The sequence below is a fragment of the Vitis vinifera genome, chromosome 18 (genome assembly GCF_030704535.1).
Source record: "Vitis vinifera cultivar Pinot Noir 40024 chromosome 18, ASM3070453v1".
Taxonomy (NCBI): domain Eukaryota; kingdom Viridiplantae; phylum Streptophyta; class Magnoliopsida; order Vitales; family Vitaceae; genus Vitis; species Vitis vinifera.
Genome location: NC_081822.1, coordinates 26,713,443 through 26,774,390, shown reverse-complemented (window position 1 = coordinate 26,774,390; position 60,948 = coordinate 26,713,443). Strand labels below are relative to the sequence as shown.

General features: G+C 33.8%; 2 protein-coding genes and 1 pseudogene across 2 annotated transcripts; 2 read left to right on the top strand and 1 right to left on the bottom strand.

Annotated features, from left to right (window-relative positions):
* Positions 1 to 263: 263 nt before the first annotated feature.
* Positions 264 to 1,165, top strand: LOC100250854 (disease resistance protein RPV1-like). Its single transcript, XM_019216270.2, has 2 exons — positions 264 to 377; positions 522 to 1,165. The coding sequence occupies exons 1-2, from the start codon at positions 375 to 377 to the stop codon at positions 972 to 974; spliced, it is 456 nt and encodes a 151-aa protein (XP_019071815.1). The 5' UTR covers positions 264 to 374; the 3' UTR covers positions 975 to 1,165.
* Positions 1,166 to 13,178: 12,013 nt separating this feature from the next.
* On the bottom strand, positions 13,179 to 14,310 carry LOC100261081 (regulator of nonsense transcripts UPF3-like; annotated as a pseudogene).
* A 5,594-nt stretch (positions 14,311 to 19,904) lies between these two features.
* On the top strand, positions 19,905 to 22,815 carry LOC100266290 (laccase-14). The gene is made up of 6 exons (XM_010666913.3): positions 19,905 to 20,056; positions 20,322 to 20,473; positions 20,693 to 20,937; positions 21,030 to 21,158; positions 21,460 to 22,410; positions 22,545 to 22,815. Exons 1-6 carry the CDS (start codon positions 19,955 to 19,957, stop codon positions 22,673 to 22,675), a joined length of 1,710 nt encoding a protein of 569 aa, XP_010665215.1. The 5' UTR covers positions 19,905 to 19,954; the 3' UTR covers positions 22,676 to 22,815.
* Positions 22,816 to 60,948: the final 38,133 nt, after the last annotated feature.

The window sequence follows — 60,948 nt, the reverse complement described above, 5'->3', positions numbered from 1 at the left end:
AATTTAAAATACTAATATATATCTATATATATATATATAATGAAGAAATGAATGTTATTAATATTAAAACCTGTTTTGAAAACATTGTATTAAAGTTCGAGTTTGATTAAGGTATCAAGGTCAAATTTTCGGAAAACTTCCCTCCAATGTCCAAGCGACAGGTCGGAAAAATTTGAAAAAGAAGGTAAAACTACATAAAAAGTTGGATGTGAAGAACTTTCCCAACGATAAAGCTAAGTGGCCCAAACAAACTTGTTTTGTAAATTATAAAAAGCTGGCCTTTTGATTCCAAAGTAGTCTGACCACTTTACTGAAAGAGTAGATCGAAACTTCAATGGCAGCTCACAAGAAAATCACAAGAAACTTCTGGGCACATGGTGATTTGCTATTTGCATGTCAAGCCATATATAATTTTCTTTATCTTCAGTTCAGTTTCGTCTTTATTCATTCTGACTCATTTATAATTCTGTCCCACAATTAAGCTATGAATTTTCCAATTTAATGGCTTCTTTATCTTCTAGAAGTACGACGTGTTCCTGAGTTTCAGAGGGGAAGACACCGGCAAAAGCTTCACTGACCATCTTCATAGAGCTCTGTGTCAAAGAGGAGTCAAGACTTTCATGGATGACAAGCTCAGTAGAGGGCAAGAGATCTCTCCAGCACTTGTAAAAGCAATCGAAGAGTCCAGATTCTCCGTCATCGTTTTCTCTGAAAATTATGCTTCTTCAACATGGTGTCTGGAGGAACTTGTCAAGATTATTGACTGCACCAAAGCGATGGGACATGCAGCTTTACCAGTTTTCTACAATGTGGAACCCTCTCATGTGAGGAAACAGACAGGGAGTTTTGCACAAGCATTTGCTAAGCATGAAGAGGTTTATAAGGAGCAGATGGAGAAAGTGATCAAGTGGAGAGTGGCTTTGACTGAAGCTGCCAATATTTCTGGATGGGATTCTCTAGATGGGTATTTTTAACTGCAATTTTTTTTTCCTTTGCCTTTTAGGTGCATGATGTAATGATGCTGAAACTTTAAAGCTTGCATAGCCATATAAAATTGGAAATCATAGGATGATCAATAGAGAGATTGATCCAAGATGATTGACTTAAACCCATGTATGGATTAAGTTGTATTTTGCTGCCTGTGACTGAATGATGTTTAGATGAACATGATCTCACATATGCAAGGAAATCTCTCCATGGCTGTGATCAAAATTATGAAGATGGAATAACTTGGATCCAATGCACCAACACATCGAACTTTTCTCGACCCTCATCAAATTGTGATTTCAACCCACTTGACCATAATATCAATGACTCTTTCCCTCCTTTCTGCAGAAGGTGTTCGAAGCTACACATCGGTCGGTCCTTATCACATTGAGCAAGAATGTTATGACTACACTGTAAAACCTTTTACCTTATCTTGAGCATATTTTCCCTTAGTGTGCTTTATTCCATTGGTAAGTTGACCTTGAATTAGTGCTTTTTCATCCTTTCCAATGACCCCTTGGCATGCTCTCTTTCATGCCTAAGTAGTGTGCCCCAACCCCATTGGATAGTCATGCTTCTAAAACCTTTTGGATGGTAATCCCTAATTTTTTCAACCATTTGGAAGAGAATTTTTGCCTGCCAATATGCTTAACTTGGAAATTGTAATCCTACTGTCAATCAATGCTATTGCAGTCTTAAACATGCATCCACTGGCTTTTCTAGTATTTCCATCCTGACCACTTCTGAGAAGTTCCTCATGCAGACTACTAGGAAGTGCGGCTGATGCTTGCTATTATAATCTAGTTTGATTGTCTGTCTGTCTAGATAGCAATACAGTTCTCTCTCTCTCTCTCTCTCTCTCTCTCACACACACACACACACACACACACACTTACACACACACACACTTACACTAGAAAAAATCTGAGATATAAGCTTGCCATATGACTTTTAAGTTGCCAAAAACAAGACTAAATCACTGATGATTTATCTAATTTTTCTTTTGTTTTTTTAATGGATCCTTGAATTCATTAAATGATTGTTTTTTTTTCCCTCAAAATTTGCAAGCATGAATCTATACTTATTGAGGAACTTGTCATAGATATATCTAATAAATTGATTGGTACATCCTTGAGCTATGCTGAAGGGCTGGTTGGAATGGATTCCCACATAAAGGCAATGGATTCACCGTTGTGTATTGGGTTGGATAATGTTCGAAGTGTAGGAATTTGGGGCATGGGTGGCATAGGTAAGATAACTATTGCTAGAGCTATTTATAGAAAATTTACACTCAATTTGAAGGTTGTTGTTTTCTTACAAATGTTAGAGAAGGATCACAAAAACGTGGTCTGGATAATTTACAAGTGAAACTTCTCTCAAATACACTGAAAGATGGAAATCTAAATGTAGGAATTTCCAATACAAGAATCAATTTTGTAAAGGATAGACCCCACTCTAAGAAGGTTCTTATTGTTCTTGATGATGTGGATAACTTGGAATAGTTAGAATATTTAGCAGGAAACCATGATTGGTTTGGTTCAGGAAGTAGAATTATTATAACTAGCAGGGAAAGAATTAGCTTGTTACCCATGGAGTCAGCACAATTTATAAAGTTAGGGGATTAGAGGATAGTGAAGCTTTTCAACTCTTTCGTTAGTATGCCTTTAAACATAACCACCTTGGAGAAGATTATATGCAGCTATGTTATGATGTAATACATTATAGTAAGGGTCTTCCCTTAGCTCTTAAAGTCTTGGGTGCTTTTTTGTATAGCAAGAGCATACTTGAATGGAAAAGTGAATTGGACAAACTAAAAAGAATTCCCAACATGGAAATTTAGAATGTGCTTAAAATGGGTTTTGATGGATTAGATGACAAAGAGAGAGATATATATTTCTCGATATTACATGCTTTTGTAAATTGAAGGACAAAGATTTTATCACAGAAATACTAGAGAGTTGTGGTTTCTTTCCGGATATTGGAATAAGGGTTCTCGTTGATAAGTCACTCATAATTGTTTCAGATAATAAGTTGTGCATGTTATCATCACCCATGTCGTCTCCACGTTCACCACCATGAAGGGGTGAGTCTGAAGTAGTCACACCCACGTCCTCCACCATAATTGCATTTTTTCCGCTGCGTTAAAGGAGGGTGTGGCAAATCTGCAGAGACGTGGTATGATGGGAAGCCACGCATATATATTTTACATATGGTCCCGAACTCGTGATCTACCGTTTTTCTTTCTTTAGTACCATCCATAGGAGATCATCAGGGTTTGGAAACCGATTACAGCAACTTGAATCAATGGCTGTAGACTATGCCTAGTCTTTTACAGATTCAGTTCATCTTGCAAGTGTTAATTTTGAATTGAATGTATCATATGAATTTCTAACATTTGGTATCAGAGCTTGAAAATCTTGCCTCTGCCTTGGTATCTATTTTGCTAGAGAATTGTTTTTTTTTTAATGGTTTCTCTTCTCTGTAAGATACTATCTATAAGTTGATCATGCTTTTAAAAGGGCAAATAGCTTCAGCCTTGCCACCACATATCACAAGCCTTCATGGCGCTGATCATTGCCGCCATTTTAAGGCGTTTTGAAAGCGTATTTTCGGTGCTGTTTTGGGCTGTATTTTCAACCACTGCGTAGGCGCCATTAAAGCACTGCTGCTGGTGCTAGTTTCAAGGGTTGCAGGCGCCCATTCAGGTGCTATTTTTAGCCCATTTCAAGCGCCATTCAGGTGCTATTTAAACGCCGCTGCTGGTGCTAGTTTCAAGGGTTGCAGGCGCCCATTCAGGTGCTATTTTCAGCCCATTTCAAGCGCCATTCAGGTGCTATTTAAATGCCGCTGCTGGTGCTAGTTTCAACAGCTGAAGGTGCCATATTCAGGCGTTGTTCACAGTGGCTGCTAGTGCTGGTTTCAAGCGCTTAAGGCGCCCATTCTGAGCACCATTCAACAAAATTCAGAGCACCATTCAGCCCCCATTCCAAGCCTGTGAATGAGGGAATCGGGCTACACTCCGATGGATGCAGCCCATCCCGTTGGCCATGGCATGCATGGCACTGTTGGGGATGAAGGAGTCCACGGGTGGCTGAAAATTAGGAAGATGGGTTTTGTGTGGAGAACCTAGAGAGAGATTGGATTTCCAATGAAGCCCACTAACGAAATTGGGCTCATTAGTTAAATGAATGGGCAGTGGCCCATTTTTACAAAATCAAGGGCTTTGTGTATTGGGCCATGAATTAAATAAGAATTTTATTGAACTAATGGCCCGGTCATGAATTACTTTTTATTGGTTTTGAATTGATTAAGTTTTATATGGATTTAGGCACCCTTTCATAATCTGAAATCCTTTAATATTAATTCTGAGGTTCCCGAACTTAGGGGAGATAACTTTAAGATATGGAAGGAGAGAATTCTTCTTCAATTAGGGTGCATGGACATAGATTATGCTATAAGGAAAGATGAACCACATAAGATCATTGATACCAGCACACCTGAACAAATTTTATTATACGAACGCTGGGAGAAATCTAATCACCTTAGCGTGATGTACATTAAGACAAAAATTAGTGCTGGTATACGTGGTTCAATCGAGCAACATGAGAATGTCCGTGAATTGCTAGAGGCTATTGACAAGCAATTCATCACTTCAGATAAAGCCTTGGCAAGCACCCTAATTATGAAGTTCACATCCCTGAAGCTCACCGGTATAAGAGGTGTGCGTGAACATATCATGGAGATGAGGGATATTGTGGCTCAATTGAAGAAACTCGAGGTAGAAATGTCTTAATATTTCTTGGTGCACTTTATCCTTAACACTCTTCCACCTCAGTATGGACCTTTCAAAATCTCTTACAACACACATAAGGATAAGTGGTCAATCAATGAATTGATGACCATGCGTGTTCAAGAGGAAGGAAGGTTAATGTTGGAACAAGGAGAAAGTGCCATGCTGGTGACGCAAAGGAAAGGAAAGAAAGGAAAATCTCAAGCCAGTCAGAAAGGGAAGCAACAAATTTCTCCTAAATCTGACATTAAGAAAGACGAAAAGTGTTTTTTCTGTAAAAAGAAAGGACACATGAAGAAGAAATGTCTGAAATTTCAAAATTGGCTTGAGAAGAAAGGTAACCCTACCTCATTTGTTTGCTATGAATCTAATATGGTTAATGTAAACACCAACACATGGTGGATTGATTCTGGATCTACAATCCACATTTCAAATTCCTTGCAGGGTATGCAAAACCTAAGAAAGCTAGTGAAAAATGAGCAATTCATCTTATCCAGAAACAAGATGGGCTCGCATGTGGAAGCAATAGGGACATGTTATTTAACTTTATATGGTGGTTTTATTTTGGAATTGCAAAGGACCTTTTATGTACCAAGTTTCTCACGAAACTTGATTTCAGTTTCTAGACTTGTACCGTTTGGATATTCCTTTCATTTTTCATAAACATCTTTCAATTTGATTTATAAATCTGATTGTGTTGGGAATGGTATCTTGTTTGATGGTCTTTATTGTATATTATTACAAAATGATACCGCTCATAATTCATTACATGTCCAAATTGGCATTAAGAAATGTGTTGTAAAAGAGGATTCCTCTACATTGTGGCACCGGAGATTAGGTCATATCTTCATAGATAGAATCAAAAAATTGGTGAATGATGGGGTACTTAGTACTCTAGATTTTACTGACTTTGAGACTTGTGTGGACTGCATTAAGGGTAAGCAGACCAATAAGTCAAAGAGAGGTGCTACTAGGAGTTCCACCATACTAGAGATCATACATACTGATATATGTAGTCTTGACATGGACTCTCATGGTTAGAAATACTTCATCTCTTTCATAGATGATTTCTCACGATACATGTATCTCTACATACTTCATAATAAACATGAAGCTTTAGATGCCTTTAAAGTCTTCAAGGCAGAAGTAGAGAAACAATATGGTAAACAAATTAAGATTGTGAGATCAGATAGAGGTGGAGAATATTATGGTAGATACTTGGAAGATGGACAATCACCCGGGCCATTTGCGAAGTTTCTTCAAGAGCATGGGATTGTTGCCCAATACACCATGCCTGGTTCTCGAGACCAAAATGGTGTAGCAAAAAGAAGAAACCAAACTTTATTGGACATGGTGAGGAGTATGCTTAGTAGCTCAAAACTTCCTAAATTCTTGTGGATTGAAGCACTTAAGACAGCTGTGTATATATTAAACCGAGTTCCAACCAAGGTTGTCCCAAAAATGCCATTTGAGTTATTGAAAGGTTGGAAACCGAGTTTGCGACATATGCGCGTTTGGGGATGCTCGTCTGAAGTGAGAATTTATAATCCACAAGAGAAGAAACTAGACCCAAGGACTATTAGTGGGTATGTCATTGGATATGCTGAAAAGTCCAAGGGGTACAGATTTAATTGTCCATCTCATAACACTAGGATTGTGGAATCAAGAAATGCTAAATTTCTTGAATATGACTTGGTCGGTGGGAGCGATCAATTTAGAAACATAGTTTCTGATATTGATCATATAGAGTCTCAACCTTCCACTTCAAGCGATAGATTGTTTATTTTTCATAACACCCCTCAAGTACAAACGGGTGTTGAACGAACAATTGATGAAGTTCAACCAGTCATTGAAGTTCCACAAGTTGTTGACAACATTCCAATAGACCAAGTTGATCAGGAGTTGCCTAACACTTCTGAACAACAAGTTGAACCTCATACTTCCTCGAAAGATATTGGTGCAACCTTAAGAAGGTCTGCTCGAACTAAGAGGTCAGAAATTCCTAATGATTATGTAGTGTATCTACAGGAATGTGACTACAATATAGGAGCTGAAAATGATCTAGAATCACTTTCACAAGCCATGAGTTGTAAAGAATCAGAATTGTGGTACAATGCCATGAAGGATGAGATGAGTTCCATGAAGTGCAACGATGTTTGGGACCTTGTTGAGTTGCCTAATGGTGCAAAAACCATTGGTTGTAAATGGGTTTTTAAGACAAAGAAAGACTCATTAGGCAACATTGAGAGATACAAGGCCAGACTTGTTGCAAAGGGGTTCACTCAAAAAGAAGGAATCGATTACACGGAAACCTTTTCTCCTGTATCTAAAAAGGATTCCTTGCGCATTATATTGGCATTAGTAGCCCACTTTGATTTATAATTGCAACAAATGGATGTGAAAACAACATTTCTTAATGGAGAGCTAGAGGAGGAGGTTTACATGAAACAACCTGAAGGATTCCCCTCTAGTGATGGTGAGCAATTGGTTTGTAAGCTTAAGAAATCCATATACGGTTTGAAACAAGCATCCCGCCAATGGTATTTAAAATTCCATAACATAATTTCTTCATTTGGTTTTGTTGAAAATGTTATGGATCAATGCATATACCTTAAGGTTAGTGGGAGTAAAGTTTGTTTTCTTGTTTTATACGTGGATGACATCTTACTTGCAACCAATGATAAGGGTTTACTTCATGAGGTGAAACAATTCCTCTTTAAAAATTTTGACATGAAGGATATGGGTGAGGCATCTTATGTCCTTGGCATTAAGATCCATAGAGACAGATTTAAAGGTATCTTAGGTTTGTCTCAAGAAACCTATATCAATAAAGTTTTAGAGAGATTTCAGATGAAGAATTGTTCACCTAGTGTTTCTCCTATAGTGAAGGGTGATAGGTTTAATCTGAACCAATGCCCGAAAAATGATATTGAGAGGAAACAGATGAAGAACATTCCATATGCTTATGCAATCGGAAGTTTGATGTATGCTCAGGTATGCACAAGGCCTGACATTGCATTTGTTGTTGGAATGTTAGGACGATATCAGAGTAACTCAGGTATAGACCACTGGAAAGCTGCAAAGAAAGTGATGAGACATCTTCAAGGAACCAAAGATTACAAGCTTATGTACAGACGAACAAGCAATTTAAAGGTAGTTGGCTACTCAGATTCAGACTTTGCTGGCTGTGTTGATTCATGTAAATCAACATCTGGATACATTTTTATATTGGCTGGTGGAGCTATATCGTGGAGGAGCATTAAGCAGGCCATGACTGCTACTTCTACTATGGAAGCTGAGTTCATATCTTGTTTTGAGGCTACTTCACATGGTGTATGGCTTAAGAGTTTTATTTCTAGACTTAGAGTTATGGATTCAATATCTAGGCCATTGAGTATATATTGCGACAATTTAGCTGCAGTCTTTATGGCGAAGAACAATAAAAGTGGAAGTCGAAGCAAACACATCAACATTAAGTATCTAGCTATAAGAGAACGTGTTAAAGAAAATAAAGTGGTCATTGAGCACATTAGCACCGAATTGATGATTGTTGATCCTTTGACTAAGGGCATGCCACCGTTGAAATTCAAGGATCATGTAATGAACATGAGACTTAGTTCCCTTATGTAGTTTTTATTGTACAAACTCTTATTATGATGTTTTCTCATATTGATGTGCACCTTTTAATTTTGAGAAAATTCAACTTCATTGGACCAAGAATGAACATAGGGTTTATTCATTAAGTAATATTAATATTGTCACATAAAGTAAAATGTTAAGAAATGAATGCACTGTAATACATGGAAGATAACACTCGTTATATAGAGGACTTATCACCATGATTCATGTATTTGTTACTTAATATGGATAATTGATGGATTAAGATAGGACATTAAGTTAAAGGTGTGGACCAAGTGGGAGAATGTTATCATCACCCATGTCATCTCCACGTTCACCACCATGAAGGGGTGATTCTGAAGTGGTCATACCCACGTCCTCCACCATAATCGCATTTTTTCCGCTGCGTTAAAGGAGGGTGTGGCAAATCTGCAGAGACGTGGTATGATGGGAAGCCACGCATATATATTTTACATATGGTCCCAAACTTGTGATCTACCATTTTTCTTTCTTCAGTAATACACCATCCATAGGAGATCATCAGGGTTTGGAAACCGATTACAGCAACTTGAATCAATGGTTGGAGGTAAGTAGACTATGCCTAGTCTTTTACAGATTCAGTTCATCTTGCAAGTGTTAATTTTGAATTGAATGTATCATATGAATTTCTAACAGTGCATGCATGATTTGTTACAAGAAATGGGTTGGAAAATTGTTTGGCAAGAATCTTTTAAATATCCCAGAAAACATAGCAGACTGTGGATTCATGAAGATATCAGTGATGCATTAACTAGAAACACGGTAAGACCTAAATACATGAACTTTGTGTGAGTGTGTGTGTTCCCTTTTTGTATATATAAGCTCTAGGTGAAGATGAAGTTTGTATAATTTCAACTCATTTGAGAAACTCACATATATGTACAATTTTAATAAGGTATTGCATATTTATGTAAAGGCAGATATAAAGTTGGGGGAATTATTTGATTTGAATCCTTTGCTAACTTTTCCCTGAGTTTCTGTCTTAGTAGATGCATTTTCTTTTATCTTCATACTTACTTCCTTGAACACTGCCTAAAAAAAAAAAAAAAACAAGTCATTAGTTTGATGTTTTCTGTGCTTTTTCTTTTAGAATTTTGTGATTTTAATTTCCAATTCATACTCTGTTCCTAGTTAATTGCAGGGGACTGAAGTAGTTGAAGGCATAGTCCTTGACTTGTCAGCATCAAAGGAACTACACGTCAGTTTTGATGCCTTCATGAAGATGAACAAATTAAGATTACTCAGTCTGTAACGTGCGACTATGTGGAAGCTTTGAATATTTTTCTTGGAAAGAGTTATGTGTTGATTCTAGTGCTTGCACGAGGATGAATAAACTCAATCAATTCAAAGACTATAAATTGCTTCTTTCTAGAGACTTCAAATTTCTATCGAACAACTTAAGATGTCTATATTGGCATGGATAGCCTCTGAAATCCCTCCCATTAAATTTTCATCCTGAGCAGCTTATCGAGCTAAATATGAGTTACAGTCGAGTTGAACAACTTTGGAAATGATTCAAGGTATATGATTATAATCTTTGCAAGTTTCGTCTTAATTTAGAAGGCTGCAAGAATCTTAAGAGTTTTCTAAGAAGCATTTGTATGGAATCTCTTGAAATTATTATACTCTCCGGGCGCTCGAAACTCAAGAAGTTTCCAGAGGTCCAAGGTGCATGAAACATTTATCAGAGCTTTCCTTGGAGGGCACTGCAATAAAATGATTTCCCTTGTCGATTGAATATCTGACTGGACTTGTTCTATTAAATATGAGGAACTGTTAAAACCTTGAGTCATTACCAAGTTGTATTTATAAGTTGAGATCCCTTGAAATTCTTATTCTCTCAGATTGCTTAAAACTTAAAGGGCTTCCAGAAGTCTTGGAAAATAGGGGGAGTTTGTTTGAACTTTTCTTAGATGGAACTGCTATAAAAGAGCTACCTTCATCAATCCAACATCTAAGTGGACTTGTTCTGTTGAATCTAAGAGAATGCAAAAGCCTTGCAATTCTTCCACATAGCATTTGTAAGTTGAAATCTCTTCAAACTCTTATTCTATTTGGTTGCTCAAAACTAGACAATTTGCCAGAGGGTTTGGGGAGCATACAAGGTTTAGGGAAGCTTGAAGTAGTAAGAACTACTATAAAAGAGCTACCACCCTCTATTTCTCTTTTGGAAAACCTTGAAGTATTATCATTTAAGGGATGTAAAGGACTAGAATCCAAGCTAAGGAATTCACTCATCTCTTTCTAATTGTTGCCCGCAGAAATTCCTTGCTTTGGGGGTTTGCAACTGTGTGGACCCATATTTTTCACGTGTGTCCTCACTCAATCGGTGAGACTCATTTTTATTGATGAAAAATTAGTTTTGGAAAAGTTGGAGTCGCCACTTATTTTATTTGATTTTAAAAGGAAAAATAAAATAAGAAAGAAAACCCTAAAAAAGTGACTCCATAGTTTTGGAAAAACAAGTCTTGAAAAACCCGAGTCTTGGTTTGGGGATCAGGTTACCTATTGGAAAGGTACCTCTAAGAGGTAGCACCCCTCTAAGCCCTAAAGAGGTCTCTATTGACTAAGTTGAGGGAAAAGTGGAAATTAATCAATTGATTGAAGGTACCTAGGTAGGCTAAGGTGATTTTAGAACTAGCATGCCAAAAAGAAATCAAATCACAATCGCAAAGGAAGGTTAGGATGTATACCTGGACTGCTTCTCAAGCGCTATCATAAGACATTAAAGTTAGGACAAAAATATAGCATACGACATGTATTTAATCAGAGCAAATTAAACAGACATCTAGGCAACCAAGGATGGAATCAAACATAAATAAAGCTCACAACAACATGCATGTTCATAAAATTCCAAAAAGTAAATGATAGAGAGCGTACCTGGACAATATACATAATTCATAAGATTCCTTCAAAAATGTTAGAGTGGTTAGGACAAGTATAAATTATATAACATATTCATTATGTCTAATATACAGTACCAAAGCTAAAATTGAGCCAAGATAAGTCAAATAACCCCAAAAATAAATAACAAATTTAGACAAAGTACAAGATCATCAGCATGCAATTAGTAAAGGGATCATCACAAAACAATTTCTAAAAAATGTCTTGAAGTGGAATTTAATCACAAAAAATTTCAGGAAACAACACCTACACATCTAGAACAACATACCAAAAACCGAACACACATTCAAATGACAGGTTGCAGCAAGGACACCCCAAAAGTTCTACAAAGTCCAGATTAGCTAAAAAAAAAGAAAAAGAAAGTGGAACTAATAAGATAAACTCATACAAAAAATCACACACATCGTTCAAAGTATCTATATCACAGGAAACATAAATCCAAGGTTAGATAATACTCAAAAATATTTTTAAAACACTCCAACTAATCAAATGTCCAAATTCCATCTATGAATTGAAAAATCATATCTCCCTCTAAAATGATTATTTTTTAATATTTTATATGTTTAAGATCAATTTCAAGAAGTCTAAAATTAAGAAAAAATATTGAATTAAATTTAAAAATTCATCTGTTATTTTATTTTTACAAAAATATTTCTAGTGTCCAGAACTAGGTGAAAATAGAACCCCCTTAAAGACTCATTTGTATCTTCTATTCTAGAATTACTTTCTAACTCAAACGAAATTTTAAATTCAAGTTCAAGAAGTGAGGAAAATCATACAAGTTTCAGAATTTTTTTAAAAAATATTATGAAGTTGTTAAAATGAATTTTAAAGCTAAAGGGTTAGTGGTTGAGTGAAAATGAGCAGCAAGGAAGAGTTTTGAAAGATTTTCTTATGTAGGGGTTCCATCAAGTCCCCATTCAATTTTCATAAGTTTTACCTGTATATCCCCATTAGTTTGGGAGCACAACTCCAAAACTATGTGAATAAAAATCATTTCTTTTTAAATAAAAAAAAACCAACAAAGGAGAAATGCAACTTAAATGAAATGAGTTGCATAATTTTAATAGAAGCTATGTTCTTTGTCTAAAGCTAGAATGAATGTTTTCTAAAACCTTTTATTGGTGATTTAAATGCTTTTGGCAATGACTTTAAGGGAAGTAAAAAAAAAAAAAGGACCCAATGATTTGTTAAATCCTAATCAATAGATACAAACTAGAGATTTGATTTCTAACTTAAGAGGATTTTGAAAATAAGAGAAAAGCTAAATTGGATCCCCTTTTTGGCTACCTTTCATTTGGGATCAAGGAGCCAAACTTATGATGGAAAAATTCACTTTTGAAAAAAGAAAATTTGACTCAACTCAAAATGTCAATTTAATAAAAAAACATTTTTTAAAAGAAAGTTCAAACTCAAGAATTCCCTAAGGTGCCTACAAAATAAGTATCAAAGATAAAGAGAACTAACAATTCAATCAAATATAACAACCCATATAACACTCAAATATAAGATAATTCTAACTTGTTGAAAATAAAATAAAGAATCCAAACAAAAATTAAACAAATATCAAGCTTTATAAAACTATCATGATGAACCAAAACCAAAACAAAAACAAAGTTTCAAGCTTCTCAAATCTAAATCAAAGAATCAAACTAAAACAAAAACAATAAAAGAAAATAAAATGAACATTTTCGAACTAATATGAGAATCAAAACTAAATTGAAACAAAGATCATAACTTTTTTGTCTAAAACGATGAATCAAAGCTTAATTAAAAAAATTCCAATTTTTCAATTTTTAAAACCAAAACTCAAAACCTTTACTTACCTCCTCTCCTTGAATCAAACAGCCGCGGCGTCCCTTACCTTCCTTTGCATTTCAGGCTGTGTGTACAGCTGTGGAGGGCGAGGAGGTCGTTTCTCCTTCTCTAAGTTAGAGGCTTGGGACTGTTGCTCCGACTGGAACATAGAAGATTGACTTTGACGTGCATCCTTGTTTAAAAGTATGCTTCTGATTATCCTTCCACTACCTTCACGTCTCTGATTCTGCTTGGGAGCATTTGCACCAAGTATATTCTTTACTGGAGATGTTACATTCTGCTGCTGTAAATGATGAGAAATTTCTCTCTCTTTTCCTTTCAGGAGGAGGACTTTCTTCTTCCCAGCATCAACAGCTCCAGAAACTCCACTTTCCTCTTTCAATGCTTCAGCTCCACCTCCAGCAGCTAGATTAACAGACTTATCAGACAGCAGCTGGTCAGCTCGCTTTGGAACCAGAATGAACGTTGACTTGTCTTTTGCACTTGTGTTCTTTGCAGCATCCCGTAAAACATACATTGTGGTGGAGAGTCTTCTCTTTTCAGAACCCCATTTTGATGAGCCCAGACTTGGATTTCCCGATGATGACCCACTGGCTCTTCTGCTTAGTTTTCCATTAGATAACGATGGGATACACCCTTGGCAGCTCTTTTCTGACGGACAAAATCCATTAGAGGCATAACTATAGGAGTGTCCTTCACAGCACCAGCTCGTTCTGCTTCTCTTCTCTCCAATTGTATTTCTGCACTGGGAAGATTCTCAAAAGGCTTCGCAAGAAGTTCAAGGGACTCCAGGTACTCAGGATCTTTAAATATTGTCCCTTCACGGCCATCCTTTTTAGGCCAATGTTTTGGAATGCGTTGTGAAGGAGCATACTCAACAATAGTTTTAAACTGAGTACCTTTCTCATTAACAAAAACATGCCCATCAAAGAACTCAGCAAACTCAATAACGTCCTCCGGCCTCTTGAAGTCAAGGTAGGCTCTAGAATAGGACTGTCGCTGCTGGCTGTTTTTCCCGGGACAAAACTTGACCAAGGTGTAGCGCTCCTTGAAGACGGTATCGATTTGTTCCAAAAATGCGGCCTCCGAAATCATCGGCGGCAAGTGCCGGACCATGACCTTGGTTCGATCCAACGGACCCTTCATGTGCGAAATTCCCAACCTAAAGAACCAAGCAATCAAGAAATCAAACCTAAAGAACCAAGCAATCAAGAAATCAAACCTAAACAAGTGTCCAAGTGACCTATTATGAAAAAAGTGTCCAAGTGACCTAGGGTGAATGTGTGCAAGTTGGAAGGTGTTTATGATGTTTAGGACAGTGTCTAAATGACCTAAAGTGATCAGGATATTGTCTAAGTGACCTAAACATGCTTAAATGTGTTATCCTAAAAGTACACCTAAAAGCTATTCTAAAAAGGAAGGAAAAACCTAAATCTAAATTAGGGCTGCTAAGAGTCACAATGAGGTTAGATAAATCCCTCAACTAAAGTCTCAAAGGTGACTTAGAAAAGATAAGCTACATGAGTAGTAATGGGCCACCAGAGAATTGTTGTAAAGTACTGAACAAACACCTAATAATACATGTGCTAGGAGGACAAAATAGAGGGTCTGCAAACTGCATTCTTTCTTTGGTTGAAGACCCCTAAGAAAGTTAAATCTAAGTGATTGCAACATATTAGAAGGAGCAATTCCCAATTACTTTAGTTCTTTGTGCTCATTGGAATATTTAGATCTGAGCAGAAACAATTTTGTTACTCTACCTGCAAGCCTCAATCAACTTTCAGAGCTCAAAGGCTTTAGGTTGGGTTATTACAAGAGGCTTCAATTATTACCAGAGCTTCCATCAAGTATAGAAGAAATAGATGCCCATGATTGCACAGTTATGGAAAACAGTTTGTGTCCATCAAGTGTCTACAGATCCAAGGGATGTGGGGGCCTCCGATTCACATTTTCTAATTGCTTCGGACTGTCTGAGAATGAAAGCAGCAACTTTGTGGCAGCTACATTAAAGGAAATGCAAAGTCTGGCAAATAAATTACCAAGATTTCAATTCCCAATCCAGGTTTCTCTCCTCTCTCTCTTGATCATATTGTAAAAGTAAATCAATTAAATCCTATGGAATAATTCTTATACTCCTTTGAGCACTACTCCTACATTATTTCCATATAACTTGACATTGATTTTCATGACCCAGATGGTGCCATATACTCCACATATTGAATCCAGTACTTTTGTTCCTGGAAGTTGAATTCCTGAGTGGTTCAGCCAACAGAGTATAGGCTCCACAGTAATGGTACATCTGCCTCCAAATTGGTGTAATACTAGGTTGATGGGATTGGCTGTGTGCGCTATTTTTGTAGTTAAGGGTGCTGTCCATGATTGCCCTGGTAATATATTTTGTCATTTGAATTTGACTCCAAGGTAAAACTGGTCACCTTTTTGCTCCCATCAATCCAGAACACCAGAATTCTTCGGATGAAGGGCACAGATTCATTAAATCAGATCACATGTGGCTTGGGTATCAACCAATTTCTCGAATTGGGATTGGCCACGTCAATTGGCTAAATAAACCGAGTCAAATTCAGGCTTCATTCCAAGTCTATGGCCCATCTTATGGGGTGAAGAAGTGTGGGGTTCATCTACTATATCAACAAGATGAGAAAGAAGACAATCAACCATAATTTTAGTGCAGCACTACCGATGAGAATTCAAGTTTCTTCACTATTAAAGATTACGGTGAGCTTACACCTCTTCTTTTTACAATACTGATGTCATGAAGCAAGCCACTTCTACATTGAGAGGATGCATCAGCACAAGATGCTCAAACTTGAAAGGTAGAGATGAAAACTATCATATTGTTATTGTCTTACTGGTTTCTCTTTTGCAGGGTTTTCTTCTGCATTTGATGCTTTTGGGGGTTAGAACTCGTAAGAATCTAGCTGAGAATTTAGTCACATATTGCGTAGCAGTTGATTCCCAAATTGAACCATTTTATTTTAGCCTCTATTTTCTTTTTATGCCTTTTGTTCTTCATATGTTTTATAGATTTTTCCTTTTAATAGTAGTCATGACTGCTCGAGCAATATTCTGTTCAAGGTTGTTAGCTAGCTTGGTAGAGCTAAGGAGAGCGTCCTGAAGGTTCTCTTCTATCTGTGCTTAGCCTTCACTTAATTTTGTCCATGGATGTGACTAATGTTTTAAGATTTGATTAACTAAAAATGATCTGCAGGTTGGCAATTCTGTGAAAATGTCTTTTGAGTAGTTATAATATTTTTCATTTTTAGTTCATATAAGTGCTCCATTCAATCCAATCCCAGTTGTTAAAGACCCTTTCAACAACTCATGGAGAAGATTAAGATCAAAGCCTCTCCAAGGAACCCTTAGGGTGAGCCAATGCTCTTATTTTTCTTAAGAAATGCTTTGAGAGGTTTTCATGATCTTTAAATTGGAGGTCTCTGTGGATGAAAGGCTAGTTGGTTGATTTGAAAGGATATTTACTCTTCAATTTGTCTAAGGTGGTGTTTGTTTTTTTACTTAATTCTAAATAGAACCTTAATGCTTAATAGTGTTAAATATTAGGTTGTTTGTTTTTATAGTATTTTATTTCTATTAAGTATTAAAAAGTAAAGAAAAACCAATATGTTATTTTTTTCTATTTAGAAAAAGCTATATATTTTGGCTTTTTCTATTTAGTAAAAAGTTTATAATAAGTCATGAAAAAATAGAAAAACAAACAACCTAAATTCTGAAAATAAATTGTTTTTAGTAAAAAACCAAGAAAATAAACACCACCTAAACCTAGCTGCGTTGGCTGAAAGTGCAAATTTTGTAATTTGAGTTTTCCTCATTAAAAGTTAGTTGATCTAGTCTAGGTAACATCTAGAGAGGGTGAATAGGTGTTTGAACCTCTTAGGCTCAAAAAATAATTATTTTTGAAGCCAGAGTAGAAAAAAAAAAGAAAAACAAAAAGCACCAAAATCTTATTATTTTTTAATACGAAATACAACAGGATTTATAGGTTGACTCCAAGATTAAAAAAATCCTTAAAACTGAGGAAACTAGAATCCTTATTCCAACAACTTGGTGGATATTCAATCCTTATTTGAATAAATAACTCCTAACCTGATAAGATTTTAAAACAAATAAATTAACTTCTAATCTTTGACTTATTCAAATCAACAAATATTTGAATAATTCAAATTTCAAACTTCAAACTTTCCAACAATTTTAAATTAATCCGTTTGACTTAGGAAAGCTTCAAAATATTCAATACAAGAACACAAGATTTTTTACATGGAAAACCATCCACACAACATGCGAATGTAAAATCCATGGGGTTAGAGACATCCAATTATAGATATCCAACTACAAATCCATTGTTTGAAAGTATAGTACACAGTTTTATCTAGTGGAAACTATCCCTAAGTCTTACTCCCTATCACCTTTACTATACTTCACATTTGTAGTACAACACCACTTGTGCTTCTCGTGAATCTTACTTTAGTGTTTGTGGAGATGCAAATCTCTTTCTTAACCTAGTAAAAGCGAAGGCAATCATCTTTCAATGTTTTGGGAACAAGATGGCAAATTACGTTTTTTGAAACATCAACATCAAAAAGAGAAAATCCTCTTTAGGCAAGGTATTTATTAGGCCAAGATCCTGGTGGATCAGATTTAGAATTTTCCCAAAATAAAGCTTTTAAAATTTGGAAAATCAAAGCTTTGAAATTCTAGAGAATTCTATCACACTTGAGTGCTCTAAGGAGTGCTTAAGCGCTCTCTGCAGCATTAGAGCACTCAAGGAGTTCTTTAAAACTATTTTAAAAAACATTTAACTTAGTTTAAGAACTTGATGTTTGTGCCAACCTTAACTAACTCTAATTTGTCTTTCCAGACCTTTCGATACTTACCTTTGCTATTCTAGTTGATCACACGACAACTTCGAGCTTTCAAAAGAGAGCGAGACATAATCTAAAAAAGCCCTAAGTCAAAATGAATGAAACAAAATTATCAATCTTAAACTATATAACTTAATGTACCAACACTCACAAATAAGAAACCTTGGGGTTCATTTAGGAAGAGGATTTCTATCAAGCATGTTGGGTTTGCTTCAAAAATGACTCATTATGAGATAAGAACCATACCAAAATGCTTCAAAGTATAACAAACACTATGGTGCCAATCACAATATGATGGAATAAGAAAATATATGACTAGTGAAGTGATTATTTATTTAAGAAAATTTTAAGGTTAGGTTGTTAGGATATCCTAACATTATAAATTAACTATGCCCACCTTGTTATAGTTGAAATATTAAAAAGTGTCCTTTTTAAAATTTTTTGATTTATTATATAAAATATGAAAGAAAAATATAATTAAAATTAGTTAAAAAGTTATATTATATATATATTGAATTTTTATATAGAATAGAAAAAAAAAATGAATGAAATGAATTAAAAAAAACATGTAAAATTTTTTCATTTTTTTCTTGACCTCATATTCTTTTGCCATTCTTAAACATACATGCATCTTTGATGATGGAAGTACAAAAACAATTTATTTCATGCATGAACCATAATGTAGAGGTAACTTCCCCAACTTTTTAGGTGAGATTATAACTATAGAGGTCCTTATTCATTTTACAACACATAATTAAATCCATTGGATAAAGAAGAATAACATAAATAAAATGAAGATAGTGAAATTAATGATCATCTTATATAATATTTGTTGAGATGTTTATTTGAAATACTCATAAAAAACGTATGTTTAAAGGCATTATTATACAAATATTATTTGATCTAGTTAAAATTTATTCATCATTTTTTCTGTTTATAAATAATTTAAAAATATATAAATCTTTCCATAATTTATTTATTTAATCAAGATATGCATATCATTCGAACAAATAAATTATAGATTGCATTTGTTTTGAAAAATAAGCTTTTTTAAAATAAAAAAATCTATAATTATTTATTATTATTACTATTAAATTGATTTTTGTTGAGAAAAAAAAAATACTACAAGGGGTTGTTAGTATCCTATTTTCAACTTTTTCCAAAATATAGTTTTGTGTTTTTTATGGAAAATTCTGAAATGCCAGATTAGTTTATCATCTTGTCTTTTATAATCTCAATTCTCAAGTTTTAAAAAAAATGGAAACAACTTTGTCCCATTAAGATGAAAACAATGATAATGACTAATTGTATCAAGTAACAATACAAAAACAACTTTGCCACCAACCACCAAAGTCATCAGTTTTAAAATAATTCTTAAAAGCATTTGTCAATGAAAAACAGCTTTCATGACTAATCTTGATAAGGGTACTCATACGGGAGGTCAAAGTTTTAAAAGTATTCTACATATATTTAATTAATTAACATTTGTTGAAATAATCAATAAAAGACTTGTGAAAGAATATTTTAAATTTATTCTGAAATAACGTTTAGGTAACGTGTAAGAAATATCATAATTAATTATTTTGAAGTGGTCCTGCTCATGTAAGAAATATCATAATTAATTATTTTGAAGTGGTCCTGCTCATGTAAGAAATATCATAATTAATTATTTTGAAGTGGTCCTGCTCATTGAAGTCGTCCTGAAAGAACATTGAAAACCAATACACATTCAAATTACTTCCTCTTGTATTGACACGTGGAGAGGAAGTATTGTATCCCGAGAGAATTACCATGCCTATATAATGAATCACATGTGAAAGAAATACATCAAAAGTAGTAAGAGAATTGAAGGAGTTGTGTTTAGGACAAGAGAAGAGAAGAGGTTTTTATTCCAAGGAAAATGTGGCTGATCATGAAGGTTTTCCTCCTGCAAATTTTAGCGTTTCTAGTTTTTGGTGGTGGCATCCATTGCCAAGCTTCAACCCGTCGGCTTACTTTTGTGGTAAATACTATATGTGATTCTGGCCTTAACGCCACCTTCTAATCATGATATTTAAGGAGTAGTATGGCTCTCATTTTTACCGTATGACCTCTTACCCTAGAATTGTTGAGTTGTTCATGTATGCTATGGGTGTCGTTGAGTCGTTCATGCATGCCATCGATTTCTAATTGGTTATACACTTACATGAATGGATCAATGGAACTATTCATGCATGTAATATTTCTTTTGGGATGAATTTGCATGGTTAACTTTTAATTGGTTGTAGGTGAGGGAAGCTTCATATACAAGGCTTTGTAGCGCCAAGAACATCTTAACAGTAAATGGACAATTTCCGGGACCAACTATATATGCTATGAAAGGAGAGACAATCATTGTCGACGTTTATAACAGAGGAAAAGAAAACGTCACCATTCACTGGTAGGTCCTGTGTGTGTCACAGAGAAAGACATGGCTTACATTCTTTTATTTCTAAGAGGGGGCCGCAATATATTGCTTTGAAAATAAAGTCAAATTTAAAACAATACTTTAGGGTTATTTGCTTCAGTTCCATTGAGATACAGTTGATGTTTGTTGCATGCTATATTTTGTTACTTTGAAAATTAGTACTAGTTTTAACGTATAGTTATGGTTTTGTAGGCATGGGGTGACCATGCCTAGATATCCATGGACGGATGGTCCCGAGTATATCACACAATGCCCAATTCAGCCAGGGTCAAAGTTTACCCAGAAGATCATCCTTTCCACTGAGGAAGGCACTTTATGGTGGCATGCTCACAGTGATTGGACCCGAGCCACTGTTCATGGAGCTATAATCATCTATCCCAAGAATGGAACCAAGTATCCTTTTCACAAACCTTACGCAGAAGTCCCCATCATATTAGGTATAAGTGTTGTTATTTTTAAAGGTTAATTTACATATTATGAATGAACCAACAAAGCAAAATCTAAAATTACTGGAGTTGTTGACATGCAGGAGAATGGTGGAAGAGTGATGTGAATACGGTTCGAGATGAAGGGCTTGCAACCGGAGGCGACCCCGACCCCTCTGATGCTTTATTGATAAATGGACAACCCGGTGATCTATATCCATGCTCAAAATCAAGTACAAAGATTAACTTTCCATTTTAAAATTGTACATGATTTCATTTTCTTATATGTTAACCATATTACTTTTTCTTATTAACATCAACATATTTAAAGCTTAATGCTAAGAAAGAGGAATATAGCTATAAGGATGATAGAGCTATGATTTAACACATCTAGTCCAAATATAATTTTGAACTATGGAGCCAAATTTACACCCTTAATCAATCAATCACTTCATAATTGGTGGATCCTCATGGAAATTTTTTCTTTTTCTTTTGGCTAGTCATAAGTATACAACTTTCCCTTTCTAATTGCAGGCACATTCAAGCTAACGGTGGATCATGGAAAGACATATCTACTTCGCATAATCAATGCTGCCTTGCACGAGGCTCTTTTCTTTGCCATTGACAAGCATAAAATGACAGTGGTTGGAACAGATGGTAGCTACACGAAACCATTGACACGAGATTATATCACAATATTTCCTGGCCAAACCTACGATGTCTTACTAGAAGCTAACCAACGCCCAGATCAATATTACATGGCGGCTATAACTTATTCTGTTGCCCCTCAATATCAAAACTTTTATGATAACACAACCACCACAGCTATTGTACAGTACAGGGGATACTACACTCCATCTTCACCTCCCTCCTTGCCTTATCTTCCTGCATACAATGACACAAATGCATCGGTTCAGGTCATGGCCGGCCTCCGAAGCTTAGCAGATGCGGAACATCCTTGCAATGTCCCATTGAGCACGAGCACTAACCTGTTTTACATTCTTTCTATGAACTCGTACCCATGCGTCAATGATTCATGTGCAGGGCCCAATGGGACGCGGTTCTCCTCAAGTATAAACAACATAACCTTCGATTTGCCTACAATTGACATATTGGAAGCTTACTATTTTAACATCAGTGGTGTATATGGAAATAACTTTCCTAGCTTTCCATCATTTGTGTTCGATTTTACATATGATTATCTTCCATTAACCTATCAGTTGCCGAGTAGCGGAACAGAAGTAAGGGTGCTCGAGTATAACTCCACAGTGGAGATTATTTTTCAAGGGACAGCCGTGCTTGCAGAGACACATCACCCCATGCATCTCCATGGATACAGTTTCTATGTTGTTGGATGGGGATTTGGGAATTTCGATGGAAATAGGGACCCTTTGCGCTATAATCTGGTGGATCCTCCTCTTCAGAATACCATTTCTGTTCCTTCGAAAGGTTGGGTTGCAATCAGATTCGAGGCATCCAATCCTGGTATGTTACAAGAATTCATGTCCTCTATTAAAGAAAAAAACCCTTGAAATTGCCAACCTGCATACCAATGAAATAATTTTTCTTAATATTACAATTAAGTTAGGTGTAATGTTGGTATATTTTCTCTGTTGCAGGAGTATGGTTCATGCACTGCCATGTAGAACGCCATCTGACTTGGGGCATGGAAACTGCGTTCATAGTGAAAAATGGTAAACACCCAGAAGCTCAAATGCTGCCTCCTCCATCCGACATGCCACCATGTTGAAGCTGCAAAGAAATAACATGCCAAAGATTTCACTGAATATTTGTATTATTAAGCTTTCGTGATTTATTTTCTATTTGACTAAGTTAGTATTCCTCTTCAATTAAGATAAAAAGAATAATGTTAAGTAGCAGAATATTGTATTTGGGATTATTAATGTCAATTTCTTGGATTGTTAAAAATCTATAAAGATGTTGTGTTCCTGTTTCAACCTTAATTAATTTCAATATGAACAACTCATTAAATAGCCCAATACAATGTTAAGAAGCCTCTGAATGCCATGTCCACAATAGATATATCTTTATCTATTGTGTTGACAATTTTTGGCCATACCCACTTCATTCAACATGATAAAATATCATGTCGTATTAGAAAAGTTAGAAATGGGATAGTTGACATTTTTTAATTATCCATATTTTATTCCAATTCCTTGGAAGGCATATTAATAATCAAAAAAATTATAAATGATATAGTTTAGAGTAATTGATTTATTCTAATATTTTTAAATTAGAGTATGATCTAAATGGATACTTATGAAAAAGATCATCAAATGGTTTGTTTAATTTTTACTTTTACATCTGAAAATATTTTGCAAATAAGATAATTTTTCTGAAGTCTTATACAATTGAGATAAAATCAGTTCTTTTTTTATTTACTTATTTTAAATTAGAATAAGTGTTTTTTCCTAAAGTTAAAATAATTGGCATATAGTTTATATTTTTATAAAATATTACAAGATCTACACCAAGATAAAGGAAAAGGAAAAAAAAAAATTGTCCATTTCCATTGCATGAGTACAAATTGAGTCTAACCCCACACCGAAAGAACTCCAAATCTGTTTTTTTTTTTAGTGATTTAATTACTTTTCAACTCTCATTTTTTATTTTTTATTTTTTTTATTTTATATTAAAGTAAACCCTTTCCTCCTTCCTTAAATTCAAATAACTAGTAAAAACAAATCACTGGCTTTTCTAAATTAAAACGTAGGAGTTGATCATTTAAATTTATGGTTTACAGAAAAGACACTAACAATTAACTAAGCTGCCGCAATTGACCGAACCCTCCAAGTCCAAGTCAATATGTTAAGTTGGCAGGAAAGTTGTCATGAGTGGTATTAAATTAAGCTTTCATTTTGTTCCAGTTGACATTTCAATGCTATTAAATTAAGAAATAAATTAATAAATTATTCATTGACCATTGTCTCATTTTCTTCGATCCTTAGCCGTTGTGTTTGGAGTTCACGAAGCAGTGCATGTCAATGTCAGAAGCGAAGAAATGTGGAGACGGGCCAAAATTTCACGCTACTTATATCTGATGGATAGAGTTAAAGGAATAAATTTGGGCATAACCTAATTATACTTTATAAACACTCAAAAATAATTGTAAAGAATTAAATCCCAAAAAATAAATAACAATAAATGAAATTTCATGAATTAAAAATAAATTAGTTGTGATTAAAACGTTTTTTATTTGTAATATTTTTATCCATAAAAAAATATTTTGACATTATAAATGATTTTTAAAAGAATCATTTAGTATTTAAATGTAAATTTAAAAAAAGTTCAGAAATTATTTTTAAGTCATTTTTGGATTTTTAAAAATGATTTTCAAATATGTTTTAATCTTATTTGGATGGACTTTTAAGAGTTAAAAAAAAGGTTTCACATAGAAGTCATACAAATGTTATTTCTTATAAGAATTCTATAATTCTATTTTTGTTTACACAAGAAGTTCTTTTATGTTTAATAAAAATTTTACAACATCTTAAAAATTATTACTTTAATTTTCACTTAAAGCAAAAAAATATGAAGCTATCCCGAATTTGACCTTACCATCCACCTCATTAATTTTTATAAGTGTCTTTTTTTAATATTTAGCAGGGCTTTTATTTATTTATTTTAAAATCATTCTCAAATGAAATTTATAAAAAAGAAAGAAAAGTTTGCTCCCATATTAGAAAGAAATACTACTTTTAAACGTGAATTGAAGTGATTATAGAACTTTGTTACATATTTAAAATTAGGATCTCCTAATTTCTTACAACTCCAATCTTCAATATTCGTTCTTTATCTAAAATCTAACATGAGGAATGGTTGTCCACTTATAATAGAGGACATGAAATATAATTTTGTTTTAGGTAACATCAAATTCAATGCATTAATATCATCAACATAGGATTATAAAAAAAAAAAAAGAAATATATATATATATAAACTCCTCTAGCAAACCCAATGATTAAACCTAAATAATAATATTTTTAATATTTAAACTATATTCATATTTAATATTTGGTTTTAATTTTACCTTTTTACTTGATTTTATTATTAAGTCCCTATTTTAGGTTTAATATGTTTTAAAAAAAAAATATTTTTCTCTTAATTTTTATTTATTTATATCAAATGTTGGAAGATGTCTTTCTATATAATTGGATACCAATTTTTCTATTTTTCATTTTTTTTTTTTGTGCATAATTGCCATATATTCCCCACCCTATGATTGCCCTATAGTTGACACATCATCTAATAAGAGAGCTTAACATGTTCTAGCCATTTTCATGCTAAAGAGGGGTCCACATGTTGCTGCCCATGCCCAAAAAGTCGAGCAAAAGTTGACTTCTAGCCCTGAATAGCTGCCACCAGTTGTCCAACCTTGCCCCAATGTTCATTCATCTTTCTAATCTTATGAATTGGTGTGAAGATAACTCTATATAAAGGGAGGAATGCTAATTGAAGAAGGGAGTAAAAATATGATGTAAAATAGAGTATTGGATGTAGAAATGCAGGAAGAAAGAGGAAGAATATACAATCTTACTGTAATTCTTAATTTTTATTTATAAAAGTTGTGTTTAGTTTTCAGAAAATGTAAAGGAAAGGAAAAAAAAATGTGGAAAGTTATTTTCCTTAGTTTGTGTGACATGAAAAATATGATAGAAAAAAAAATATAAAGGAAAATACTAAAGAAAATATTGTAATCTTTTTTCTACTATTTTCCTTAAAAATTAGTGAGGAAAATAAGAGAGAAGGAAAAGATGGAGGAAATTTTATCAAGCTTGCATTATCTTCTTTACCAAGTCTCCAATTCACCTACCTTCCTCTTCACCAGCGACTATGGCTTCCCACCACCATTGGCCCTTTCAATGGCCACAACCATTACTCCGACCACCTTCCAGTGCCTCCAAAAACCAACCCTCTTATGGTACACAAGTTCCCATAGATGAATTCCATTATTCAAATCTAGTCAATGTGTTCGACTCCATGTCTCCATATCAGGTATGGATTGAATTCTTCTCTCTTAACCTTACACCTTGATGTTTTGTAGATGTATGTCTTCTCTCAATGAACCTTATTATTATTATTATTTTCATTTTTGGAAATCTAAACATTTGAATTTTGTAGATATGGAAAATTTGATGCTACTCTTTGTAATTGGATTTGAGTGTTTCTCTTGTGTTTGCTTTTTTTAATTCTTGTGCTTCCATTTGATTTTAATTACAAGAATTTTAATTTTTAGTTTCATACTACAAGACTTAATAGCAACAATGAGGACAACATGTTTGAGGAATTACCTATAAGAGAATTTAACACACCAATGAAGTTATTGCTATAACCAAAAAAAAAAAAAAAACATGTAGAGCAACTATAATAATAGTGTTGTACATTGGGAATGAGAAAATTATAGAAGAGGGAGCATTCTTGATGTAGTAGATTTGCAATTGAATGAGGTTTTCAACAAGGAGCAAGATGTCCCTTCTATGTAGCCTTTTATCTTACCTTATTGGGATTTGTCTTGTTATAGCTTTTGATGTTAGCTTGGGTAGTGAAAACTTCACAAACTAAAATGATCAACTTGTCTTCTACCACTAGATAATTTCTTTCTTAATAGAAATGTAGTAAGTATTATTAACAAATACAACTTGGTTTTGGTGGTACAGTTTTTCCTTAATACTTTATTATCATGATAGAACTTAGTAAATGTCTCTAAAATCAATTCTATGATGTTTACAAATTCCCTCTTAAAAATTCTAAACAACTTATCCAACTTTAGAAGTCTTCTTACTTAAGTAATGCACAATCGATTACATATGTTTAAAAGACTATTCTCATTTGTAGTAGCCCTCTAGACTATTCTCTTTAGAAGTCTTCTTACTTGAATTACTCTATTTTGGTAGTACAGTGAAACTAGAGATCAAACTACTTTATGTACTTGGCTTATGGAAGATTCAACCTAGTTCACTTACCAAAAGTGGACTAGCAAACAAACCCAAGTAGTAGAGGAGTGGGATAAATATAATTGCTTGGATTTTGGAGTGTTGTGGAGAATCTTAGGACTTTGTGAGTCAAACTATGCTCATCCAAAGCCAACTTAGCTGTGCTATAGTTTGGTGTTGGAGGCTTGGAGCCTAACTTGTATGGCTTTATTACAAATTAAAAGTTGCTTATGGCATAAGCATGATCCAAAACTTAAAATCCTTGTACTTTGAGACTTAATAATGATGATAATATAATTTCAAGTCACAAGCACCCAATATGTCAATAATACTACTCATTGACTTACTCCCAACAAGCAAATAACCTACAGGTCAACTCCTACACATTATTTTTAAAATTTTTAATTGTATTATTTGTATATAAAAAAAAATTTATCTAAAACAATTTGATCATTTTGGTTGTATGATCAATGTGGAAAAAAAACATATAGACTTAATATTTTTGTCTAAATTGAGTTAACGAAAGTGAATCGAACTGATATTAGGTTGGATTAGTTTGAGTAAATAAATAAATTTGTTGTACTTTAGTTAAAACCAATGAACTCCTATTTGATTCTTGGATTGGTTAAAAACCAACCTAGCTAAATGTATCTATCCCTAACTTTGTGTTCTTGTCCTATAACAATAAATCCTTTAGATTGCCCCATATACACTTAATTTATATAAGCATTCAAAGAAAGATAATCTAACATCCATTTGATAGATTTCTAAACTCAGTATGGAAACTAATAATATCAAATTTCTATTTTATGTTATCTAACTAAAGCATAAATATCAAATTACTTAAATCCCTTTTATCTACTTAATCCATTAATGTATGCAATATTTCTTTTGAACTTTTTTCTACTAAATAAACTATAAATTCATGGATAAAAGAATTTTCTATTTAACTCCTACCATATCACCTTGTTTCATTGTCTTTATTGTTAGATTTTCCATTTTAAACATTTTTTTTCTTTTGAAAACTATTTGTTTCATTGTGCTTTGAATATTTTATGATTAAAGATTTTAAAACTTACAACATTCGTTGATTTAGTAATTGTATTATATTTTAAGTCTAAATATAATTGTGAACCTACATTTGTCATGTGTGTTTCTACTTGATGGTGAGACTTGTTTTTATTGTAAAAAACTGATTTTTTTTTTTTTTTAAAGTTTGAGTCGTTACTTATTTTTGGTTTTTTTTTAAAGAGAACAAAATAAGAAATACAACCTTAGTGTAACTCCATTTTTAAAGAAAAGATGTGTAGACCCTCCATTTTGTTCTCCTAACACGTGTCCTATTAGGTATTTGTTCGATACTTGACAGTAATTTCGTGGTGGCCCATTGCTACTCATGTAGCGTATTTTTTCTAAGCCACCTTAGAGATTTTGGTTGAGGGATTTACCTAACCCCATTGTGACTTTTGGCAGCCCTATTTAGACTTAGGCCCACTTAGGCACCACTTAGGCACCTTAGGTTCACTTAGTACACCTTAGGCCCATTAGACATGCCTAACCCATTAGGCACCACTTTAAGCTCACTTAGGCATCCTAGGTTCACTTAGATACACTTAGGCCCACTCTAAGCCCACTTAGGCCCACTTATGTATCACTCTAGGCCTACTTAGGCATCCTAGGTCCACTTAGGCACCACTTTAGGCCCACTTAGAATCCCTTGGGTAGTTCTTTAAGCTTAGTACACTGAGGTTTGTCTTCTGGAATTCTATTTGTTTGATTTTTGTTTTAAGTGGGTTTTAGTTTATTTGTTCTTTTATTTATTTATTTTTAGGAGATTATAAGATACTAACGTTATGTTTCTTTATCATGAAATAATATTTTGGTTATCTTGTACATGTATATGATTAATCATCTTTATTATTATTTATTTATTTATTATTATTATTATTATTATTATTATTATTATTATTACTATTTAATTGGATGATTTTGTTTTTACTATTTTTATTGCATGGTTCTATGGAAGGGAGATTCGACCGTGATTTGAAAGAGCATTCAACCCAAGACAGATACGAAAAAGGGAAGAAAGAGAGAGATGGGAAGGTTTAGAAACTTACCAAAGCTGATTTTGGCAGGTGAAAAGAAGATGTTCGGTGTGTATAGGAATGGAATGAAGGCTAGGTTCAAAATGAGAGGGTTCTAATCATGTTGGACTGATGCGGAAGATTACTGGTTTTCTCTAGACTGGTGAGGGATTTTTTCCATGTTGGTAGAGTCAACGGGACTAATGAGAGGAACCACGGATTGATTGAGAGAGAGGAGTTTGACAGAGTTTTGAGAAAAAATGAGAGGAGGACAACGTGGGAGGGAGGATATTTGAAGTGATCGGTAATAAGGGGAGGAAGGGTGCCATTTTAAAATGAGCGGGAAGGAGTTTTTCAGAGTGGAGGAGGCTGCCATAAAGAAAAAAAAAAAAAAAAAAAAAGGAAGAGCGGATTGCTGCTGCTATGATTTTTTATCATCATCGGGCTGCTACTGATTTTTTTTTTTTTTATCAACGGGCTGTTGTTGATTTTTTTTATCATCACTAGGTTGTCGTTTTGGGATAAGAGAGGGAGGGTTTTACAGAGATAGAAGGGTTGTTAGAGGGTATCAAAAAGAAGATTTTTTTTTTTTTTTTACAGAATGAGAGGGGCTATTTGAAGGGATCGAAAGGAAGAGTTTTTGAGAACGTGATAAATACGGCTGTTTGAAGGGATCGACAGGGAGTTTTCAGAGCGAAGGGAGACGACATTTAAACTCACCGAATGGACCATCTGGACAACAACCCATCCATCCGCACATCCTTGAAAACGTATTGGATGAGGAAAGATAATATCATTTCCCATCAACCAGCACGCCATTGTTCCCGAGCACCGTTGGAGAAATGAAAGCAGCTACACACCACCAAGTTGTTTGGTAAGCCAACTAGGTGCGTTATTTGTTTTTTTTTAGTATGGGTTTTTAGTAACAGTGCAAGTCTAGATTACTTTTTCAAGTGGAATTATTATTACATTGGGTGGTTTGACTTTTACTAGATGTATTGGTTTGGATATGGCAGCATGAGTTTAAAGATTAGAATTGTTATTATATGTGTTTTCAATAACAATGCACATCTAGATTATTATTATTATTATTATTATTATTAGTGAAATTATTATTGTATTGGGTGGTTTGACCAACATTACTAGCTCCAGCGTGAATTGCTTTAAATATGGCAGCATGTGTTTAAAGATTAGAAAACATAATTTTATGTAGCTTTACTTTGAATATATATATATATAATTTGTTCTTTATTCAATTTAGTCTTGATTCACTTAATTATTGATTATTTGTTTATTTGTTTGCCATCAATTTAATGCTTTGTAATCTATTTATATATTTATTTGTTAACAATATTGAACCTATGAGTTAAAAATTCATTTTTTCTTAAAAAAAAAATGATAAAAAAAGTCCATAGGTCATTTGAATTGGTTTTAGGTTTAAGTAAAATTTTAGTTTGTTGAAATGATTGATTTTTATGTGTTAAATATTATATTTTAAACTTGCCTTAATTAGTGTTAAAAATGTTTGTTAAGCTCAAATTTATTTTAGTAACGTAAGTTTATTAAAAATAAAAAATAAAAAATTATTTAATTCCATGAGTTCGTATTTCGTTTCATTCATATTTATTTGTCTATGTGTTATCAACTTATCCATTTGATTATGAGTTTAATTTTATAGGTTAGAAATTTAGTCTCAGGTAATTTTATAATTTAATTTTTGGTTAAGGTAAAATTTTAGTTTGTTAAAATAATTGATCATGCGTGTTAAGAATTTAAGTTTAGATTGACTTTAATTAGTGTTTAATTCATTTTAAGCTTAGATTTCATTTTTGTAATGTAAGTTTATTTAGAAAATTGACTCCATTAATTCATATTTTGTTTTTTTTAATTATATTATTTATTTATGTGTTGTCTTTTTATCCATGTGTCAATAGATTAATTCTATAGGTTAGATATCTCGTTTTAAAATATATTATGGTTAGTGTTTTTATTTAAATTTAGGTTAAGGTGCTCTTGTAAAATTTTTGTTTGTTAAAATAATTAATTTAAGTGTTAAATATTTGATTTTAGACTTGCCTTAATTAGTGTTAAAAATATTTTTTTTAAGCCTAGATTTCATTTTAATAATGTAAGTTTATTTAGAGAGTAGATTCCTTGAATTCATATTTTGTTTTTAGTTTGCTTTCATTTAAATTGATTCATTTTAATTATTTTAGATGTGTTAATAATTTTAAGTTATTAATAAAATCAATTCTATATTCAAATGTGAATGTCCTTAGTTTATTCTGATTTAACTTCCCTCATCAATTCAATTTAGGTATTTTCCATAATATTAGTTCGTTAATAAAATTAATTCTTAAATTGAAAATTATTGTTTGCCTTGATTTGATTTGGTCCATTTGAATTGGTCTAAGGTGTGTTTGTATGTTTAATCGATCACGTGCTAATTTGTTATTATTACTCTTAATTGATATGTTTTTTTTAATATTAGTCATTAATTTAATTCATTTAAGTTTGAATAGTTTATTGCTTAGGTAGTCTTTGGTAAAATTTACTTTTCAGAGGCCATCGGAAAATAGTGAAGATTGGTCTCCATTCTCACGACTTCAATTTTTTTTTTGGGTTGTCAAAAATTCTTCTTGGTGATTTTGTTTTCTTTTGTTTTGCCTGATGTTTTGTCTTGTACATTTTGTTGTTTTTTTCAAAATATTTTTTTTTAGAATAAGATACTTTTCTCAAAATGTTCCTCATAAAAATGTATTTTAAAAATTGAATTAGAGTCCTTAGAATTGCAATCTCATTTTCTTAAAATAATATGCAATCATTTTTTTGATTGGTTTGCATCCTTCTCAGTTTTCAATAAAAATCTTGGTTTTGAATAAAATACGAATCAAAGCTTGTGGTCCCAAATAAATGGGATTATTCTAGGCTAAATTTGTGTATACTAATTGGGGAATTGGTGAAACCCCTACATAAGAAAATGTTTCAAACCTCTTCCTTGCTACCAAGTTTTCGCTCAGCCACTGACCCTTTAGATTTAAAATTCATTTTAGCAACTTTATAATATTTTTAAAATATTTCCAAAACTTGTATGACTTTCCTCATTTCTCAAACTTGAATTTAAAGTTTCGTTTGAGTTAGAAAGCCATTCTGGAATAGAAGATATAAACAAGTCTTTAGGGGGGCTCCATTTTCACCCAGTTCTGGATACCTAAGATATTTTTGCAAAAATAAAATACCAGATGGCTTTTTAAATTTGATTCAATATTTTTCCTCAATTATAGGCTTTTTAAAATTGATATTGGACACATAAAATATTTAAAAATATGTTTTTTTGAGGGAGATATGATTTTTAAAAGTTGTACCTACTATGCATGCTAAATTATAGATAGTTGATTAGCTTAAGTGTTTTAAAAATGTTTTTGAGTACTATCCGACCTTGAATTCATTTTTTATGTGATATAGACATTTTGAAATATGTGTGTGATTTTTTGTATGATTTTATGTGATCATTTATTATTATTTTTAAATTCGTTTATGCATGTCACTTTTTTTTTCTTATCTAATCTAGACTTTGTGGAACTTTTGAGCATCTTTTCTGCAATTTGACATTTGAATGAGTGTTTGGATTTTGGTATCTTGTTCTAGATGTGTAGGAGTTGTTTCCCACAATTTTTTGTGATTAAATTCCACTCCGAGACATTTTTTTAGAAATTATTTTTTTGATGCTCCCTTTATTATATGCGTGCTGATGACTCAATACTTGCTTGAATTGGTATTATTTTTGGAGTTATTTGATTTATCTTAGCTCGATTTTGGCTTTGGCAATGTATATTAGACATAATAAAGATTTTATATGATATATACTTGTCCTAACCACTCTAGGTTTTTTTTTTTTGAGGAATCTTATAAAATATGCATGCTATCCAGGTACGCTCTTTCGAAATTTTATGAACATGCATGTTATTGTGAATTTCATTTATGTTTGATGTGATCTTTAGGTGCTTAGATGTGTGCTTGATTTGCTATGATTAAATACATGTCGTGTGTTATATTTCTATGCTAACTCTAATGTTTTATGAAAACGTTAGAGAAACGGTTCAGGTATGCATCCTAACTCTCCTTTATTGTGATTTGATCTTGTTTGGCATGCTATATTTTTTGAAATCACCTTAGTCTACCTAGGTATCCTCAATTAATCAATTAATTGCCACATTTCCCTTAACTTAGTCAGTAGAGACCTTTGTAGGGCTTAGATGGTGCTACCTTTTTAGAGGTACCTTCCCAACAAGTAACCTGATCCCTGAACCTAAACTCGAGTTTTCCAAAAACTATGGAGTCATTTTTCAGGGTTTTATTTCTTGTTTTATTTTCCCTTTAAAATAAAATAAAATAAGTGGCGACTCTGACTTTTCAAAAAATAAAATTTTTCACAAATAAAAGCGAGTCTCACTTATCAAGTGGGGGCGCACGTGAGAAACGCAAGTCCACAAGATGTGTAAGAAAAAACTGAGTCTGAATCCAAAGGTCAAGTTACCCATTGGGAAGGTATCATAATAGCACCGTTTTAAGCCTTAAAAAGGTTTTTACTAAGCATATAAAAGGGAATTATGATAATTAATTAATTAATCATGGATATTGAAAAAAAATAATACATGTATATGGAATAATGCAAAAGCAAATTATAAGGATATGAAAAAATGATAGATAAGAAATACACAAAATAATTTATTAGAAAGATTTTATTATTTCAAATAATTCATTTATATTAACAACAATTTCAAATTAGTGATTTGAATTTATTTATTCACAAGGCTTCAATTTATTACAAAAGATTTTATTTGATTTACAAGAAATGATTTTTGTTTACCTTATTAAGAAGGGGTGAATTTTACTAATTTATTTTAAAAAGTGTTTTGATTCAATCTTTATTTATTTAAAAAAAAAAAATCTACAAACTTAAAGAAAGATATTTACAAGTTTATAAGAAGGAATCTCAACCTAGTTTTTTTAAAAATATATATATTTTTATTTTACCTAGAAAAAGATTCTTTATTACTAATTTATTTAGAGAAAGAATTTCACAAATTTATTCCCAAGGATTCCAATTTTATTAAGAAAGAATTTTTGGATTTCATCTAGAAAGAGATTAGTTTACCAATTTATTAAAAAAATGTCTTTCATTCGATTTGAAGGTTTACTTATCCTATTCTTATTAAAAAAAAATTAGTAAGACCTTTCTTTATAAAAATGATTTATAATCCCATTCTTATCAAGGAAAGAGAATTTTATTCAAAATTCAATTTTTGGATGATTTTATTAAAATTATTTTTGTTAGACAATTTTATTTAAAACTCAATTTTTTATTTTTTATTTTTGGAAAATTTTGTTAAACAAATGAATTTCTAGAATGTTTATTATTAAAAACAATTTTTTGAATTTTTATTTAAAAAAATTTATATTCCTTAAAAAACTTTTTTCTCAACTTTCTATCAAGAAAACTTTCTCTATTAAAAAGAATATTTTTTGAACTGTTATTTCATTAAAACAAGATTATTGGATTGTTTTACTTATATTTTTAGTTTATTTTATTTGAAAAAATATTTTTGGACATTTTATTTATTTATTTATTTTAAAATTATGAATTGTTTCTTTTATTAAAATAAAAATTTTGGACTATTTTATCTAAAAAAGATGTCTAAAACTTATTTTTATTAAAAGAAATTTTTGGGTCCATTTATCTTATTTAATGAAAATGTCTTATTGGACCTATTTTATTTTTTTAAAAGAAGATTTTTTAGATAACTTAATTTATTAAAATCCAAGAAAAGATCAACATCTAATATGCAAATTTCAAGCAAAATTATCTAAAGTCCAAACAAGCAAACTCAACAATTAAGAAAAATTACTATAGGAATAAAAAATAAAATGACTAAAGAAATAAGAAAATGAAAAATGACATCTTACTCGTTTCATGAATGCAATGTGGAATAAGGGATAAGGGGAAAGAATGGGATAATAATAATAATAATAAATAAATAAATAAATAAATAAATAAATAAATAAATAAATAAATAAAAGAAAATGAGTGATATAAGAGAAAGAGAGAGAAAATAAAGAAAAGAGAGAAAAGGGATCACAGACAAATAATGGCTCGTCGATGGCGACTGTCTAGTGGTAAGAGTGTTGAGTATAAGGCAAGCATGGTTATGGACCTTCAAGGTGAGAGAGAGAAATGGGTAACAATAAGAAAAACAGAATGAGAAGAAATAAGAAAAGTGAAAAAGAGGGAAGGTAGCTGACAGCTGAAGATGGGTTTGGAAAAGAGGGTAGGTAGAGAGAAGAGAGAAAAAGAAAGAAAAGAAAGAAAAACAAAAAAGAAAGAAGAAAAAAAAAGAGGGAAAAATAAGAAGGGGAAGGGTTCTGTAGTTGCACACATGTGGGAAAAAAAAGGTGAAAAACAAGGAAGGAACAAAAAAAGAAAAAGAAAAGAAGAAAAAAATAAAGTAAAAATCAAATAAATAATAATAATAAAATAATAAAATAAAATAAAAAGTAAGAGTGGGCTTAGGGCAAATTTTGGGATATACAAATATGCCCATTTTCAAAAGAGTTCACACGTGAAGTAAGTGTATAAACCAACTAAATGAAGTGGACTCTACTAAAGTACAAGAAAGATCACCAAATTTGTCCTAATAAGACACAAGCTCTCTAAGGTTATGAAATGTGCTCATTGATCTATTAGTGGAGAAACATGTAATATCTACGTGGATCTTAAGGGAAACTCTTTTGAACAGGGTAGTGATAATATCTATGTGAAACACTAGGGACCCTGGTATCCAAAGGGGGGAATGAATGGGTGAACAAGAGAGGTAAGAAGAAAAAAGAGGATACTAATGATTAGAGAAAAAACTCAAGGCTAATAAAATAAAAATGAAAAGAGGTCGGGTAGTCAGGACATGGACACTAGAGAAAACACAAAGAAGACCCAACAATCGAGGTGCGACTCTAGGAAAACATAATAAAAGTTGGACAGTCAAGGCTCAACTTTAGGAAAACATGAAAAGGTAGGATAGTCAAGATAGCTCTAGAAAAACATGAAAAAGTTAGACAATCAAAGCATGACACTAATAGAGACAAAAAGAAGTCAAATAGTCAAGGCGCGATACTAAGAAAACATAAAAGAAGTCAGATAGTCGAGGCATGACATTAATAGAAAACATAAAAAAAAAAAAGTTTGGATAATTAGGTTGTGACACTAACAAAGACATAAAAAAGTCAGACAATTAAGGTGCAACATTAAGAAAATATAAGGAGGCCAAACAGTTAGGGTGTGACACTAAATAGAAACATAAAGAAGTCGGATAATCAAGGTGCAACACTAAAAGAAACTTAAAAAGTCCAAATAGTAAGGGCAAAACACTCAAAAATATATATAGAAAGACAGAATAATAGAAGTGCAATAATGAAAGAAACATAAGAAGATCAGATAGTCAGGGTGCGACACAAAAAAAAAAAAAAGACATAGAAAGGTTGAATAGTCGAGGTGCAGCAATATGAGAAGCATAAGAAGGCCTGACAATTGAGGCACAACACTAAAAAAGAAACATAAAGAAGCTAGATAGTTAGAGTGCAACATTAAGAGAAACATAAAAAGGAGGTCGAACAGTCAAGGTATAATACTTAAAAAAGACATGAAAGCCAAACAGTCGAAATGCGATAATGAGATAAGCATAAGAAGGTTGGATAGTCAAGGCTGGACATTAAAAATGATATAGTAAGGCTAGACGATTAGGGCACGACAATGGGAGAAGCATAAAAAGGTTAAACAATCTAAGCGTGACATGAAAGAGACATAGAAAGGTTGAATAGTCATAACACGACACTAAAATAAGACATAAAGGGCGAGACAATCAAGGCGTAGCATTAAAAAAGACATAAAAAGATTGGACTGTTAGGATGCGACATTAAAAGAAGACATAAAAGGCCGGGCAATTGAAGCACGATAATGAAATAAGTATAAGATGGTTGGATAGTTAGGGTGTGACACTAAAAACAAGACATAGAAAAGTTGGACAATTCAAAGCACAATGTAAGAAAAGACATGAAAAGTAAGACAATCAAGGCACAACTCTAATAGGAGACATAAAAAGGTCAAATAGTCATAGCATGACACTAACAAGAAACATAAAGGTCAAACAGTCATGACACAACTCTAAGAAAGCATAAATGAGGTCAAATAGTCAAGGTGTAGTACTAAAAAAAAATATAAAAAAGTTGGAATAGTCAAGGTGCGAATTTAACAAGAAGCATAAAAAAGTTTAGACAGGTAGGGCACGATATTAAGAAACATAAAAGGTGTCAGACAATCAGGGCATGACACTAATAGAAAAACATAAAAATGTTGGACAATTAGGGTGCAGTACTAATAGAGACATAAAATGTTAAATAGTTAGGTGTGACTAACAAAAACTTAAAAAATGGGTCAAACTTTAATAGTAAGGCATAGTCACGATGAGTGAAAAAGTGATTAGGATAATACTAAAAATGTGGTTCTTAGCCAAATGATGATTTAAAGGCATAGCTTGGTGTTAGAGGGTGATCGATGAGAGGATTTAACCATAAAGCTCAAGGTTCATCTAAAATGATAAAGAGATGATCTAACAATAAAGTTGAGGCTGATCGATGAGCAAGATAGATAAGGAAATATGAGAAAACCTAAAGATACACGAAGGTTTGACTGAGGGTTGAATAATGACCTAAAAGTGTGGCTTGAGGTTGATCGAGGGTGAGGCAAAGATGAAGTAATGGTACAACTTAGGGTTCAAATGATGACTAAGAAAATACCAAAGATTAAAAGACAACTAACATTAGACTAAAAAAAGAAAATACAAAAGATACGAAATGTTATACAACAACCGATGTACTATAGGATACACTCATCAACAATAAGATGAAAATGTCTAATCCACAATTAGAAAAGCTAAATAGGACTATGGGTCTTAGGACCATGTTATCAAAATAAAATTGAATGATGGACAAAAACAAAGCTAACTAAAGCTTTAAGTCTAAATATGCACCAAGTCATGCCATGACATGTAGACTATCAAATGAAAAATATCACAAACAATCGACAATTTGTCAAGCCTTGCCATCATGGAAGAGGGTAAATTCAGTATCCAAAATGCACATGAAAGTTTGACTAGGAAACTCATGATTGGTCTACATCCTCCTATGATTTGGAAGCAAAATAAGTTTATACGTCATGATGGAATGAGATGGGTGGATTGAATACAAGATATAAGTGTGAAGATAGCAAAAATGGAGTGTTTTGGTATGAAATAAATGTAAGAGGGTATCTAAATCAGACCAGGTATGGTAAGAAAACTGAATCCAAGGTGTCATGATCTCTAAACCCATAAAAAACCTCAATCAAGTGGCCGAATTTCAATATCCTAGCTAGAAGATCAATAAGATGGTCATGCCCCAGTATAAATACTCCCTTAAATGGTTATGCCCCAATATAAAAGACATCAAATCAATATCTCTCAAGCATCTCTCATACTCCAATATGAAAAGAATGTCTGATCATTTCCAAGAAAATGGCTATGCCCCAATGTAAGGATTCAAACCGTGGTTATGCTCAGTATAAATTGTCATTTCGAAAAATAATCAATCACCAACTGAGTGGGTTATGCCCCAACATGAATATATCGAGTCAAATTGGGTAAGGCCAAAACAAATTAATCATCTTCAAAACAAACACTGATAAGAGGTGTATGCCCTAGTATATAAGGTAACATTTGAAATGTCAAACCTTGGTGCAAGGTAATCTCTAGAATGGTTATGTTGTAACATACACAATCTCATCAAGATAGATCTCTACTCCCTAAAGTATCTTCATACTATAATGTGAAGGGAGTATCAAATCTCCTCTAGAAGACAAATATGTCCTAGTGTAGGGAATCGAGCATAGTGGTTATGCCTTAGTATAAATTGTCAAATCAAAACCAAACTCCATCCCATATCTCAAAAATGGATATATGTCGATATCAATCCATGTGACTCTTAATCCATCATGCTCTATGAGAGGGAATGAAGGCATGCCCTAGTACAAGATATCATCTCAAAAAACAATCATTGATGTGAGGGTTATGCCCTAGTATAAACTCTCTAAGGTGGCTATTCCCTAGTATAAATCGTCAAATCAAAATCAAACTCTATCCTAGATCTCAAAAATAGATATATATATATATATATATATATATATATGTTGATATGAATCCAAGCGACTCCTAATCCATCATACTCCATGAGAAGGAATAAAGTGGTTATGCCTTAGAATAAGCTATCATCTCTAAAATCAATCATCAATGAGAGGGTTATACACCAGTATAAACTCTTTGAGGTGGTTGTGCCTTAGTGTAAATTGTCAAATCAAAATCAAACTCAATCCCAAATCTAAAAAATGGATATATGTTGATATGAATCTAAGTCACTCCTTATCTATCATGCTCCATGAGAAGGAATGAAGTGACTATGCCTCAATATAAGCTATTATCTAAAAAATTAATCACCAATAAAAGAGCTACAACCCAATATAAACTCCTTGAGATGGATATGCCATAGTGTAAATTGTTTAATCAAAATCAAACTTTATCCTATATCTAAAAAATAGATATATGTCAATATGAATCTGAGTGACTCCTGATCTATCATGCTCCATGAGAGGGAATGAAATGGCAATGCCCTAGTATAAGCTATCATATCAAAAATCAATAATTGATGAGAGGTTATGCCCCAGTGTAAACCCTCTCATAGTTTCTCATCCATAATGCTCTAAGTGATCTTCAACCAATCTCAAATGTCGCCCACGTGTGAGCTATCAAGCATAATGCATAATGTCATGGTCTCAAGGTTGTCTTGAGACCTAAGATGAAATGTAGGCTAAGGTAATAGGGCAAAAGAAACGAATGGAAACTAATCTCGATAATCCTAATGATACAATCCCCATGCCTTTGGCATACACAATGTAATAGATAAAGAAACTCAAAGATTATAGACCTCATAGATGCTCAATGATATAGATAACTGAATGAATGAAAAAAATACACTATGATACATACCATGAATGAATGAAAAGAAAGAAAAAAAAAACCAAGATCAGAACTACACAAATACCAACCATCCATATGAATGAGTCAAAGAAATGGAAATGACAAGGGTAAGACTCTAGAATAGGCTCAAAAGAATCAAAGGAATAGAACAATGGCTAGAGGTAAAGCAGATAATGTCAATGAATGATAACTCAATATATAAGCAAAAAAAAAAAAAAACATAACCAAGATGAATGAGAATAAAACTCTAAATAAAAAGAGTAATTCAGTATAAGAGAAGCAAAATGTCATAGTTAGGTATAAAACCCACAACTCAATCATAACTTGATGTATAGATAAGAGGGATATATATAATGAAAAGATCAAAACTATCACACAAGTCGTCAACAAAGACTAACATCATAATTTTTCTTTTTTCTTCTTTTTAACAATAATCAAACCAATGAATCAATGCAATCATGTACAAGGATCCTAAGGTAACCTATACAAATCTTAATATATGTACAAGAAGGCTAAGTCATATGTATATATATGAACTCATAATGATAGAATAATGAACGATGATCAAATGGGTACAATAAGTATTGAGAAAAGGTACATATGAAATAATACAAATGATCAAGATGAACATAATGAATGCAAAAGATGAATCAGCTGAGGAGCCCACAACCTAGGTGATCTTATCTATAAGCAAAAATGTGCCGAGAGGCCCTAACCATAGGTATGAGAAACAAGGTAAGCAAGGTCATGAATCAAAATGTCAAATATGCATGACTCAATTGGCTAGCAAAGGGTAACTTTATACACAAAGGTGATTATATAAATAGGCTCATGAAATGATGGCCACCCATTCTTTCGTCAAAACCTCAAACATCATGCTCTTAAACTCTGGCATGGTCAACACTAAAGATTGGTGTACAATATCAAAATTTAGGCATTCCATCCCTCTAAAATTATGCATAAATATCCTATTCTTGATGTTTTGTAACAATGTCAAGATGTTTCTCTCAACCATAGAATAGTTAATGATCTAATACAATCGACCACTTTGCTCATCGTAAGCCACTCTTCTTGTCTCATAAAATCAACCTCAAGTACAAAAAACAAATAAATAGATTGGAACTATGTCTATGTAGATGATGTTGTATAAGTTATGATAAGAAGGGATGCAAAGGTCATGTGATGGTGTCAAAGGGTAAATGTTATACAAGGCTCAAGATAGATAAGATGTAAAGATCAAAGTGTAAATGGAAGTGGATAAGGTACAACTCTGATGATAAGAAAAATAAGCCGCAATCTTAAACTCCCTAAGTCGATCCTTTAGTCCTAGGTTAATGGGCTTTGTATCCTCTATGATGGGTTAGGCCCAATAATCGTGATATGCAAGTGAATAATGCGTCATATCAAAAGTCTAACACATGCACCATAAGATACAAACATATATTCAATGAAAAAGGTCAAGTCTAATGATCAATGTACATCCATAATAGAAACAAATACTAACAAGTCAAAACACTTGACAAGGAATACAAACTCTAACTACACTACAAGACTAACACAAACTCAATAACCAAGACAACTAGTTTTGATGCAACAAAAATAAATAGTCTCACCAACTTTGACAAACAACCCACCATCTCACCTAGAAGAAGCTAGCTAGGTCCTCAAAAATCTAACTAACATGAGTTACCTAAGGAACCTATCAATGACCCACGGAACACAAAACCCTAGACTTAGGTTGAAAAATGTCAAATAACATATCCTAGAATGCTACACTTAATGTACAACAACCTAAAACATTGACAATACATTTAGAAAAATCAATCCTTTCTATATAAGACATCTTCAAGTTGACAAAATTCTAAAGGGAAGAAGGCTATATAAGATCGACCAATGTATAACCTAGAAGATTGACTAACTGAATCCAACTAATGAAGAGTAAAGAGGATGATAATACAACTAATCTATGTTAATGGAACTCTAATGTTGATGCAAAATTGTTGTTATCAAATTCCTATACATGAATGCACCTACGTGTGGGTAGATACCTAGGTCCACGGATCTAATTCTCATTCTACAAGGTAAAGATGGCTCTAAAAGGTAGGATCAAAGGTATCTAGTAGGAGCAATCATACCCATTGTTGGTACATAACCTCCTACACTCCTCCAAAGAGACTAAGAGCTTCCATGCAAGGTTGTCATCACCTCTACACGTGCACTTCCTTGACATCTTAAGGTGGTTTCCTAATGGTTAAGGTTTTCTATTGTTTAGCACATGTTAACTCTCTTAACACACATACAAGATGATCTAATGTGTATAGTGTGTGGCATAAGTGCATCTAAACAACCTCTTAAACTAAAGCAAAAAAATTAAAATAAACACAGTGGTCACACATTTATCTTGAATCTAGTCATAAGTTATACAAGTCTTCAATGATCAAACTCTAAGTGGAGATGATGTGGTGACCTCCACTAACATGAGGTCAATGATGTTGTGATGCTCTCTAAGGCATCATGATGTTGCAACAATATAGAATGATGACATAAAAAAAATGTGGGGTGAAATGATAAAATATGACGATGAGGCAAAGTGGGGATGACAATAAGAATGAGATGATAAGGTAGAGTGCTGATATGATAAGAATAAAGCGACAAGGATGATATGGCAGCGTAAGATGATGTTAAGGCACTAGGGATGTGGCAAAGTGATGACATGGTGAGGTAGGATGATGTGGCAAAGTGGGATGATAGTAGGGATGAGGTGACCGAATAGGATTCTGATAAATCCTCTAAGGTGATGATCTCAAGAAGTTGATGATGTCATGACAATGCTCTAAGTGCTCCCAAACATACATACAACCCACAACTAGACCCTACTTTTAAACACTAGCTTACTCGGGAAACAAATAAGGCACCAAGTCTCACACACCAAATGTGTGATCAAAAGAAGAAAATTGATCAAGGCCAGGGAGTTCGAGATAGAGGGATAAACGTGTATCCTACACAAAAAAGCAAAACATGCATTATGCAGAATCAAGGTAGCCATGCATCACACAATCATGCAAAATAGATATATACAGACATAAGTAGATATATGCAAACACATATAATAACAAGAATCAATGTACATTAAGGCATGTGAAATATATACAAAATAATCATCAAGTCAACTGATTACTACTCAAAAACAACACATTTTAAATAATAATTCTCATGAATTCCATACCTTTTGAGTAGTAATTATGCCTAATATGCCCAAGTAATACATTGTTGCCCTTGCAAGAGATACTAATGGTTTTTATAATGTTTTGGAGATATTTCAAGGTGATTTTTGAAGCATTGAGAGACAAAAGAGAAATGGAATTGAGGAAGGGCAAATAATGTGGATGATGAGGAATAATCAATGCACTTGGACCAAGATTTGGAGCTAATTTGGAAGTGGTTGAGGTGGATTCAAAAGAAAGAAATGGAAGAAATGACAAAAAAGAGTTTAAAAATTAATATTTCCATTTCGCATGATCATGCAAAAATTTCGCATGATCATACAAAAATTTCGCATGATCATGCAAAATGGACCAGAAGGTGGATTTGTGTTGCAAGCCAAGGGGAATTTCAAAGCTAATTTCACATGATCATACGAAAACTTAGCACAATCATGCGAAATGCTCCAGGAATATGTAAATTGTTGTTGTTGCATTTTTTATTTTGCACAATCGTGCGAAATGACCATTTTATTATTAAACTCCAGATTTCTTAATGAAGAAGTTTTCGGAAAACCTCTTAGATGATGCCAAGTGTCCACTTGACCTTGGCCTATAAATAGAAACTTGATTTTCTCATGAGATGAACTTTTCGAACATTTCTAATTGCAAAATTTTCCAGATTTTCTCTCTCAATAGAATTCTTAATTTTTCTTCATTTTCTCTTATTTTCTCACCAACCAAACATGCCTTGTGAGACCAAATCTCCAATCATGAGTGGCTAAATCTCGTTTTTCTCATAGGAGAAAACATCTAGAGGCAAGATCCATGGTGAATTAGATAAATGAGCTTGAATTACAAAGGTAATTTGATCCAATTGATTTATTAATTGATTTTTGGGGATTTTTCTCTTCAAATTGTCTTGAATGATTACTACAATGCAAACTAGGTAGATTCATTAAATTCTTAAAGCTAGATTTGAAGAAATTGAATAATTGCATTGTGTGAATCATTAGAAGAAAATTTAAGATGAATTGAATATATGATTTGAATTGATCTCTTGGATTAAATAACCTAGTTTGAAAAGAAATTAGATCTAAACCTAAAGCTAAATCAAAAATCGGTTTAGATGAAAATTTAGGTTTTCAGTTTATCTTGATGAAAATTAGATCTCAACATCTATTCACCATGGAAATTATTTTTTAGAAAATCCTAACTCTGAGAATTTCATTTCCTATTAATTTTCTTCTATTTTACATTTCATTTTTCTTTTCAATTTGAGACCACTATCAAATTGATTTTTCACTATGAATTTTCAATTCAATGTCACTTGATCATAATCATTTCTTATCCTCTCATTCAAGCCTTAATTACCGAGAATAATCCACCCTAGTGGACAATACCTAAAAACCACTACTAAAACCATTTTTGATCTGGTACAAGCTACTCTAGAATAGTGAATTAAGTTTTTTTTTTTTTTTGATTCAATAAATGATGAAAAATCAATCGATCAAAAATGGCATCGTTGTCAAGGGTGGTGCCAAGGTGATTAAGGAAAATTTTTTTGGTGAGGATTAACCCTTGTGATCCACATCACAAGATTGGCGAAGTTCTCTTTACCAATTCTCCACTTTCATCTTAGTTTTCTTTCAAATTTCATTTTTCTTTTTATTTTTCTCTTTTGTTCTTTTTATTTTGTTTTTGTTTTTCTTGGCTTGTTTTGTAGGCTTTCCATTGCATGCTACATTGAGAATACATTTTGGGGGAGAGATTACAAAGAACTTACATTACTAATCATCTTTGGTTTGTGATCCAATTGTTAAGGAAATGGAAAATCAAGGGCAAGATCAACAAACTCAACAAGGACCAAACAATGGCAATTCTCACATGTCTAGATCAATGAGAGAATATATGCATCCTCAAAGGATAGGCATGAGATCATGTATAGTTCTTCCTAATGAGCCTATTGTGATAAAAACTCACTTGGTACCACTTTTTCCTCAATTTCATGGAATGGAGAATGAGAATCCTTACATTCATATAAAGGATTTTGAAGAAGTATGTCATACATTTCATGAGGGAAACACATCCATGAAGTTTATGAGATTGAAGCTTTTTCCATTCACATTGAAGGATAACGCTAAGTTGTGGTTCAACTCACTAAGGCCCCAAAGTATAAGGTCATGGTTGGAACTACAAACAACCTTCTAGAAGAAATTTTTTCACACACATCACACAAGTGGCTTGAAAGGCAAATTACCAACTTTGCGACATTGGACAATGAAAATTTTTATGCTTGTTAGGAAAGATATATGAAAGTAGTCAATGCTTGTCCTCATTATGGTTTTGACACATGGATGTTGGTGAATTACTTCTATGAGGGTATGTCGCCAACTATGAAGTAATTGCTATAAACCATGTGTGGAGGTGACTTTATGAGCAAAAGTCCCGATGAAGCCCTTGAATTTTTGAATTATGTGGCTGAAATATCAAAGTCATGGGATGAACCACATGAAAGGGATTTACACAAGTCCAAGTCTCAAAGCAATTCAAATGGAGGAATGTATATGTTGAATGAAAATGTTGATCTACAAGCTAAAATGATAGCTTTGACAAGAAGGCTAGAGGAACTTAAAGCTAAGGTATTTCATGAGGTGAATGCGATATATGATAATCCAATTTACATGGAGCAATGTTCTAGTTGTCAATCTATAAAACATGAACTGAGTGATTATCCTACAATACCAGCTATGGGGGAAAGACTTGTTGAGAATCATCCGAACATCTCATGGAATTGTGGACAAGAACAATTTTCTTCAAGCCAATACTCATAAAGCCAACAATCCATGGAAGACTTTCCACAACAAGTTTCTTTGGTTGTGCTAGCTACTATAAACTTGAGTAAAATTTTGGGAGATTTTATTGGTGATCAAAAGAATATCAATACCCAAGTAAACCAAAGAATAGACCATGTGGAGACATCTTTCAATCAGAAATTTGATAGCTTGCAAACCAATCTCACACAAACAAATTGATAATATGCAACTTGCTATTTCTAAACTCACAAGCATGCATACAGTGGAATAAAAAAGAGAATTCTCTTCACAACCCCAATAAAATCCAAGTAGAGTCTATGAAATTGGAGAGACAAGTGAAAGTTCTACTAAGAAGGATGAAGTCAAAGCAACCTTTACCTTAAGAGGTGGTAAGCAAGTTGATCAATCTATTGTAGACCCTCCATTTTGTCCTCTTAGCACATGTAATGCTAGTTTCTACCCTATGTTCCTCTTTTACCTTGTGATCAATCCTTGGTAACCTATTGACACTCATACAACTTCTTTTTCTAAGCCATCTTTGGGGACCCTTGTGTAAAGGGGCTCATCAGGACCCTCACTATGAACTTGGCTACTCTTCACGCCTAGTTTAGGTCACATAGACGCACCCTAACTCATTTAGACACACCTGGCCCATTTGAACACACTTAAACCCACTTAGGCACACCTAGGCATCTTTTATGCAAGCTCACTTAGTCACACTTCAGATCATTCCAATCCATTTAGTTACACTTTAACTTAGTCCACTTGGTTGCATTGTAGGTGCATTTCAAATTAGTTAATTTAGATACATATTCATTTTGACTTGAATTTTGGTAAGGTAATTTTTGTTTTATTTATTTAATTAATTAATTAATTAATATTTATTATTATTATTATTATCATTTTGGTAAATTAATTTTTTTGAAATGTTTCAATATAACTTTTTAATGAATAAATTTTTGGCAAGATATTATTATTATTATTATTACTATTATTATTATTATTTTGGTAAATTAATTTTTTTGAAATGTTTCAATATAATTTTTGGTAAGTTATTGTTATTATTATTATTATTTTGGTAAATTAATTTTTTGAAATGTTTCAATATAATTTTTTAATGAATAAATTTTTGGTAAGATATTATTATTATTAGGTCGTATGATGGTAGCAAACCTTGTATAGTGCCATTTGCACTTTGATTGGTGATAGATTGGGAGACTATTGATGCTTGTTGAAGCTTTCCATTACAATTTCCAGATTGATGATGGACATCTTAATTAATGAAATTCAAGAATAAAGATATGTACATGGTTCCAAATACACCTTTTGATGTGGGGAGTGTTGAACTTGACACTAGTAAAGGAAGTTAACAAATTCTATTTCAATCACTAATTTGTTTTCTTTTGTAAATAATTTGTTCCTTTTATAAATAACCTATTGATTGTAAATTAGTTATATTCTAGGTTATGATTTTAGGTAATTATAAACTTTCTAGATTTATATTCTTTGTACATGTATGTATATTCTTCATAATCAAAGGAAAAAAAAATGCAATAATTTACCAATCTCATTCTTTAATATGGCACCAAAGCATTCAAGCTTCTTGACTTGAAAACCCTAGCCACCACATGTTTTTCCTTCTTACCTCTTTTTCTCTACCAAAGCCATCTAGTGCTCCTCCCCATCATCATAGCCTCATGGCCACCTAAGACGCCACCACTTTTGCAACTTCTACTCTCAATATTCACAACACCTATGAGTCACACCAAACACTCATTTCAATAAATAATTTTGCTCAAGCCCCACTTAAACTAACCACTACCAACTACATATCATAAAGGTTTCAATTGCAAACATTATTTATTGGCTTTGACCTCCTTAGCTATATTGATGGAACCATAACGTGTCCACCCACCACTCTCATTACCAACAACACCGTAATACCCAACCCAGCCTATTCTTCATGGCTTTGTCAAGATTAATTGATCCTAAATGCACTTATTGGCTCCATTTCACCCACCATAATTCCATTCATTGCCTATGCCACAACCTCTCATGAAGCATAGATCATCTTCGCCAATACCTGTGTCAAACTATCTCATGTCTACATTAAACAAGTCAATATCCACCTTAAGAATTCCACCAAGGGTTTGCAAAGTATCACTACCTTCCTATGGACCATTAAAGCTTGCGCCAATGAACTTACTCTCCTTGGTGCCCCAATGGATGAAAAGAATGTCACAGGGAAAATCTTTTATGGTCTTGTTGACGAATACAAAGAACTAGTCTATGTCATTCAAACACATGACACCCCAATTACATTTGATGAGCTCCATGAAGCTCTTAAATATTATATGCATATATTTATTATTCAATTACGAAGATGACATTTTGAATTATTTTATTTAATCTATAATTAATTAATTAGTTTTTTAAATATTAAATTATTCTTAAAAATTACAATATTTATTAAATAATTTAAAGTGTTAATTATATCTATTATTTTGTTATAATTGTTACATAAATTTTTTGAGTTTTATTTTATTTTTTAAAATTATTAAACTTATTAATAAATTCAATACAAAGTTTCACTTGATTTGAAATTTATTTTCTCCAATGAAAAAAAAATTGGAATAACAATTTTCTAGTTTACTTTATTTTTAAAAATTGTTTCTAAATAACAATAACTAGGTATAAATTTTTTTAAAAATAATTTTGTTTTTAAATCATACATTGAAATAGATAGCTTTTTATTCAGTAAAAACAAATCATTTTTTTTTAAATTATTTTAAACTATATGTTTGAATATTATTAATAATTTATTTATATATATTTTTAATTTCATTCCCATTTTTACTTAACATTGAAATGGAAACAAATTGTTTTTCCAACTTTACATTCCTATATGCATGCAAACACAAGAATTGGAATCACCAAATTCATTCCTATTCAAGGGGAAATAAGAATTGAAACAAAATATTCATTCTCGTTCATCATTCTTACATACCAAACACACCCTAAGATGAATATGACACCCATTTTTGATATATTTATCAAACTATACAATTTATTGTAGTTGGAAATAAAATTCATTTTTCTCATTTTTAGAAATTAGAGATGGTAATATTAGTTTTTTATATTTAAGATTCCTCTAAAGCCTTACCATTATATAATATGCAATTTAACTATTAGAAAATAATGATATATTTTCCATTATTATTATTGGTATTTACATTTGAAACTTCCTAAGAGTTTGGATGAATTAAAAAATCTAACCAAAACCAAGTCGGATTATCGATTGGAGCCTGGTCTAGCTTGGCCTTTGGGTCGGAGTACACAATGAATCGGCCTTGAATCGGATAGACTAATGGTTGGACTATTGAATCAATGAACCAGTTTGTCGCATGGTTCAAAGTATCGATCCAGTCTAGTATGACTCGACCAAGTTGTATCCGCCTCAACCCCTTCCATGCCAAGTTCGATACCCTATACCATCTTAAGTAAAGACTTGGCCAGGAATTGATTAAACCTAGTTGATTTAATTGAGATACTAAGTTAACTTGGGCGAATCATCCAAGTTACTAATTTTTTTTTTAGTTAAACTTAACACAAACAAATGTCTTTCCAAATCATAGCAAAACAACACCCAAAATTGAGAAAAAGAAAACACCAAAACAACAACCATAACTAAGAATTTTTTGAAAAATCAATGACTCTTCAAAAGAAAAAAATTTCACGAGAATCATGACCCATGATTGAAGACTCGTGATGATGAAGATGACCCCAATGAAGTCTTTGAAAAGTTTTTTAGTCCAAGTCTTGATTGTCTTTGAGGTGTATGAGAAGAAAAGGTAGAGGGCATTTCTTCGCTAACCTCACCACGGGGTGGACTACAACACCTTTTTGGACCCCATCTCCTCCATTAGCAATAATCTTGGGTGTCGATCTCTCATCTCCCTACTTCATCTCCATATTGTCACCAACGTCAATGTAGGAGTGGGTGTGGGTTGCAAAGGAAGCTCTCTACTTTTGCTAGGGTTATCTTCTCTCTCTTTATTCATGGGTGGGTTGGTGGTGTTTGAGAATTGAAGATTTGAATGCAAGTCTAATGCGCTATTTTATTGTTTTAAATGTCATTATCAACAATATATTTATTGTTTTAAATGCTAGTATCAATAATATATGTTATTTTATTGTTTCAATTTTTAAATGTTAAGGTGTGGTAAAAATCATCACATTTTACTTTATTTTTTAATTCGAGTTTGGTAATTAAAGAGTTTTTGGTTTCAATTTCAATATTAAAAACTTATCGAACAATTTTAATTTTCATAATATTTTATTTTATTAATTTTTTAAGTTTGCTTAATTATATTTATTTTTTTAATATTTATTATAATATTTTATAATTTAATAATTTTATAATTTCTATTTATCTTATTTATCATATCGTTGGATATCAAGTCGAGATGTCAAGACCGATGTGCCTCATGACCCTCCAAGTTAATGACCGCGACTGTAACTTTAAACCATGGTATGTCGGTTCTAGGTTACACTTCTTTTTTCATCAACTAAAAGGTTGGATCATGGGTGGAAGGTTAGCCCATCATATACCAAGCCTAGCCCACCTAATGGGACCAAGAAAACAATGAGGAATCGAAGGTTTGAACCATGGACCTTTAAATCATGTTTAGGTTATCACCACTTTGTTATTAATGATTATAATTTTAAAAATGCAAACTAAACCTAAATTAACATAATTATTTAATTTTTTTTAATATAACTAAAATAATATAATATAAGTAAAATAAATTATGAATAAAAGAATTTTCTTCTATTTTAATATATTTCTTCACATATGAATGTTATACAAATTTTATTTATAAAAATTAAAATAGTAATACATTTATATTTATTCATGATTTAAGTTTGGTAATATCAAAGATGAAAAATAAATTTTATAATTTTATAATTTATTTTTAATATATAATTTATATCTTTATAATGTCACCAGTTTGGCTGTGGTTCAAATTCTGGTTCAACCACTAAATCGTGAAATAATAACTTTTTTTATTCAATAACTAGTTGGGTTCTGAAAACATTGTTTCTTTTTATCTCTAAGCTTTTCTCAAGCAAAGCCCCTTTAACTATTTTCAAATACCAAATGGATCCCCTATTAATATAAATGAAGAGGTCCATGTGATAAGCATGTAGGCATGCATTACAAGAATTATTAAAATTTTCAAATTTAATAGGTTGTATATATAAAAATAAATAAATTACAAGGGATTAAAGAACAATGAAGAAGAAACATTATGTGATATAAAACAAAGGGTTATTTGATTAAAATATTCATTAAAAATCTAAATCCGAAAATTTAACTTCCAATTTTTTTTGTCCTCTTTTTGAAAAAATGACATCAATTAAAAAATTTTTAATTTAAATATAAATAATTGAAATGGCGAAATACATTTTTTTCAAAATGGGTTACTTTCAAGCAAAAACACAATCATGTTACATTTACAAATTTTGGGATTATTTCATTCTTTTTAACTAATTAATTTTAAAACTACCATGTTAGGTTGTGGGTGTATATGATATCCCAAGTTGAATAAGGAAAAAGGTTTCTAGTTCTAGAAAAAAAAAAGTTCTTGGTGAAATAAAAGAAATGATCCAATGAATATGTAAAAAAGAAAAAGGGGGTACAAGCTCAACAAATGTATGAAAAGTAAAAAAAAAATTTGATAATATTTTCTTTCAATTTTAAATTTATATGCATATTTATATGTATGGCTTGCAATCTTGACACTTGTTGTTCGCCTAATCAGGTGCATAAAGTACTTCAACATTTGTAACCTAATCAAAAGGGGGTTCATACAAGAAACAGGGGTTTGAAGGTATTTTAGGGTTACGATGTACTAAACTTGATTGTAGTTTATGTCATTGATTGGTAGAGAATTTTGACACTTTTTCATACACATTAAGTGTGTTTAACACTTCCATTAAATTATCCCCAATGGATGTAAAGAAATGCATAAGCAAACAGATTGATTTCAAATAGTATTATGATAGAAAGGGAAAATTGTCATTGTTGATGTTAGAAAACCAAATACGGAAAGATAGGGGTTGTGTGAATGAATTTAAAATTTGTTTTGTACTATTTGTTGTGGATGCCTTGTTATATTCAATGATGAAAGTTCTTGTCAAACATTTCTTCCTCCATTTCCTTAAAGACATCACATAAATAAAAAAAGATAAATTGGGTCCAAATAGTATTCTTCTTCCTTGTACGAAGCATAAATGAATTTAAATTCAAGAAACAAAACAATGGGATATCAAGATATTTATTTTTCCAATGGTAATATACTTCTCATAAATTTGAAATATTAGGATATTTTTAACAATAATAGTATTTGTGGTATATTCAATTCAAAGATTATTTTGAAATTTATTACTTGTAAATATTCTACCTAGACCACAGTTCCACAAAGAAAGGTTTGAATTTGCATTATGATTCATTATAAATGAGTGGGGAGATGACGAGAAGAAAAAGAATAGTGCAAAAAATAAAAATAAAGGCGATTGAGAAAGATAAGAGAAAATTTGATTATAAGGATGTTGATATACAAAATATAGAAGGTGTTGATAAACAAAATGTCAAAGTTGATGGATAAAAAAAAAAAAGGGCACAATGTCATAGGATGCTTCAAATGAGCCTTTCTAGGGGTTTATATAGAGACTATGAAGCTTCTAGAGACTCCTACACTTAGCCATTGGTGGGAAAAGTGCGGAAGGTTCTAGAGATGCCTAGAGATGCCCACACATCTCTACACTATGGCAAAAGGCATGAGAGGAGTCCAAGGCTTTCTAGAGAATTCTAGAGATTCTTTGCATATTCTTATACATAGGCTTGTACATAGAATTATGTAGGGTGTTCTAAAATATTCCTAATTTGTAAGGAACCCTCCAAGGTTCCAGAGAGTTCCATTAGTGCCTATAAATAGATGAGAGCCTCATTTGGCCAAGGCCCTATGCAAGTGAGTTCCAAAGCACTTGTAAAGCTTCCTTTGAGTAATAAAAGTTTTCATTCTTCAAGAGTTGCCTACTATGCCTCCTAAAGATTCTAAGTCTTGAGTGTCTTAGCCTAGCAAGCTAAGCATCGGGAGTAAGGCTGACTTAGCAAGATCAAGTGTCTTGATTTGCCTAAGTGTTGCACGAGCTTAGGAAAAGACTAAGTTAGTGACAGTTGGTATCAGAGTGCGGTTACGAAGCGGGCATAGTAAAGGAAGCATGTCGGGCTCCAATGTGGAAGAGGCTAGTGAGCAAACCCATGGGAGGGAGACCGAGCCTACTGTATGGGGCAGGGATAGGAAGGATAAATCTTGTGATGCCATCGACAACATGGAGGCAAAACTAGCCAAGGTAGAGCTAGCCATGGCAGACACCTAGGAAAGAGAGGACTTGATCGAGAAAGGAATGGAGAAGGGCTTAGAGGATCTAAGGGAGAAGATCCAAGACCTTCGTGAGGAGGTGCTAGGCTCACAAGGTCAACCAATGTCACACGAGGAGTTCATGTCCTTCCACGACAAGGTCATAGAGTCAAAAGTGGAATCCTTAGTTGCATGCATGGAGACCCAAGACTAAGAAGTTTAACAAGAGCTAGCTATCTACAAGATTGCCATATCAACATGAGTCATGGCCACTCATGAAGCACCAAGGGTGGAGGTGCCCAAGCCACACACATTCAGTGGCAAAAGGAATGCTAAGGAGCTGGACAACTTCTTGTTGCACATGGAGCTCTACTTTAAGGCTATAATACTAACGAATGAAGCCGCTAAAGTACATACCATGACCCTTTACCTCACCGATAATGCTAATTTATGGTGGTGTCAAAGGTTTGCCAACATAGAAAAAGGAACGTGCACCATAGACACATGGGATTCCTTTAAGTGAGAAATCAAAAGGCAATTCTACCTTAAGGATGTGGCTTACCTAGCAAGGAAAAACATGAAACGTCTCAAGTACACATGCTCGATCCATGAGTATGTCAAAAAGTTCTCTACACTTATGCTTGAGATACCCAACATGTCTGAGGAGGAGCTACTATTCAACTTCATGAACAACTTGCAAAGTTGGGCTGAGCAAGAGTTGAAGAGACGTGGTATCCAAGATCTTGCCACGACCATGGCGATAGTGGAGTCTTTGGTAGAATACAAAAGGGGAGACTCCTATAAGCCTATGCCACAGTCCAAGGGTAATCATGCCAAAAGTGGGAAGACAATGGATCAATGGGGTACACTCTTAAGGAAGGATCAAACAAGATGTCTAGTGGCAAGGATGGTAAGGGCAAGGACAAACGGAAAGAGTTCATGACCAAGACCAAGTGCTTCCTATGTGATAGTCCACACTGGGTGCGGGACAACCCCAAGAGGAAAACCCTAAATGCCATGATCGAGGAAAAAAAGAAGGAGGGCGAGGCTCATGTGGGATTATTACAACTCCTAAACATCCTCAAGGCCAAGTCGGTGCCTAAGATGCCTCAAAGTAAAGGGTTAATATATGTAGAGGCCTTTGTAAATGAGAAGGCCACCAAGGCCCTAGTGGACATTGGTGCCACTCATAACTTTGTCTCAGAGGATGAGGCAAAGAGACTGGAGCTCTAAGCATTTGAGGAAGAAGGTTGGCTCAAGGCAATTAATTCAACTGCCAAGCGATCATACGGAGTAGCACGTGGGGTGGCTATGCACATTAGCTCATGGGAAGGAAGGGTCAACTTCACAATAGCACCCATGGAAGACTTTAAAATGGTACTAGAAAAAGTCATGCATGGTCCCTATGGTCACCAAAGGTTCACCTAAGACCCCTATATTTTCAGCTATGCAAGTAAAGAAGGGGTTAAAGAGGAAGGAGATGACTTACTTGGCCACCCTTATGGAGGAAAAAGGATGATGGATCGAGGAAGCCCATGCCTAAGGAAATCGAGGGAGTCCTTGATGAGTTCAAGAACGTGATGCCACCTGAGTTGCCTAAAAGACTCCCACCTCGACGAAAAGAAGACCATAAAATTGAGTAGGAGTCAGGAGCTAAGTCCCCTACTATGGGGCCATATAAGATGGCACCGCCCAAGTTGGAAGAGCTAAGGAGACAATTCAAGGAGTTTCTATAAATAAGATTCATCCAATCTTCTAAAGCTCCCTGTGGTGTATCAGTCTTGTTTCAAAAGAAGCATGATGGGTTCCTAAGGATGTGCATCGACTATCGGGCATTTAACAAGGTGACGATAAAGAACAAGTACCCCATTCCACTCATTGTTGATCTCTTTGATCAACTTGGTAAAGCAAGGTACTTCACTAAGTTGGACTTGAGATCAGGCTATTACCAAGTGAGGATTGAAGAAAGGGATGAACTGAAGACTACATGCGTGACTCGGTATGGCTCATACGAGTTCTTAGTGATGTTTTTCGGTCTCACCAAGGCACCAACAACATTTTGCATATTCATGAATAAGATATTTCATCCTTATTTAAACAAGTTTGTGGTGGTATACTTAGATGACATAGTCATCTACAGTAGCACCTTGGAGGAGCATGTGGAACATTTAAGGAAGGTCTTTAAGATCTTAAGGTAGAACAAGCTATATGTAAAGAATGAGAAATGCTCTTTTACTAAGGAGGATGTGAGCTTTTTAGGGCATCGCATCAAGGATGGAAAGTTGATGATGGATGATAGCAAGGTGAAGGCCATCCAGGAATGTGATCCACCTACTAAGGCACCTCAACTAAGGTCTGTCCTTGGCTTGGTTAACTATTATTGGTGGTTCAACAAGGGTTATTCGACAAGGTTAGCTCCACTCATTGAGCTTCTTAAGAAGAACAAGGCATGGGAGTGCGATGAAAGGTGTCAACAAGCCTTTGAAGATCTAAAAAAGATTATGACTAAGGAGCCAATATTGGCACTACCCGACCACATCACGATTTTTAAGGTACACACAGATGCATCACACTTTGCTATTGGGGGAGTCCTTATGCAAGATAGGCATCTGATAACCTTCGAGAGTCGCAAACTAAATGACACAGAGAGGCACTACAATGTGCAAGAAAATGAGGTGATTGCCATCGTCCATTGCTTACGCACCTGGAGGCACTATTTTCTAGGGTCTCACTTCATAGTGAAGACTAACAATGTTGCCACTAGCTACTTCCAAACATAGAAGAAACTAAGTCCTAAGTAAGCTAGGTGGCTAGACTTCCTGGCCAAGTTTGACTATACGCTGGAGTATAAGCCAGGAAGCGCTAATCATATGGTTGATGCCCTAAGTCGTAAGACAGAGATAGCATCCATGACGAGCCAACCCTAAGGGGACATAATGGATCTTCTGAGAAATGGACTACGACATGATCTAGTGGATAAGAGCCTCATCGTCTTGGCCCATGAGGAGAAAACTAAGCGATTTTGGGTGGAAGACGACCTACTCTACACTAAAGAAAGACGACTCTACATGCCTAAGTGGGAGAACATAAGGCAGAACCTGATTAAGGAGTGTCATGAAACCAAGTGGGTTGGGCACCCTAGGTAATGACGCACAAGGGCACTACTTGAGTAAACTTACTATTGGCCTTACATACGGGATGAAGTTGAGGCCTATGTGAGGACTTTTTATGTGTGCCAACAAGACAAGGTGGAGTAGCGACAGCCTAGAGGCCTGTTGGAACCACTACCTATAGTAGAGCGTCCATGGGAGAGCATCACTATGGACTTCATCATCGGGCTACCCAAGTCATAGGACGACTCTATCATAGTAGTAGTAGACAGGTTCTTTAAGTATGCGACCTTCATAGTAGCTCCTATTGACTGCACTACAAAGGAGACGACAAGGTTATTCTTAAAACACGTGGTCAAGTATTGAGGGTTGCCTAACTATATCATTAGTTATCATAACCTATGATTCATTAGGAAGTTTTGGACAAATCTCTTCAAGCTTATAGGTTCGAATTTTCACTTCTCCATAAGCTTTCGCCCACAAACAGATGGACAGACTAAGAAGGTGAACGCCTTACTAGAACTATACTTGAGGCACTTTGTGAGTGCCAACCAGAAGGATTGGGCTAATTTGCTAGATGTAGCCCAATTCTCATACAAATTGCAAAGGAGTGAGGCAACCAACAAAAGCCCATTTGAGCTAGCCATAGGGCAGTAACCATTAAGTCTTTACACACTAACGATAGGCTATATAGGGAAAAGTCTAGCGGCTTTCAAGTTTGCGAAAGAGTGGCACGAGCAAGCTGACATAGCACACAAATACTTGGACAAGCCCACTAGGAATATGAAGAAATGGGCTGACAAGAAGCGACGTCACACAGAGTACAAGGTTAGAGACATGGTGCTTGTCGAGCTCATTCCTCAACAATTCAAGTCACTAAGACTAGTGCATAAGGGCCTTGTGAGTAGGTATGAAGGACCTTTCCCCATACTTGGGAAGATCAGCAAGGTGTCCTATAAAGTTGAGTAACCAAGGTTGAAGATTCATCTCATATTCCACGTAAGTTTCTTAAAACCATATTACAAATACAATGATGATTCAAGTCGGGGGTTATCTAAAAGGGCACCAACAACGGTCGTGACCTTCTATGAAAAAAAAGTAGAACATAGCAATGCAGATCGAGTCATCGGGAAACGAAGCGTGTCTCCTACTATAGAGTACTTGGTGAAATGGAAGGAACTACTAGAGAGCCAGGCCAATTGGGAGCCAGTAGATGCACTATGGTAGTTTCAGGAGTAGATTAAGTGGTTTCGGGCAGAATGAGCAACGAGGATATCTGTGGCTTAGGTGAGGGAGAGTGTCGCATGATTCTTCAAATGAGTCTCTATAGACTCCCATTTTGGGAGGTATTCCTGTAGCTAGCTTTTGCTAGGTGGAGAGCTCTCAAAGTGCCATGTGTTGCCTCTTGATTGGCTGCTAGGGAATCAGATGTGCTTTTTGAGGAGCCAATAGACGGCTGACACCTATAAAGGGAGATTCGGGAGGAGGTTTTGTCTTTAGGAGGAGTGTCTTCTGGCAGAAAGGAGGGAAGTCTTCATGGCCGTTTTTGGGGTAGATATTTTTAGGAGATGGAGTTAGCTTGAAAAAAAAAAAACAACAACAGAGAGGGAGTCGGGGGAAAGAAAGTTTTACAGAAAGGTGGAGAGATATTTTTGAGTTGCAGAGAGCTTTAGGAAGAAGCGTCGTTGGTTATTTTTTGAGAGAAGATATTTTTGTAGGGGGTTAGCTTGGAGAGTCAGCTGAAGGAAGAGGAAGTTGTTTAGGCAACAAGCTAGGGGGGAAGGTTTTGAGCAAGAAAACCATGGAAGACAACCTGTACAGAAGGAAAAGAGAGTGAGCTTTAGGGCGAAGCTTAGAGAAAGTTTTGATTACAGAGGGAGAAGATTTTTAGAGAGAGACAGGTTTTGCTCTAGAGGATTAGAGTGATATAAAGGTTTTTCTTTTCGAGATAGTTATAGAGAGTGGAGAGATGAGGTGCTTTTGGGTTGCTGTTTTTGGGAGATATTTGTTAGGGATGGTGAGGTTTTTTTTTTTTTTTTTTTTGCTAGAGATGCAAGTTTTGCTTGAGAGAGGGGGGGGGGGGTGGTGTTCTCTAAGGCTTGAGAGACGTTTTTGTTTTAGATAGAGAGAGATTTTTGGAGCTATGTTCCTTGAGGTTGGAGAGCAAACAAGGGAGTCTTGGATTGCAAAGTATAAAGGCCTCCAACATTTTCTCAAAAGTGAGTTTTCCATTGTTTTTTTTTTTTTTCTTTTTGGTTTTTCTCTTCATCCACTATGATTGAGATGCACTGCTATTGACTTTTGGATGATTTATGTTTTATTCTTCATAACTTCTAGCCCCTCTATTGCTCCTGTTTGTGCTCGGAAATTGATTTTATCCCATTTTACCTCATTTGTGACATTTTAAATAATAAAAAAAACCTTTTGTGGACCCTCACCCGATCCACCGGACCGGCGCGACTCGCTTTTAAAAGAAAAGAAAGAATGAAAAACTTGAGTTTTCCGATTTTGAAAAACCTGCCCTCGGTGAGGAACGGTGTTGTATGGAGTCGCCACTTAATTTTTATTTTTATTTTTAAAATGGGGAAAATTAAGTAAGAACAAAAACCCCTAATGACCCTAGTATGGAAAAAGCGGTCTGCGAAAACTAGATTCTGGGTCCGGGGATCAGGTTACCCATTGGGAAGGTACCTCATGCGAGGTAGCACCCCTCTAGGCCCGGAACTCGGTCTCTACTAATGAATTGGGTATGTGGGAGCATATGGGTCAAAGATGAAACCCTAGGCTAAATAGATGTCATGAATCACACAATCCTAGTTGGTATTTGGCATTCATATGAATTCAACCAACCAAAATAATGGGTGCGTACCTGTGGTCCCTAACCAAGCGCTGCATAAAAGGTAGATAAACACATAACAAACATTCAAGATTAAGCACCATGCATGCATATGATTCAACAATCAAAACCAACGATGCGTACCTATAGTCCCTAGCCATGTGCTACAGTAGAGGGTGAGTCAGTCACGCAACATGTATTCAAAATCAAGCATCAAAGCTTGTGCCAAAAAGGAAGATAGTTGGTTGAAATGAGGTAAGGGACTCCCCAAATGCCATACAAATCGAACTAGACTCATCTAGACCACACCACCCATAACTTCAAAATTGCCCATACTAACTAAAATCAAACACTGACTTAAAGCTTCAAGATGGCTCACAAGTGCCCTATAGCAAATGGGTTTGAGCCCCAATGGATAAGGGCTCGAAAAATGCCAAAATTGAGGGCTACCTAAAGTCCTCCAGTAGAATAGGTTGAACTAGTTCTCAACTAGTACAACCTATTGAGAAGAATTCCCAAATTTTTCTAAAAAACTCCTAAATGAGTGAGGATTCAAACAAAAGAAAGGCAGGTGTTCCTCATGGTTGACAGAGGCAGCCAACTATGGTGCTGAACCGGTTGAACCAGTTCCCAACCGGTTCAGCTGGTTGATAAAAAAATCCCAAATTCGATCAGAAAGTTCCTAATTGATTAAGGAAGCAAACAAAAGAAACGGTTCTCAATTCCGAGCTCGGATGAGTGAGAACCAGACAAAGAAAAGCAAGTGTTCCTCATGGCTGACAGAGGCAGCCAGCTATTGTGCTGAACAGGTTGAACCGGTTCCCAACTAATTCAGCCAATTGATAAAAAATCCCAAATTCGGTCAGAAAGTTTCTAAGTAATTAAGGAAGAAAAAAAAAACGGTTCTGAATTCCGAGCTCGGATGAGTGAGAACCAGACAAAGAAAGATAGGTGTTCTTCATGGCTGACAGTGGCAGCCAGCTATTGTGCTGAACCGGTTCCCAACCGGTTCAGCCGGTTGATAAAAAACCTCAAATTCAGTCAGAAAGTTCCTAAGTGATTAAGGAAGCAAATAAAAGAAACGGTTCTCAATTCCAAGCCCGGATGAGTGAGAACCAAACAAAGAAAGGCAGGTGTTCTTCATGGCTGACAGAGGCAGCCAGCTATTGTGCTGAACCGGTTGAACCGGTTCAGCCGGTTAATAAAAAACCCCAAATTCGGTCAGAAAGTTCCTAAACCATTCATAACCAATCAACAACAATCATGTGTGGCCTTTATTATCCACACCCAAGCAATACAATCTTCATATCAAAGGGAAGAAAAGATGATGAGGAAGGAGAAAAAGCATATGAAGACGAGGAAGAAAAATTGTAAGTAAAGAAAATTCAGCATGCTTACCTCAGAATCTCAACCAAATATGATCTGTGTATGCCGATGATGACTTCCAAACTTGAGATGCTGTCACTCTCCTCTTCAAAA

Bases quoted from the DNA above. Each gene is read 5' to 3' on its own strand.
- LOC100266290 (XM_010666913.3), top strand. From the start codon at position 19,955: ATGTGGCTGATCATGAAGGTTTTCCTCCTGCAAATTTTAGCGTTTCTA. The intron at 20,057-20,321 runs GTAAATACTATA...AATTGGTTGTAG, and splicing joins CCCGTCGGCTTACTTTTGTG to GTGAGGGAAGCTTCATATAC. The intron at 22,411-22,544 runs GTATGTTACAAG...TCTCTGTTGCAG, and splicing joins ATTCGAGGCATCCAATCCTG to GAGTATGGTTCATGCACTGC.